The sequence below is a fragment of the Ipomoea nil genome, unplaced genomic scaffold (assembly GCF_001879475.1).
Source record: "Ipomoea nil cultivar Tokyo-kokei standard unplaced genomic scaffold, Asagao_1.1 scaffold2149, whole genome shotgun sequence".
Lineage (NCBI taxonomy): Eukaryota > Viridiplantae > Streptophyta > Magnoliopsida > Solanales > Convolvulaceae > Ipomoea > Ipomoea nil.
Genome location: NW_017618577.1, coordinates 936,269 through 994,466, shown reverse-complemented (window position 1 = coordinate 994,466; position 58,198 = coordinate 936,269). Strand labels below are relative to the sequence as shown.

The window sequence follows — 58,198 nt, the reverse complement described above, 5'->3', positions numbered from 1 at the left end:
AAACTTTGAGTTTGACCAAGAAACGCCCTTCCGTCGGGTAGCTAGCTGGACCAGATCCAGTACCGACCCTTAGGGAGTGGAATGTGGTAACTAATATTACTGTTATTTTTTTTTAAAATTGGAGCACCGCCTCCCCTACCATGGTCGAGGACCATGGTAGAGGCCGAGGCGCGTGGCCTCTCTTATTTGTTTCGGACATGCCTCCCACTTTACTAGCACGAGGGCTCCATGAAATTTTTTTCTCTTATCAACACAATTGATCAGGGCGGACCATGAACAATAGTTACATCAATAATTATATTGTTGATATTGTCGTGCTTTAGCGAATAACATATTTTTTGCGCTGCACGGGTTCTACCTCTAGCTCCTTGTCTCCTTCTTCCCTGATATGATCATACCCCCCCTCTCTGTGTCTGAAGAGGATGGCTAAGGGCCCTCCCCCTTTCGCCACATGTTTTTGTTCATGGATTGCCGATGTTGTTGTTGTTGCCCTGGATGCTTCACAAACTGAGTGAAGTATCTCCTTTGAATGAGCTCATCTATTTGTCTCTTCAAAACGTGACACTCATTCGTATCGTGGGCGGCTTGCCTATGAAACCTGCAGTACTTTGTTTGGTCTGCCTTTGGGGAGACCTTCATGCACTCCGACGGGAATTCTACTATTCCTGTGACACCCTGCAAATCTAAATTCTATTTAGGAATTAATTAAGTAATTAATCCTAATCTAATTGGTGAATTATTTTTTAAATTCCTGAAAATTCAATAGTCGGGGACTAGTAATTGACTAGTCAACCCAAGTCAAGGTGTTGTACCTAAAGCTTTGAGAATAGTTCCCTTGTTCCCTTACACTTCTTCATCTTAGTAAGGGTAATGAAGACATTTCACCTCATGTTTGTATTACAAGCTAACTTAGAAGACACCTTTCATTCTTTCCCTTACACTTTCAAAACATAAGTTCTTCCTTCTCTCTAAAATTTAGCTAGCTTTTCTTCCAAGCTAAGTTGAGGCTTTCCAAGATCTTCAAAGTTTGTTTCCAATAGTCCACTTTTCCTACTCTTGAGCATCTAGGAGAGTAAGATCTATGTTCCTTTTGTGTTTTTAGTGCTTTCTAAGGTATCTTTTTCTAAATATGAAATCTTTATGGTCTTTTGGTGTGTTCTTGAAGTGGGTGTTGAAGGTGAACCTTGTTAGGAGCTTTGAGAGGTGTTATAAGTGAAGGTTTAGTCTTCAAGAGGCAACCCATGCTCTACAAAATCTATTTTGTTTACCTATATGAAGATTTCTTGGATTCTACATGTGATTTTGCTATGAAATGTGAGATGTGATGCATTGTCTTGTGAGAATGCATATCTAAAGCTTGTTATTAGGGTTCTTGTATGCCATTGCTTGGCTATTCCTTTGATTCAAGTCATTTTGTTGTATTCGGTGAGATTTGGCATGTTTTGGACTTGAATTTGAGCTTGGAGTTGAAAATTCCCGAAGAAATTATTTTGGTACAGGTGATGTACTCGCGGGCGGAACGGCGGGTAGTGCACCACCTGCCGCCCCACCCGCGGGGTACAGGTGGTTCGTGGGAGTGGTTCCCGCGGGCGGAACCACGGGTGGAGGTCCATCTGTGGCTCCACCCGCAGGTACGTGTGTGGTGATGTTTGGGGATTGGTTCCCCGTGATTCTTTTGACTCGGTAATTGATGTTTTGACTTCCTGATGTTCTTTTGTTGGGCTTTTGAGTGTCTTCTTGATGTTTCGTATGTCTAGAACTATATGGTAGGAATCCATGTAGGATTTGGTGTCTTGAATCGTGCTAAGTGTTCAACCTTGTGTTTCGTTGAACCATGATGAGTCTTGATTATTCTTCGGAACTATGTTTGGTTTACCCGTTTGATAATCACGCTAGTTTGATGTTGAAATGCTAGTGTGTATGGTTTTTCTTTTCCTATTGTGGATGATAACTTGTGTTGATCATCGTTGTTGTCGGATTGTGATCCTTTCTTGATTGAGTATAGTTTCATATCTTCGTTGTGATCCGTTGATTGATTTCTATGATGAATGTGTGTGTTGGTTGTACCTGGATTGCACGATTAATGGTATGAGACATTAATCACCAAGGTACAGATGTGGTCCTCGTGGTGGTCATGCATGAGTTTGGTGGTTTGTTATCGTGAGTATAGCTCACATGGTTTGACGTTTTTGTGATGTGAATTTGCAATGTACCCTCGTGTACTATGCGTTCGGCGGTTTTGTTTGGCGGTTGTTGGAGGGGGAACGACGGTTCCCGGAGGTAAAGTGGTGGGCTTGGAAGTATAGGGTGGCACTCGGAGGTAAAGGTTGGAACCGTAATAAGGCCGGGGGTAGGCATAAGGTTGGAACAAGGCATAAGGTTGGAACTTGAAACTTGGTACTTAATCTTGTGACATGAAGTGTCATTGTGGCATGAAGTGCCAGTGTGTGGATGCTTATCCTTATCTGTTGAGTTATTCTGTTGTTGCTCATGTCTTGATGTGTTTTGGGATGTGTCTCCCCTTGTCCTTGTTGTGAGTGATATAGAGTCTTGTGGTTGACTTCTATCTTTGGTTTTGAATCGATATATATAGTATTTCGTTTCGAAATGATTTTGTATATACTATCTATTTATATATGCTTTTGACACGTGTTCGTGGGTTACCAGCATCATTCACTGACCGGGCGTCGTCCCATTTATCTATGTGTTTTTCAGGTTCCGAGTAGTTGGCGAGCGCGATAGTGATGGCTAGTTTAGTCACCCAGACTCTTGTAGTTGTGTTTTGGGCATGTGTGCCCCTTTTGCTAGACTTTATAGATTGTCTTTGTTGATGTTTTTGCCTGTGCGTTCACGAGGGTGTGAGCGTGGCATAACACTCTCCGTTTTTGCAGTTTTATATATAGACTTCCGCTGTGCTTTGCTTATGTTTTGTGGTTAGATATGTTGCATATTTAAGTTTAAAATGGCATGAAAATCGGGGGTGTTACAATTCCCATCTCCTCAGCTTGCTTTAAAATGACACTGACAGGATGGGTAAGCGGGGTTAAATTACGTAGGGCGACCAGGCGAGGTCGCTCGTGCTCTCAGTCTTTCCTTGCGGACGAGTGGTTTGGGCGTGGTGCCTGGCTGGGCAGACTAGCTTTCCCAGGCTTCCCACCTTTTCTACCATCTTCTTCATCCTTCTTCTTCCTATCAACCTCCTCTGCTTCCGCATAACGGTTGGCCGTCCTCATAAATCTTCGTAAGAGCGGGGTTGATGAGCGTTCAGCTAATTGTGAAAATATACTGATCTTAGGGCATTGATAAATATCGGGATCGCCGCCTTAGAGTCACAGTCGTAGACATTATTGACCTCCTTTTTCCATTTGTTTAGGAAATCCTTGAGGCTCTCGCCTCTGTCTTGCTTTACTACGCAGAGGTGAGAGAAGGATTTCTTACGGTGTATGCTGCTGGAGAAATATGTCAGGAAGCTTTTGGATCGACCCATCCGAGATGGTGTTGAACCAGTCTTGGGCCACTCCATCCAAGGTAGACAAGAATGCTCGGCACATGACGACATCCCCCGCCACGATCATTACCATAGCAGCCTTATATCTCGTCATGTGAACACGCGGGTCGGTGGTCCCCGTATATGGCTTGATGGCGGGCAACCTAAAATCCCTCGGCAATGGCACGTCCATTATACTCGGGGAGGATGGTGCTACCATCCGTACCTCAGGGTTCCGGCGACTGCTCCCGTGCCTCCACCCTCCTTGCTAACTCCTCGATTCTTCTTTGCAGCCTCTCGACTAGGGCCAACTCGTCAAGGTACCGGCGCGGGGCCGGTTCATCAACGTGCCGACGCGGGGCCGGCTCATCCACGTGCCGCTCGTTTAAGTGTCAACGTGGAGCTGGCTCATCGACGTGCCGTCCATCCAAGTGTCGGCGTGGAACCCGCTCATCAACGCGCCGCTCATCCAAGTGTCAACGCGGAGCCGGCTCATCGACGTGCCGCTCATCCGAGTGTCGACGTAAGGCCGACTCATCAAGGTTGCCAGCGCAAGGCCGGCTCATGAGACTCACCCATCCTCTCTGGGGGTGATCTCTCTGCTTCTCTGTTTTCGTGTCGGCGAGGGCTTCTGGTAGAGGACCCCTCGGGCCGTGATCCTAACCTTTGCCGCGCGGGCGCCCCGTGTCCTAATCGTTCAAGGGCAGAGTTAGAGGGTCCTGGTCGCCGTCTAGCCGGTCTACTTCTTTGGGTGCTCTCCTCTAGACCCCCCGTCCTGGTATGACGTCCTGCGTCTCTCGCCGCACGGGTTGCGTCCTGTTGTTGCTGGCCTTCTACCCTTCGTGGGGACTCAACCTCTATTTCCTGGGGCCGCGGTGGGGGCAATTGGCCTTGCAGTCCTGCCGCTGCATGAGTTAGTGCCGTCGCCGCTTGCCGGATGGCTTCGGCGGTCGCCTGGAGGTTCATGGCTTGATTTGTTCCTCCATTATTGATTTGTTCTCGAAGGTCCCCGGGCCTCCCGTTATTAAGCTGTTCTCGGGGGTCCCCTCCACGATTGTTGGTGAGTTGGTCCCGGTGTTCACCTGAGGCACTGCCGTTGTTCAAGTTGCGGGAACCGTGGGAGCTGCCAGACACCATTCTTTCAAGCTTGCTGTTGAAAGAGGGAATGAGTTGTGTGTGTCGTCGCCTGCTTGAGTGTTGGACTCAGGCTCTCAATGAAAGCACCAATGACGGTAAATATGTTACCGAATAATATTATTATGTAACTGAGACAATATAAGTTGTGTTGCAATAGGTTTGAGTACAGAATAGTCAGCGTGTGTCCTAGTACATAATATTGAACGTGTCCCCCTCCTCATCCAAGAATCATCTACTTATACAGTATAATGGTAACAGCTATAATAATAGGCAATAATGGCCTTCTAATAAGTGCAACGGCTCCCTTTCATAAGTGTAGGCCCCTCAGTAACTGCTCTTTGATGAGGCAGTACGTAACAACTATCATAATGATGAGCTGAGCCATTATCTCCTTGTCTTGAATGAGCGAGGCAATAAATGACTTCTGGCCGTTGGAGTTTTGTCCGTTAGGTTTCCACGGGGCGATGGGTCAGGTGCCTATTGGCAACTCGGGTCGGGTGCTAGCACCATTACTCTGTCAACCATAATCGATGGTCTAAGTGACTGGCTAGCTACTAGGCTGCCTAAGTTCCTCCTAGGCGCTGACCGCCTAGACCTCCTAGGCGTCAACTAGGTCTCCTAGGCACTGACTAGGCCTCCTAGGAACTGACTAGGTCGCCTAGTCGGTCGATTTTTGTTCTCTTCTTTTTTTAAATTGGTTATTTAACCCAAAACGATATCATTTTGAACGAAATAACCTTAAATTGTTCAAACTTCAGATGTTTTTTAAGGTTAATATTTAATATTTTAGTATTAACTATTAAAGTATTAAATAGTTTATAATTATTAAGTCTTAAAAAATTTAAAAAGTTTAAACAAATTTTTAAAAAATAATATAAAAAATACACGAATACCTAGGCGCCGATTAATCGACGCTTAGACGCTCCCGAGCACCTAGCGATTTTTTCAACCATGCTCTTATGTGAAACTTACTTTTCTTAATATTATGGAATGTGATTCACACTTACTCAAACTTTTATAAGTCAAAAATTACACTAAATGTAAGTGTAATTTTCTCACCTTAAATTCTAAAGAAAGTTAATTTCCTTACTATCAAACGCACTCTAAGATTATATGTATTAGATTGTCTTAATTATATCAAATTATCTTTTAAATTTAAATTGCTAGTTTGCTACCAATTAAACCGAACAAACGCTGTAATAATTCCAACAACAATTCAATCATGTGACATGTGTTAACTCTCCACTTCCCCAAAAATTGCTAATAAAGACATCTTTTTAAATTTGGTTTTCCGCTGGTTTTAGTGCGGTAGAAAAGGGCTAGAAAGAGAAAGACAAAGAAAGAAACAACTTCTCCACGAATCGCAACACGACATTAAAACACAAAAAAACAAAGAAACCAATGTATCGTCGTTTCATGCGAGCTTGCTACCACCTACCGGCTTTCCCAGTTAATAAAAGATTCAAATTCAAGTCTTCTCTCTCTCTTTCTGACAGTCCACGCTGCTACACAGTCACCCTCTTCCTACTCTAAACCCATCTCCCATTTTTACAGTCTTTATATATGTTTTTTTAAGCCCCCCTCTAAATAAGATTCGGAAGAATATTATCTCAACATTTTCCAGTAAAAAACAACACTCTTAACTCTGTTTTCTTGATTCTTGAAAGCCTATACAGACATGGCTTCCCTCTCATTCTTCTTCTGGTTATCCACAGTGCTCCTGGCATATCCAAGCCCTTGTCTCACGAATCCTGCCACAGATATCTCTGTCCTCATGGCTATCAAGGCTGGTTTGGATCCACAGAACCTGGTTCTCACTTCCTGGTCACCCAATGCCACTGACCCATGCAACCACTCCTCCTTTGAAGGCATTGCTTGCAATGAGCTTGGCCAGGTGGTCAACATCTCCTTGCAGGGAAAAGGGCTTTATGGGAAGATACCACCTGAGATTGCCCAGATCAAGACCTTATCAGGACTCTACCTTCACTTCAACCATCTTCATGGGGCTGTGCCCAGGGAGATAGCTAACTTGACTCACCTCTTGGATTTGTACCTCAATGTTAACCATCTCTCTGGCTCCATTCCTCCTGAGATTTCTAACATCACTAGTCTTCAAGGTCTCTCTCTCTCTCAATCTTTCTTTATTTGTTGCCTTGAATAAATGGAACCTTTGTGCCCAGATCTGTGGCTGAATATGTGCATTTTCTCAAGGGTAGAATATCAGGGTTTATTGCACTTGTCTTTTGATACATTTTTGGGATAATCTGGTGGGCTCAGTGACTATACTCATATAATGATTCAAAAGGGCTAATAATAATGCTGGTTGAAGGTAAAAAGGGATGTTACCAAGTTAGTACATAAGAGGTAATAGTGGGCTTAATTGTTGCCTTTTCCTACTAAGTCCTCAACACTAAACCAACTATTTGGCTTGCTATAGTCTATAGTTTGATTTACTGTTCAGGACTTAATTTGGACCAACTACTAAGTCCACCTTCACTGTGTCAAAAGTTTGTTTGGTTTGCAGAAAATATTTTAAGAGAAGAGGAATTGAAATTTAATGAAAAAGCAAATTACTAGGAATATGAATTTTATTGTTTGGTTGGTCCAAAAAAATTATTGGAAATACTAATTCTATTGTTTGGTTAGATTTTGAATTGTAAGGATTAATGAGTATAAATACCTATGCTCCTACAAATTAATAAGAGTACTATAATTAAGAAAGAAAACAAGGGACCTCTAATTGTACCCGGGTTGGATTTCCATTTGGAAGATTGTGATTGAGGCTTTATTGGTTATTTGTGTTTCAGTAGTTTGAGAAAGTAGAAAGTATCAAAGAAAGAAAACAAGGGTAAAATAGTCAAATCATATTATTCTCTTCCCATCTTCCATGAAAAACAAAAGCCTTTGGTTTCTTCCCATCTTCTATGAAAAACAAAATCCTTGGTCTAACCAAGGATTTTGTTTTCCTCAAATTTGAAGAATAATTCCATGAACCAAACACCAAAAAAAAAAAAAAAAAAAAATTCTCCTCCACTTTAAAGAAAATATTTTTCGTGGAATTTTTTTTTCATCCAACCAAACATCCCCTTTAGTGAAAACACTGTGTCAAAAGTTATAATTAATAGTGAAAACGTAACTGCCACATTTTTGAGAGGTAGATTGCTATACTTGGCTTACTTGGCTTTTGCTATACTTGGCTTTTTGGCCCTTGCTCAACAATCCCTAGCCACTGGTGTTGGACTTGACCTTTCATGGGCCTCTGGCCAACAATTTTGAACTATTAAGTTGAGAGGATATATAGCTTTTGTGTATGAACTTCTAATGCAGCCTTAAGGCCATGTTGATTACTGATTAGCAAAGTATGATTAACATAATTGCTAGTGTAAATGTAACTTTTATTTACACCTATTTTGCATTTTCCAGTCAAAGAAATTAAATGGACAGTCTGATTGGTTTTGTGTGCCTGCAGTTTTGCAGCTCTGTTACAACAAGTTAAGTGGGAACATCCCTAATCAGCTCGGCTCTCTCAAGAATCTTACTGTTCTTGCCCTACAATCTAATCACTTGACTGGAGCAATTCCTGCAACCTTGGGAGACTTGACACTGTTAACAAGGCTGGATTTGAGCTTTAATCACCTTTTTGGTTCAATTCCAGCTAAACTTGCCAATGCTCAAAAGCTAGAAATTCTAGATATTAGAAACAATACCCTCTCCGGCAATGTCCCTCTGGGTAATTATTTGATCCCGTTATTTTTTTCTATAACTGAAACATGTGTTCTATCTCAACTAAATGCATAAGCCACCTTTAGCATGAGGTTGGCTCTGTCTTTTATCTTAACTAAAAGTCTAAGCTGATAGTTGGACTGCACATTTATGTTTATATATTATATATGCTCAACATCTCCAATGTGCATGTGATTCGTTCTGTGTTTTATCTCAACTAAAAGTCCTGATAGTTGGATTGTACATTTATGTTTATATATTATATATGTTCAACATCTCCAATGTGCATGGGATTGGCTTTGTGCTCCATCTCAACTAAATGTCTAAACTGATAGTTGGATTGTACGTTTATGTTTATATATTATATGCTCAACGTCTCCAATGTCACATACTTGAGATGCTTAATATGCATATAGTATGCCTTACTAGGTCATTGGAATGAAGCTCACCTAACTCCATCCTTTTTTTGTCTTTGTTTGATTGGAAATGATTGAATGAAGCTTTGAAGAGACTGAATGAAGGATTCCAGTACACAAATAACCCTGGATTATGTGGAATCGGGTTTTCTTCTTTAAAACTCTGCACCGATTCTGCATTAAACCCTAGCAAACCCGAACCATTTGGGCCCGGTTCTAATCATCTTCCAACCAAAGACATCCCGGAATCAGCAAATGTCCAGCCACACGCTTTGAACAAGCCAAGAAAACCGCAAACTGCTGTTGTTGTTGTTGGTGTCCTTGGACTAATTGTTGCATTCTTTGCAACGGGACTCTTCACGTTCTCATGGTACCGTCGAAGGAAGCAAAAAATCGGAAGTACTATCGATTCTTCAGATAGTCGACTCAGTACTGACCAAGCCAAGGAAGTGTCCCGAAGAAGTGCATCTCCTCTTATCAATCTCGAGTATTCAAATGGATGGGACCCTCTGGCCAAGGCTCGAAACGGGAATGCAGCATTCTCTCAGGAAGTACTCGAAAGCTTTATGTTCAATCTCGATGAAGTAGAGTCCGCTACACACTACTTCTCGGAGACGAATTTGTTGGGCAAGAGTGGCTTCTCTGCTGTCTACAAAGGAATACTAAGGGATGGTTCTTCTGTGGCTATTAAATGTATTTCCAAGAGCAGTTGCAAGTCCGACGAGGCTGAGTTTAGGAAAGGGTTGAAGTTATTAACCTCGTTGAAACATGAAAACCTCTTGAGATTGAGAGGATTTTGCTGTTCAAAGGACAGGGGGGAGTGCTTTCTCATCTACAACTTTGTCTCAAATGGAAGTTTGTTGCAGTACCTTGATGTAAAGGACAATAAAGATAGGGTTCTGGATTGGTCTACCAGAGTATCTATAATCAAAGGCATTGCAAGAGGTTAGTCCATCAATATTGTATATACAACTTATCTCATGAGTTAGACTAATTAATTGATTGGATTCAATCTTTTAGTGTGGTTTATACCATGGGTGCATTATAGCCCAATTGAATGATTTTGACCTAACCTTAGATTATAACATGGTATCCGAATCTGTTTGGTCCACTTTGTGTTCACCCGTTGTCTGCTCGTGGTATTAGTGGCGTCCAAGCTTTCGCTTCAAGAAGAAGGTTCAATCTATCCACTTAAGGGGCAGTGTCAAGAGTCTCACATTGAAAAAATAAGAGACAACATGTGTATTATAGCCCAGTTGCATGACTTTAGTCCAACCTTAGATTATAAGGTGGTATCCGAATCTGAACCTTAGATTATAAGGTGGTATCCGAATCTGTTCGGTCCACTTTGTGTTCACCCGTTGTTTTGCTCGTGGTATTAGTGGTGTCCAAGCTTTCGCTTCAAGAAGAGGGTCCAATCTGTCAACTTAAGGGGCAGTGTTAAGAGTCTCACATTGAAAAAATAAGAGACAACATATAGATCTATAAAGCCATGGGTTAGATTAAATTGGATTCAATCTTTTAGTGTGGTTTAAATCATGTGAATTATAATCCAATTGAGTGACTTTGGCTCAACCTTAGATTATAACAGGCTCAATGCATATTATTTTCTGTTGGATTTCTAATACTCACTCTATATGTTCAACAGGTATTGAATATTTGCATGGAAACAAAGGAAACAAACCTGCTCTAGTTCACAGAAACATATCAGCTGAAAAGGTACTTATCGATCACCGTTACAATCCATTGCTCTCCAATTCCGGCCTGCACAGACTTTTAGCAGACGACATCGTCTTCTCAACCCTCAAGGGAAGTGCTGCGATGGGCTACCTGGCTCCCGAGTATACAACCACCGGCCGCTTCACTGAAAAGAGTGACATATATGCATTTGGTGTGACCATATTTCAGATTCTCTCTGGGAAAATTATGGTCAGCCACTCGAATCATCAAGGGGCGGAATTGGGCAGATACGAAGAGTTCATCGATGGAAAACTGCAAAGGAACTTCGTGGAGTCTGAGGCCGCGAAGTTGGGAAAGATGGCTCTACTTTGCATTCATGAATTTCCAAGCCAGAGGCCAAGCATTGAAACACTAATGCAACAAATACACGATATTAGGGATTAGCAATTAGCAAAGTAGGTACCTTTTCTCCCCGGACATATATCAAGGAAGCCTTTTCTCTACCTGTGAGAATATATGCACTACAACTTTGTATTGTAGAATGTTAAGTGTAGTCAAGACTAGTATGATTGGAATTTGGAAATGCAATTCTTGTTTATTCCATATAATCAAGCACTCAAGGCAAGGTCTTTCTTTTGCACTAATGCCATATCGAAAACACATCACTAATGCCAGCATTCTTGGCTAACTAAGCCAAATGCCGACCTTCATTCAATGTTAATTGTTACAACCTTTTTATGTCTCGCCCTGGATGGGCGTGCCATGACATTAAGGTCGGGCCTTAGACCTCGAAACCCCTCTCTAAATGGAGAATCCCGATTTGTCATTGTGAACGAGTTGCCAGTTGACCCTGTATTGTAGTTGCGCCCGACATTCCATCCAGGTAGATGCTTATTGGCATTACATTTCCAATCCCGGTCGAAACCAACTAATTCATCTATAATGAAAATATTAGTAAGTTCTTCATTCACATGGTTATAATGAAAGATAAGGGACAAGAGTCATGTATCCAAACTCAATACCTTCCTCCAAATTGTGCAAAGTCTCCACTGTATCCACCTTGCCATTTGATTTAAGCTTCCTTGTGAGTGTGTGCCCCTACCAAAATGATGAAACATCTTAGTTGCTACTAGGGAAAATTGTAAAAAATGCCCCTCTATAATATGTCAATTATCAATGTCATTCCTGAATTATGAGTGGTGTAAATGTTACCCTTCAATTATCAAAATGGTGCACATATAGCCCCTCCCGTAACGAACCTGTGGTTCCCCACTGCTGTCCATCGCTAGTACTTCGAATCGATGGAGGGAAAAAATAACTAAATTACATATTTACTCCAACTTAACGGTGTCGTACACTAACGGGGAATCACATGTCCGTTACGGGAGGAGCTATAAGTGCACCATTTTGATAATTGAGGGGCAACATTTACACCACTCATAATGCAGGGGTGACATTGATAATTGACATATTATAGATGGGCATTTTTTACAATTTTCCCTTGCTACTAAATTGTGTACCGTAGGAACTTGATTGAATCCAATGCTAGTCTAACCCATAATATTATCTCTTATTATTATTATTATTATTATTATTATTATTATTATTATTTTTTGCAGTAAGGGTCAAATAGGCCACTCAATTGCACACCAAACTGCAATTGAGCCATCGAACTCAAAAAGAATGTAACTCTGAACACGCAAACTCATGCAATTCAACAAAAAATGACATGTTTACCCGTAAACATGCTGACATGGTGGTTATAAGTGTTTGGTTAATTAGCTTTTTTCAACTCCAAAATGCTAAAATTCAAAAAGCTATTACAAAGAAACTTTTTCAATTAGCTTTTTTCAGAAAAGAAATTATACCAAACACCTATCAGCTAACAGGTAATGTACCAAACACTTTTCTACAACGGCTAATGTCATCAACTAGTTATACCCTCTAATTAACACAATCAGCTAACAACTAACAACTATCAGCTAACATGACGGTGCATTTAACAATCAAAATTAACATTTTCATTACCTCAAAAACTAATTCTTCCATAATCTTGACAATTTATGAACCGAATGTTATTACCCCTATAACTGAAAGATTCAAATTGATTATTTGCCTACAATTGTAGGACTAAAATTTCCATTATATATAGCACAAGATAAGCAAATACCTTATCATGAATTCCTCTGGAGACTGTGTGTGTTGCTTCACCAGTTGTAACATCTGCATGTTTGGTCTCCTCCCAGACCCTCTGATTTCCCATACAAAAGGTCAAATGAAAATACTACTATATAATAGAGAAACTCCTTAAAAGAAATTCAAAGGAGCAGCTTCTTACACCATCACTTCCAGTCTGGCGAGTTGTTGTGGCTGTTAAATAGGCTCCATGTATTCCACCATATGTTACTCTTCTGTAGCCCACACTTTGAGTTCCTTTAATGGGACCAAAGGATACATTATTTTTCCTTAATTTCTTGATCTCGTTATGGTCTATCAAAAGAATAGGAACCGGGGTCATTCACAATAATAGGCTAGCAGTGATTAGGAAAACAAACTTGCAGAACACTGAAGCAAAACTACAAGTCACGAGTTTAAATTCCAGTCTTCTCGTCAGTTATAGTTAATTTAGGCTGATTTATCTCATTGTGATCCTTTGACAGTTAGATTTACAAGGCGAGGTTTGCTCAGCCCACAATATGAGCTACCTAGACTGGTTTACCTCATTGTAGTCCTTTTGCCAGCTAGGGTCACAATGCGATCGTTTGGCGGCTAGGGTTACAAGTTACCCAGCCCACAATATGAGCTACCTAGACTGGTTTATCGCTTTGTGATCCTTTGTCGGTTAGGATTACAAGGGTCGGATAGTGACGCCGAGTTTCTCTTATCACCAAAAAAAAAAAAACTTACCATCTGCTAGATCCTCAGGGTGCTCAACAACTGGGTTTCTGTTAGCCCAAGAAGTGGACAAAATTTTCTGCCTGTTTTCTCCAAGATCACCTCCTCCATTCTTTTCTACTTCACCATCATCATCATCAGTATCTAACTCCTCAATGACTGGCCCACTGGACCTACTAGTTTCTGGCAAATCATCAGGAAGGGTTGCTTTTGAAGGGGGGCTATTGGATCCAAAAAAGCTCCCAAATGTGAGAGATTTTCCAAAAATGGTGGAAATCTTTTCCCCTAGCTTTCCAAATGTATTGCTTAAGGTGCTGGAACCGTCTTGGTCTCCTCTTCCCCTTTGCATATTGTTTCCACTGACCCCAAAATTATCAGCAGTCAGTGAAACAAAATGGAAAATTCTTCCAAAATAACTAAACCCAAATACCCAATCTTTCTTGCTCACTATGCATGGTAGAACAAGAAAATTGAAGCATGTTCTTCATCTCAACTAAAAGCCTAAGCTGATAGTGGATTGCACAAGCAACAGGTGGATCACCAAATTTTTGAAACATGTGCTCCATCTCAACTAAAAGCCTAAGTCCTAAGCTGATATTTGAATTGCAGATTTATATTGATATATATTATATGCTCAACAGAAATGGGGCACAATACCAATTCTCTCTTGCAAAACAAACTATGCTGAACTACAAGATATCATTCATACACATATACTGTTGCCCGGAGACCGATAAAAGGGTCCAAGTACGTACAACATCCAGAGTCTCGATTCTCAAAAATATGTGACAGTATAAAAAATTAAAATTACACCTTTGCTACTAGCTAAAGCTTTTGGTGTAGTGATAAGGGCTTCAAAGTCAAGTCACAAATTTGATTCTCGGCAAGACAAAAAAAGTTGCATATATAGTGGTAAGCCCATATACCTTGGGGTTCTAGGTATAAATATGCAGGCTATATATGAAGATTAGATAAAAGCACAAAGATCAAAACTTTTTCTCTGGGTTCCTCTTTTCTTACTCTTAAACCAACAATTTGATGTGAACTCTGGTATATTTGCCTACCAAATAGTCTTGGAGAATGGAAAGAAATTGAATTAGCAGAAATTTGGGTTTGGGAGAATATGTTATCCTATCCAGTAACTATATATGACACACGATTGGAACAAAGGTGATTATAGAAATATGAAATGATTACCTTAGCTAGCTGAGCAAGCTACCTTCGATTTGGAATGCTGATCAAGAAGATATGTAAAGAGAATGAACACAAATTTATAATTACTGGGAAAAGTGAACCAATGAATTCGGAAGAAAACTAGGAAAAGGGACACCTGTACGTAGGAAACTTTGTGTTTTTGGTTCTTTGAACCAGAAAATTTGCATGGAACCTAGCTAGATGCTTCTACGCAGTTCGTGAAGTATTTGTTTGTTTGTTTTTTTTTTTTTTTTTTTTGTTGGGGGGGGGGGGGGGGGGGGGGGGGGGGGGGGGGGGGGTGTGATGGTGTCTTTGAACCAGAAAATTTGCATGGAACCTAGATGCTTCTACGCAGTTCGTGAAGTAAAATGCTTAATCAACTATTTTTTTTTTTTTTTTTTTTTTTTTTTTAATATCAAATACCTTGTATGGAGTTTTCAAAAAAACAAAAACTTGTATGGAGGTTTTTGTTCCTCCTCGCCTCAAAATTGAATATTTTGAAAATTTATTTATTTATTTTTTTTTTTTTGAATGCTTGAAAATTTATTTATTTAAAAGTAAATAATGCACTTTTTCATTTATTTTTAAACTAGAGCTAGGTCTTTTTAAATTTATTTTTATGTTTTATATAATACTTTTAATTTGTTTTTTCAGTGGAGCCATTGACTCTTTTGTTCTTTAGTAGATTGAGAAAGTATACATGAACATATACTATATTGTAATAGAGTCAGTAGTACTAAAAAATATAATACTTTTGTTCTTGAAAGTCATTTCAAGTTTTAAAATAGATTCTTGACAATATTACAAATAACACTTTTAACGCTGATTTTTTGACACTTCAGTTTTTTTCGACGTCATTCTAACAGACACAATAAATAAATGATACGACGTGGGTTAAAAAAATCGACGTCTTATAATTTTTTAAATTTTTAAAATATTACATAAATGACTACAATTTTTTACTAAAAACAACGTCGAATATTAATTTAATAATTTTCAGTAAATAAACGACATTGTTCATTTATTTTTAAACTAGAGTTAGGTCTTTTTAAATTTATTTTATATACGTTTTATATAATACTTTTGTTTCCTCAATGGAGCATTGACTACTTCAGTAGGTTGAAAAAGTATATATAAATATATATTACATTGTGATAGAGTCAATACTAAAAAATATAATACTTTTATTTTTAAAATGAGTTAATTTCCAAAATGGACCTTTTTCCTTATTCAGTAAAAAGTAAAAAAGTGGTCCTACTTTGGTATTGCAAAATCAATTGTTATACTATGCACCAGGATTCATATTACATTGTTAACCTTGATCTAAAAATTATATGTCTATAATTATTACATTTTGTACTTGCCATTAATAGTTTTTATATATGTAAACAAATTGAAAACACATAATATAATAATCACAAACACATAACATGATAATCACAGACACAAATTGTTATACCTACAGCTAACAATTTATGTTCTGCACCTGCAGTTAACAGTTTATGTGTTTGTAATTACAATGTGATGTGTCTTTAATTTGTTTACAAATACAGAACAAAGGAGCACAGTTAACAAACAATAGCAGCACTAGAACAGAGTTACACGTGGGTGGGTGGGTGGGTTGCAAACAGATACAATATTGATTGCTAAGAGACGAAACACTGGCATCCCTTAACTTGCAAGAACTGAATTACCAAAGAGATTTGAACCACATAACTACAATTCAGAACCCAGAACCTAGCCATTCTTGCATTATCACCAGCATATGCACAGTTCAACTCCCGATTTTACTTGCAGCCACTTAGTTACTCGAAGGGATGCGTACATCTTGTATACAATACAATTGGTCCCACGGGAAAGCTTTCCTCGATAATGCTCCCTAGAATTCCTGACCATCAATGCCAGGCTTCAGTGGATATTCAAGCCCGTGGAGAGCAGGTAATGATCTTAAATCTTCTTCCGAGTAAGCTGGGATAAACCAATACTGTCTGTCCATCCCAAACACCTGATCCCAAAAAAAGATAGTTAAATATATATATATAAATGGCTTGTGAGAAATGAAGGATGCCAACAGTCCATATCAAAGCCGACGTTTCTTGCAAAATCCTTCATTTCTTTCACCCTTTCTTGAAGGATTGTGAAATGCTTTCCACTATGACAACTCTGGTTCTTATACAAATATATAGGAAATTCATGAAAATTTCATAACAAGCTTCCGCTAAAATTCTATTGGAACTAACCTTCATGATGATGGTGCTAAAGGAATATATATATATATATATATATATATATATATATATATATATATATATATATATATATATATATATATATATATATATATATATATACCCGTGCGGTTGTGCGGTTAAATCTGAACCATTGATCTTGCCTAAATCAACGTTCAGGATTAACAATGATTAAAAAAACGCGGTGGCAATTTGGTCTTTTTGCATCTAGGTCAAATTTAAGATGCATGGTTTTTGTACTTAAGGTAAGTCAATTGTTGAAACTTAAGGTGCATCGGCCTAAAGCTTTAGGTGCGTGGTTTTCCTTCTTAAGGTGCGTGGCTTTTGTGCTTAAGGTACGTGATTTTTGTACTTAAGGTGCGTGATTTTTGTGCTTAAGGTGCGTTAGTTGTTGAAACTTAAGGTGCGTGGCTTTCCTTCTTAAGGTGCATGGTTTCCTTCTTAAGGTGTGTTAAGGTGCGTGATTTGTATGCTTAAGGTGCGTCAGTTGTTGAAACTTAAAGTGCACCATTTTCAAACTTTAGGTGTGTGGTTTGTGTTCTTAAGGTGCCTTGTTTGTGCTTAAGGTGCGTGATTTGTGTACTTCAGGTGCGTCATTTAAAAACTTTAGGTACATGGTTTGTGTTCTTAAGGTGCTTTGTTTGTGTGCTTAAGTGCGTGGTTTGTGTACTTAAGGTGTGCCATTTTAATGCTTAAGGTGCGTCTTTTTGAATTAACGGCACAACCACACGGGAAGCTATACCCGCACCTGAACCCTTCCCAATATATATATATATATATATATATATATATATATATATATATATATATATATATATATATATTATCAATATCTCTTATTTAACACACCAATGAGTCAATAATACAGAATTGTATTGACCTTTTATCTTTTGAAACTTCTTGAAATAAATTTGAAATGTAACACCACTGCCATCAAAAGAAACTTCTAATAAGAGTAAAATAAGGACAATCTACTTGAAATCAACTTACCTGCTCAAAATTTCTTTTTCGACCAAGGTCATATCGCCATCTTGAAGGAGTCATCTTCTCATATGCCTAAAAGCAAGGAAAATCACTGTTCTAGTCACCAGAAGGAAAAAATCAAGTCGAGAAAATTTACTAATTTTAAATTTTCCATTCAAATAACTCGTGTGGTAATTATAAACTTCGTGTTCTATTAGAACCTCTTCAATAGGGTTGCATGAAGCAATTAATTCAGGAATATTACAAACTGTTTCATTAGGGTTGCATGGAGCAATTAATTCAGGACATTTAATGAAAAATGTTTGCCATTATAACATCCAAGCAAGCTACCATGTACTAAATGCATAATACATTTCAGCCAAAATAGTTGCAACAGCTAGCAAATGTAAAGCATGGAATTGCTTAGGCAATTTCTTTCTCTTTGTATAAGAACAGTAGCACAAATATTGTACAAAATGATTTTAGCAATCGAGGGAAGATATGCTTAATATAAATGGTAAAGGGATAAATGTAAGGGACCAAGGTTATCAAGGCAGACTTTCTAGGCGAGATGCCATTGACTGCCTAGTCGACTAGTCAACCGCCTAGGCGATGACTAGGCGATGAGTATTAAATAAATAAAAAGTATATATATATATTGAAAATATCTTGTCTTGGGCAGCCTTTTTGCTGGCCTATTTACTTCAAGTAGATGAATAGTTTTTCCTAGAATAGTGAACAGTCTAGTATTTATTGTATATTGAAAATATCTTGTCTTGGGCAGCCCTTTCACAACCCTATTTACTTCAAGTTGTCTTGAGAAGATGAATAGTTTTTCCTAGGGTGGTGAGAAGTCTACTATTTATTGATAACATGCCAGAGTGAGGTAGTGGGTTTTGCTCGGAACAGGAGGACACGCCGGAGCTGGTACTGCGCCACCATTAGAGCCACCACGCGCCGCTGCTCCGACACCACGCGCCGGCGCGTGAGGCAGATTCCGGCGGCTTCTCCGGCTGAAAATTACACCGGTCAACTTAGTGTGTAGGTTCAGCCCATGTATGTTTTGTGGAGTTTTGGGTTGTATTCTACACTTAGGAGAGGCGAGCACATTAGGCCAAGACCGAACGCCTAGGCGACGCCTTGATAACACTGTAAGGGACAATAACAGGTTTTACTGAAAGGACAACTAATATTTACCTCAGCATTCCCATTCTTGACTCCTTAATAACAGGGAAAGGGGGAAGGAGGGGGGGGGGGGGGGGGGGCGGGGGGGAGAGAGAGAGAGAGAGAGTAGGTTGGAGTTGCAATAACTTACTTGCATAAGCATATAGATGCCTCAAATGAGGCCTAATGATATATAGAGCTAAATAGCTAGATGATACCTCGATGGTTGTGGTATTCCTTGAGACCAATGAGATATGCATAATCAAAAATCCCAGAACACTCAAAGCAAAAGCAAGGTTCAAAACTGGAATGCACAAGGGTGAATTAGTACTTCAAAGAAAGCAGGATTGAGGAGACAGATTGGAAGAGAGAGGCTTTCTACAACTTACCAAAAGCAAGAAACGTGGTTGCGAGATCTCCTGCAGAACCAGGTATGTCTACATCACCAAAGAATGCTAGGAAATTTGGCAATAACGATAAAGTCACAAGGGTGGTCTCAAGAAATGTGTAGAACTGCAAATAATAAAACAAAATTTGCTTACATTTCTTTCCCTGTGATGAACAATGGTCAATAAAAAGTTCAAAGGTTATTAACCATAATAAGGATTCTTTGTATACATCTGTTTATGTATTATGTAATTACATGCAACTTAATGCATAACTATCCAGATTTGCTTATCTGTATAATCAGCATATTCCTTTCCTTCTCGTAAATGGCCAGGTAAATCCTATAATGAATTAATGATAATGCTTTGTAATGAATAAACCCTCTCAATTATGACTATATTTAAATAATAAACAAAATTAAGTAAATAACAGATCTAAATGTTATAAATGACTCTCCTACATTTTATTCCTCATTCTTTCCACCTTGGAGTGTTACCCCAGGCCCAGGATATGCTCAAAATGCTTTAACCTTTAATCAATAGAGTAAGTAGAACCTATGCATCAAAATATGTTACTTGTACATAAAATCAAAGATCATAAATCCAAAAAGGCAAGGTATTTGTGAATTATCACTAACCAATGCATGAATGGCTCAGATCATTGCAAGTTCATGTGACCAAATAATATCTACGGACCAGGTGGTAGTTTGGCCTTACCTCTAAAAGCCCGTATTTCTGTTTTTGTGTATGAGGAACTCGTAACAAAATTTTTAAGACATTATTATTTTAATTTTTTATTATAATGGATGGGTCTATAAAGAATCTGCACAAGAATGTGGCAACGACTTCTCAAAAACCAACATTATCTAAAATTAGGGTATTGAGGATGTGCCAGTCCTATATTGATGCACATTTTTAAAGCTTAGAAACTCAATAAACCCCTCAAAAAAAAAAAAAAAAAAAAAAAAAAAAAAAAAAAAAAAAAAGAAACTCAATAAACCATTTATAAAAATAATGGAAATTTCCTACTTTTAAGTAGAGAAGATAGATGATTATCCATTTCAATGGCAACATTATATGCCCAAAAAAATGAAGCAAAGACCCTAACAAAAAAAAATAATATCAGAAGTTCATGCTACTGTATACTTCCTACCTGACACCTGTAGTATTAGCACATTGTCACCTTTAACCACATTGAATAAAGAATACATTCATTTATATGTATATTAGACACCAAATGGAGAGAAAAAATGAAGACCAGCCCGCTTCAGTTGCCATAACATCATGTGCATTTAATGGGATGGGAAAACCCACCTAGGAGTAATAGCACAAATCAAAAAGCAGATACCATACCAGGAAGAGAAGGAAATACTTGTAGTTCAAAGCTCCAACACAATTCACAACCCAGACACAATGATGGTCCATTTTTAAAACGCACCGTCCACCTAAAATATGCAAACCACCAGAATAAAATTGTTCTTGAATTGATGAGGAAAGAAGAAAAGAACATTGAGAAGGCCTGCATAACAAGGAACTCACAGACAGAACAATGATGGCATCTAGGGGGCTTCAATTGGTTGCACTTCTTACAAAATCGGATTCTTGACTGTGCAGTGTCAGGTGGCAAGGAGCCAAATTCTGATGCAGTCAAAGGATCAGTATCCCCCCTTTCTTCATCTGAAGCTGGCTTCCAATTTGGTGGCACACTACCCGGATCCGTAAAGACAACAGAAAAGTAACTCCACAGTAGCATCACCAACTGTAGTCATTGCAGATGAAATCTGTTTTAGTTTTATACTATATTTTACAACATATTCAAAGGAACACTTAAAACGCATCATTTTGCCAAAAAAAAAAAAAAAAAAAAAAGTTCATAAATCCCAGATTCCTAATTACCAGGTCAATGGATTTTTTATTTGTCATTTTAAGTTGTCTTAGCCATACCACCTAGTATCTTGATATCTTCATTTGCTAAAATAAATGTATTACCTTCAAGTCAAATTTGATAAATAAATCCTTCAGACAATCAAATAGCATTAATCAGAAAACTAATTTAGGCGATAGCTGAGGCCTTTCAGACTTCTCAATTTCTAAACCCTGTCAAGTAGCTCATTTTTTACAAAGAACCAACCAAAATTAATAATGTTTAAATCCAATCAAAACTCAACGAAACTCCCAAAAGAAATATATGAATGCGAATTGAATAGCTGAGTAAAAGAAGTATAAGATTAAAAAACAAAAACACTTAATTGCCAATAACATTCAAAATAAAAAGCAATTGGAAATTCGTGGGATTTACCAGGCAGTGAAACAATACTAACACGACGAAGGAGATGAGGATACCAATAACGCCACCGCCGCCGGCGAGCAATGGCCCGTAATTGGAGATGACAACGGCGTAATAAGTGACGCCAACAACCCCGAGGACCAACACGATCATGATTGAGCCCAACCCACGAAGGGCCGTGCAGAACCTAAACACGTTCCAGGCCATCACAGCTTCAGATCTATACATAATCAACCTCCACGAAATTAAGAAAAGATATATCCAATTGTATTTTTCTTTTCTTAAATTGTTGAAATTTCTTATGAATTCATGCAATTTTTTGAATTTTTTTTTTTCAGGGTTTAGGATTCCTCGTGGTATATAGCAAGGAATCCATGGCTAGAGTCGAAGCTCTAAACGTGAAATATTGGGCAAGAACTGTACACGACGATGACGCCGCTGGTTATCTGCGGCAGTCAGTTGGGGTAATGTTGGAAATTCAGTTGGACTCGATGATAATATAAAAAACGTTCAAATTGACCATTAAACTCAACACAAAAATATAACTAGACCATTGAATTAAAAAAAATGTAATTAGATCCTTTAAGTAGTCAAATCTATTCAATTATATCAATTAATAGGTTGATTCTCTCCTCAACGGGATACCTCGTCACAAGGGCGCCTACATAATTATTTCTACTAGAAAATGGGATATTACGTCATTCAATTTACAATAGCTTTTGATAAATTGATGTAAAATATGAATAAAATAATTCTAATAAATAAATATATTTCACGTCGATTTTACTAAAAAATTGTAGATTCTTACATCAGATTTCATAACCCAACATATATATATATATATATATATATATATATATATATATATATATATATATATATATATAACGTCAGTTTCCTTGTGGAATCGACGTTATAAAGATAATTTTTTTTAAACCACACACATACATACATACATACATACCAGGCCCGGCCCTGGGCATGTCTGCCCAGGGCCTTTGCATAGGGCCCCCAATTTTTGGGGGCCCCATATTATTTTAAAAAAAATTATGTATACTATACTAATTCGTTCTATCAGTCGTCAGCTTTCAAAATTCGAACCCTATTCGTTCGGCGTAGCTCGGTCAGTGGCTTCAGCGCATGGTAATTGTCTAATTTGCATTCAATGAATTTGAGTTTTTTTTTTTTTTTTTTTTTTTTTTTTTTTTTTTGAAAACGAATTTGAGTAATTTGACGCAAACATAGTAATTAGTAAATCTCAACAGGCAAATCGCACAAACAACAAACGACAACAGACACAGATTGGATTCTCTAAGTTCTTCAATTCTCTTAACAGGTAATTAAAATTATGTACTATTTCACAATTTTTATTTATTGTTATATTACATGACATAATAATTCTGATTTTAGAATGATATATTCAACAATTTGTTTCTTGATTAATTATGTATTCATAGAGTTTCTAAATAAATTTTTATTTTTTCCTTAGAATTTTATAATTATGTTTTTTAGAAAATATTTATCTGGATTAGAGAAGCGTAAAAAAAAAAATAATAATAATTGAACAACTAACTCAATTTCAAAAGGGAGCTCTTCAAAAATTCATTACAAAAAAATTCAAATAGATGAGCAAAAAAGATGATGCAAAGAAAAAATGGTTAGATGCTAATCTTCATATAGAAGATCAAGATGATTGTGATATTCGAAAAAAAGTTAAATGATAGTGTGCACAACGATGATATGTATCATTGTGACGATGAAAATAATAAGAATGTTGATAGTTGTTTAGAGAGTATTATGCGACGGTGAGTTAACCCCCAAACAGACGGAGGACCAAATAGGACACAAATTCAATACTTGGTGACTAAATTGATCAAAAAAAAAAAGTCGATGGACCATTTTGGTAATTTACTCTTGTTAGATGATGTTGGTCACAACGATAATAGGTATCACTGTGACGATGAAAATAATAAAAATGTTAGATAATTGTTTAGATGATGTTGGTCACAAGGATAAACCAAATTTTAGATGTATTTTTTTATACAATATTTGTATTTTGAATTTTTGACACAACTTTTTGAACAACTATATATATATATATATATAATTAATTGAAAAAGGGGGCTCAAATTAAGATATCGCACAGGACCCCAATTTTTATTGGAACGGCCCTGATACATACATACATATATGATATATATGGGAGGGTTCTTATGAGATCACCTATTTAGGTGAGATTGTGAGATCAAATCCTGTGCATCAATTTTTTTTTTTTTTTTTTAATTTAAAGGTCATGATTGATCAAGAATTCAATTTGTAATTAAATAGAATTAAATGTTTAGTGCGAAATAGCAAACTAATGTATGCTGATTTAATGATTTTTAATTGAAAGAATATATTGTCCATTTTTATAGGAGTTCTAATAATGGTAGGAATGCATCCCATAATTTTTTATTTCCAATTCTTTGCATACGTATCCAACAACACATGTATTGTAATCGTGGGTGCGTATTGATGGCAGTAGGGATGCACACGGCTTCATTGTAATGGTTAGTTACAGAGTGTGCAACGTATCCACATTAGAAATGCACGGGCTTGGTGCTGTGACGCATGCACATGCCACCCTATAGTAGGTATCACAGCGTGTGCAGCGTGCACAATTAACGACTGCACATGCGTGTGTATGACTGTTGCGTCAAATGGTAACCGGCTAAGAATTCAATGTAAAAATTTTGAGTAAATACCACCTATGGTCCCTCGAGTTTGGTGGCATCGCCATCAACGGTTCCTAACTTCCGTAATTACCATCCGTCATCCTCCGAGTTGTTAAAAGTTACCTTCTAGCGTCCTTCCGTTACTTCCTTCCGTCTCAGTCGTCAAAATGGAGGGTAATATTGTCATTTAACTTATACGAAAAGAGTTAATATCAGCCAAGGTCCCTCGAGTTTGGTTGTTTGGCCATCTTTAGTCCCAAGTTTCCATATTCCATTATTTTCCTTCTTTCATATTCTCTTCTTCAAATGTATTATTATTACTATTATTTATAGTTATTATTAAATTCTTATTATTATTACTATTATTTAAAGTTATTATTAAATTATTATTATTATTATTGTTATTGTTATTATTATATTATTAGCATTAAATTATTATTATTATTATTATTATTATTATTATTATTGTTATTATTATTATTATTATTATTATTATTATTATTATTATTATATTCATATTATTATTATTATTATTGTTATGTTATTGTTATTATTAAATTATTATTATTATTATTATTATTATTATTTATTGTTATTATTATTTTTTAAAATTATTATTACTATTATTATTATTATTATTATTGTTATTGTTGTTGTTGTTGTTGTTGTTGTTGTTTGTTGTAGAAATGTACAAATGCTATTATTATTATTATTATTATTATTATTATTATTATTATTATTATTATTATTATTATTGTTATTATTATTATTATTATATTCATATTATTATTGTTATTGTTATTGTTATTGTTATTATTATTATTATTATTATTATTATTATTATTATTATTATTATTATTATTATTAAATTCTTATTATTATTACTATTATTTATTGTTATTATTATTATTAAATTATTAAATTATTATTATTGTTGTTGTTGTTGTTGTAGAAATGTGTAAATGCTATATAGGATGAGTGTATTTAATAAAAATCAGAAAATTAGAGAAATAAAAATCTGGAGGAATGAAAAAATGGAAAACTGAAAAAATTGAGAAGGAAAACTGGAAAAATGGAGAAAGAAAACTGGAGAAATGGAGAAATGAAAAACTGAAAATGGAAAAACAGATAAATGAAGTAAACGTCCCCTATACATTTGTAAATTTTCTTTAATAAATTTTCTTTAATATTGTATAGGAGAAGAGGGAGTTCGAGTTGGAAGTTGAGAAACCACCAACTTTCTTTAATATTGTTTGGCCAAGTTTGGGACTAAAGATGGCCAAACCACCAATAATAATAATAATAATTTAATAATAACAATAATAATAATAATATGAATATGAATATGAATATAATAATAATAATAATAATAATAATAATAATAATAATAATAATAATAATAATAATAATAATAATAATAATAATAATAATAATAATAATAATAATAATTCGATGCGGCCGTTTTTACGTCTGGGGCGGGCTTTGGAGCGGTGGTTCGGGACCATACGGGTCGCTTCGTGGCAGCTCGTGGAGGTCGCTTTGAATGCAATCAAGATCTGTTCATGGCTAAATCCATTGCGGTAAGGGAAGCGTTGTCTTGGTTAAAGACTTTTCAATGTCGGAATTTCGTTATCGAGACCGATTGTCTGAATTTTTGTACTGCTTTTAATTCCCATTTTTCTGACTTTTCTTATGTTGGTACTATTATTTCGCAATGCCGTGTAATTGCTTGTGATATTGGAGACGTTACCGTCTGCCATGTTATGAGATCAGCGAACCATGTGGCTCATGTATTAGCTCGGGCGACTGGTTCTATGTCTGTCTCACAAGAGTGGGCGAGTATCCCACCTGCTTGTATTTCTGATCTTATTCATTATTAATAGACTTCCTTGTTCTGTTCAAAAAATAATAATAATAATAATAATAATAATAATAATAATAATAATAATAATAATAATAATAATAATAATAATAATTATTTAATGCTAATAATATAATAATAACAATAACAATAATAATAATAATTTAATAATAACAATAATAACTTTAAATAATAGTAATAATAATAAGAATTTAATAATAACTATAAATAATAGTAATAATAATACATTTGAAGAAGAGAATATGAAAGAAGGAAAATAATGGAATATGGAAACTTGGGACTAAAGATGGCCAAACCACCAAACTCGAGGGACCTTGGCTGGTATTAACTCTTTTTGTATAAGTCAAATGACAATATTACCCTCCATTTTGACGGCTGAGACGGGAGGAAGTAACGGAAGGACGCTAGAAGGTAACTTTTGACAACTCAGAGGATGACGGATGGTAATTACGGAAGTTAGGGACCATTGATGGTGATGCCACCAAACTCGAGGGACCATAGGTGGTATTTACTCTAAAAATTTTAGTTGTTTGTGTACCGTGACACAGTGAGTGGAAGAATATATACAAAGTGTGTGCACTTTGGTGGAAACAGATATGCACGCACATGCATGTATGTATACAGGTGTATGCACATTGTGGTAACATGTAATTGGGTGTGTGCAAGAAGGTTATGTGCGACAGTATAAATGTATGTATTAGCGTGTGCATGAGGCGGGAGTAGTGTGTGCGTAGGATGATACAACATGTGCATTTAGGTTATTTAAGTGTTTCGGAATAGCAACAAAACAACACATTAGGAAAGCTATGAGTGTAGAAGAATGCATAAATGTGTGTATATATTCTTGTGGGTTAGTTTGTGCGTGTGCACGCATGGACAATACTGTGTGCATTACGCATTTCTTTAGGAGATCAATACAATGCTGACCATGTTTTACTGTTGTAGAGCAATAAATTAAACAGCACAATAATCCATTACCACATGAAGAACAGGTGGGAACAATTTTTAACTAGTACAATTCAGCAAGCTGAATATCACTCAACAAAAACAAAGTTGTGAGCTAATTTCGTAACTTAAAGAACTACGTATAACCCAACTAAACAATGGTCCCTGCGGCCCGAGGCCCAAGGCCCATCTCCCCAACGGTCGTCTTGTGACATGCATTAAATCGATTCATCGGAACAACCAACTTCACAGCTGCAGCACGAGTCTTCATGGTAGGAAACATAGTGGCATCATCCTTAGTCAACGCATAATCCGACGCTTGCTTCTGTTGAATAAGAACTGAAAATACCAATAATTTAATGCACACATATATTGGGACTACCACCAATGCACAAACACCCTAGATATGCACACGTAAAAAGACAAATGTGCATAAACATATACACAGAAATGCACATATTACCCATAGTCATAAGGCACCCACAACGCCATTGATAGCTAGAACGCACACAGTTGTTAACATTAATGCACACTCCAATTAACTTGAAAAAACAACTTCCAAAGCAAAACTATATATTATATTTACATATAGTTTACTTTCTACTACAATTCATATCTCGAATTGCTTGCACCAACACGACCAAATACAAGTGTGTGCATTAACCAACAACATATAGTTTACTTTCTACTGCAATTCATATTAGTAGCTTGTTAACATTAACCTACAACATATTATCAAATGCATACACCCAGTAATACAAATGTGTGCAGTCAAGACTATAATCACAGCATTACAACCCTAACAAAACAGGTATGTGCAATCCGGAAAAGACCCCAATGCGTCCAAATATGCATACACCAATCCCACCCCCAACCACAAGCGTTCTATGAGAACACCACAGCCACCCCCCCCCTCGACCGGAACCCCAACAACCACCCCCCCTCGACCGGAACCCCAACAACCACCCCCCACCACATACAGCAACTGCCACCACCACCTCCCCAACCACAAGCATCCTGCGAGAACACCACTGTCGCTCTCACCCTCGACCAGGACCCCAACAACCATCCCCCACCGCAAACAACCACCGCCCCCCATCACCCTCCAGAACCCCATCCGTGAGGACATAAAAAACACAGACGACAACCCTAACTCACCACAGGAACAATCGCGAATTCAAAAAAAAAAAAAAACATACCTGCATCGACATGAGAAGACGTCCCCCTTCGCTTAGACCTACGGACTCCGGAATCAGCCATAGGGAAGAGATTCACGGAAAACCCTAGAAGACCCTACGCTTAAACCTACGAGAAGACGACGTCCGTTTCTAACCCTAGAACACCTTCTAAGAGTAGCGTTGTTCAATCTATTGAAGTCTTGCAGGTCTGTGCGAAGGGGAAAGGGAAAACAAAAATATGGGATATGGAAAAACTATGTTTTCAAACAATAAGAATAGAGAAGATCTCACTAATCACAAACCTGAAGATGGATAATAACAAACAAAATTACTTCACTACCCGCTCACAATATAAAACATGCGCCATAATATCCATATTAATCACAACCATTAAAACAACATATCGAATGGTCTAGATTTGATCTAACAATCTCATCTAAAAGGGTGATCTCATATGATCCTAAATCTATATATATACATAGAGTACGAACCGATGTCATAGCCTTAATATATATATATATATATATATATATATATATATATATATATATATATATATATATATATATATATATATATATATATGAAAGGGTTTATGTGCGAGTATTGTAACACTCCGTGTTATGGTCTTTAATCCTGGATTAATTATTTAATTAATTCCGTTAATAATAATTAAAAAGGATTTAATTTGGTTAGGATTCCCTTTAATTAATTAATGTGGTCCACCATGGATCGTGGACCCTTGCCTACACTAGAGTCCTAAGCCTATTAGGAGTAAAGAAAGTGGACCTTCCACTATTCAGATTCTAATTAGGAATCCTAGATCTATTAGGAATAAAGATAGTAGGCCTTTACTACTCAGATTCTAATTAGGAATCCAAGACCTATATACCTGTTAGGAATAAAATGTAAGTCTTTACCATTTAGACTCTGATTAATAGGGGATTAGAAAGCAATTAGAACCCTTACCACCTATTATGTGATAGTCTTGATGTTCTTGATAACTATGATTGATTATATGAATGATCTTATATTTTGATTATGTCTAGAGCCCTAGGATTATATCGTGAATTTCGTATTATGATGTTCTTGGTATATTTGGGTGGGATTATGCATGATCGGGTGTTGAGTCTAACCTAGGACTTGAGTTTAGGACTTTGCATATAGATTTCTTGATATTCTTGTGATTCCGGATGTTCCTGAACCGTTATATGATTAATGTGGAGTCTTGGCATGTTTAAGAGTCGTGTTAAAACGTATTTGGTGTAACTCTTGGTTTAATTCCGTTAATTGAGTCAGTGGTGTTGTCGTTATGTGTTTGAATGTGTCTGGACATGGTTTCGGGTTCCACGAGGGATCCCGGGACCAAAATTGTGACACCCCGTAAATCCAAGTTCTCTTTAAGGGTTAATTAAGTAATTAATCCTAGCTTAATTGATAGTTTAATTCCTAAAATCCTGAAAATTCAATAGTCAGGGACTAGAAATTGACTAGTCAACCCAAGCCAATGAGTTGTACTCTAAGCTTTGTGAATTGTTCCTTTGTCTCCTTACACTTATCCATCTTAGTAAGGGTAAAGAAGACCTTTCACCTCATGATTGTATTCCAAGCTAACCCAGAGTCATCTTTCAATCTTTCCCCTAACACTCTCAAAAAAAGAAAAGCCCCTCCTTCTCTCTAGAAATTAGCTAGCTTTTTCTTCAACCCAAGTTTGGGCATTCCAAGATCTTTCAAGTTGATATCCAAGATTCCACCTTTCTTACTCTTGAGCATATATGAGGGTAAGATCTTTGGTCCTTTAGTGTTTTTAGTACCTTTTAAGGTGTCTTTTTCTAAAGATGAAATCTTTGTTGCCTTTTGGTGTGTTTGTGAAGTAGAAGTTGAAGGAGAACCTTGTTAGAAGCTTGTAAAGGTGTGAAGAGTGAAGGTTTAGGGTACAAGAGGTAACCCATGCTTTACAAAATCTATTTTCTTACCTATATGATGATTTCTTGACTTCTACATGTGATTTTTGCTATGAAATGTGGGTTTTGATGCATTGTCTTGTGGGAATGCATATCTAGAGCTTGTTATTAGGGTTCATGTATGCCATTGCTTGGCTATTCCTTTGATTCAAGTCATATTGTTGTATTTTGTGAGATTTTGGGTGTTTTGGACTTGAATTTGAGCTTGGGGTTGAAAATCCCCGAAGGGATTAATTTTGGTACAGTTGTGTACCCGCGGGCGGAACGGCGGGTAGGGAACCACCCGCCGCCCCACCCGCAAGGTACGTGTGTTTTGTGGGATGGTTCCCGCGGGCGGAACCACGGGTGGGGGTCCACCCATGGCCCCACCCGCGGGGTACATTTATGGTGTTGTTTGGGGATTTGTTCCCCGTGATTCTTTTGACTCAGTAATTGATGTTTTGACTCCCCGATGTTCTTTTGTTGGGATATTTGAGTGTATTCTTGATGTTTCGTATGTCTAGAACTATATGGTAGGAATCCATTTAGGAATTGGTGTCTTGAATCGCGCTAAGTGTTCAACCTTGTGATTCGTTGAACCATGATGAGTCTTGTATGTTCTTCGGAACTATGTTTGGTTTACCCGTTTGATAAGCATGCTAGTTCGGTGTTGAATTGCTAGTGTGTGTGGTTTGTTCCTTCCTATTGTGGGTGATGACTTGTGTCGATCACCGTTGTTGTCGCAATGTGGTCCTTTATTGTTGAGTATGGTTTCATATCTTTGTTGTGATCCATTGATTGATCCCTATGATGATGATGTGTGTATTGGCTGTACTTGGATTGCACGATTAATGGTATGGGACATTAGTCACCAAGGTACGACAGTGGTCCTCGTGGTGGCCATGATGTGATTATGGAGCTGTGACCTGTGTTTCAGGCTCACGTGTTTTGGGTGGCTTCAGCCGTGTATTGAATGGTACCCTCGTGTACTATGTGTTGGTGGAAGTTGTTGGTGGTTATAGGTGGGGAACGACGGTTCCCGGAGGCATAAGGTTGGACTTGGATGTACAGGGGTCCTAGAGGTAATGGTTGGAACTAGTTATAAGGTTGGGGTAGCTATAAGGTTTGAACCAGGCATAAGGATGGATTATTGAATTTGTGACGGGTGATGTCACAATGGCATGTGTTGCCGATGTGTGATTGTCTATCCTTTTCTGTTGAGCATGTCGGGTGGTATTCTACTCGGTGATAGTGGAATACACCTCGAGTTGTACTTGTGCGGTTGTTGTCATGTCTTGATGTTGTTTTGGGATGTTGTTTCCTTTTGTCCTTATTGTGAGTGAAATAAAGTCTTTGCAATTGACTTCTATCTATGGCTTTGAACTGATATATACAGTATTCCGTTTCGAAAGTGATTTTGTATAATACTATCTATGTATGATACTTAACGCGTATTGATGGGTTACCAGCATTATTCGCTGATCGGGCGTCATCCCATTTCTTTATGTGCTTTACAGGTCCTGAGTAGACGGCGAGAGTGTTAGACATGGTTAGACTAGATCCCCTGGAGAGCTTTATTAGTGTTTTGGCATGTGCGCCGCTGTTGTTAAACATACATTAGATGTTGGTTTTTGACCTTGCATGTGCGTTCACATCAGTGTGAACGTGGCATAACACTCCCTGTTTCTCGGTTTTTAATATTAGACTTCCGCTGTGTTTACGTTCCATGTTTTGATGGTTAGTTTATCTTGCGTAATTAAGCTTTAAGATGGCATGAAAATCGAGGGTGTTACAGTTGGTTTCAAAGCCTAGTTTTGGGCCTAGGATGCTAGAGTCTAGACTTTTAAGAAGTTAAGTGTGGTTTTGAGACCCTAAGCGACCTTAAGTATCTAAGTGTTTAGGACTTAGGACTTTTAGGACGTGCGGTGAGCTGTGTGTTGTTTATAGTTTGCTTGCTTGCTTGTTGTTTTGTTTTGTAACAGTGTTGTTGTTGTAGAAGCTTTGCCATGGCACCTCCACGTCAACGTGCTCGCACACCGGAGACCCCAACGAATGAACAGCTAGCCCAGAATCTGCAACACCTCACGCAGTCCATGCAGACCCTCAGCGAAGCGTTGTTGCACAACAATCATCCTGCTCCGCCACCACAGCCTGCCGGGCATAGAGATGTTGGACGCCTTGTATCGGGCCATAGACCACCGATGTTTGCCGGTGAGGAAGACCCTGTCGTGCTCGAGGAGTGGGTGCGAACCTTTGACAAGATCTTCTCGGTCGTTGGGTGCTCCGAGGAGCGTCGAGTGGAGTTAGCATCGTTCTACTTCAGTCATGAAGCGGACTTGTGGTCGGTGCACGAGGGACCCGCTTGTCTTGAGGAGCCCGACTTCGACTGGACGGCCTTGAAGGACCGGATGCGAGAGCGGTTCTACACGGCACATGTTCGAGCTGCTATCTATGAGGAGTTTCTGCACCTCCAGCAGGGTTCTTCGACGGTGGTTGAGTACTACAAGAGGTTTTTGGAGCTCGCTCGCTTCGCTAGGATTCTTGTCCCCACCGAGCTCGCAAAAGTTGAGAAGTTCGTAGCCGATTTGAACTATGAGGCTCACAAGGCTTTAACCGTGAGCAAGCTGAGGACTTTGAAGGAGGCTTACTTGAGTGCCGCGGACTTGTATCGGGTGCAACAGTTGCAACGCGGATCTTTTGAGCTTGCTAGGAAGATGAACGAGAGTGGAAGGTCCTCTAACTTCAAGAAACCAAGGCAGGATTTCCGAGCCAAGAATGCGCTTTCCCCACCTCAAGGACCAACTCGAACGGAGTCTGGAAGCCAAGCCAAGACGTTTGCGTGCCGAAGGTGTGAAAAAGAGCATGCAGGAAAGGATTGCAATGGTCATGCGTTCCGATGTTTCCGATGCAGGGAGAGTGGACACAAGGTTGCCGTGTGTCCCCTACAAGCTAATCAAAGGGCGTTGCCAGCCAGTTCGAGACCCGGGGGAGCGTCGGGAGGGAGTTCGAGTCGAGGAGCAGCCGGAGCTAGACCTTCAGGTCGGGTTTTTGTGATGGGGCAATCCCAGGCTGAGACGGAGGGATTGGTTGAGGACGAAACGACAGGTAACCCTTTCCTAAGCCCATCCTTATCTTGAGAATGTATCTTGTTCCTCGTTGCCTTTTTGTGTTGCCTTGCTTCCTTATTGTGTGATTCTTTTGGTTTTAAGTGAAAGTCTTTCGTGGAGTTAATTGTTTATGTCTAAAATGGGTCATACTTGTGTTAATTCCGTAGCCTTGCATATGTTCTTGTAACCCAACCTTTCCTTGTGAGTCATCTATATTTATTTAAGTGTCCTTTGAATTTATAATAGACCACCCATAGAAATTTCTTCTTGTGTAGCCTAAAAGGCTAAGGAAATTATAAATTATAGTCGCCAAGTTTCGAACCTAGGTGTACAATTGACCAATCCAACTATTAAACCACTTAAGCTAGTTATGTGTCTTAAACTTTACCCCATTTAATTTCCACTTAACCCATAATTTCTCACTTTACCCAAAAATCCCCAAATTAAAATATTCCTTTCCCAAAATTTTCCCCAAAACCCTCAATTTTCCCTTCTCCCTCTACCCGTGAGCATCAGCCGAGACAACCCCCCCCCCCCCCCACCAGCCCATCGCCTACACCGCCCGTCGCCCCTGTCCCCGTCGCAGCGAAGCACAACCGCCAACGTCGCCACCTGCCGGAGCCCCGCCGCTGATTGGAGCCCACGTCGCCACTGCAGTTCAGTGAGAGTGAGAGAGCAGCGAAAGAGAAGAAGAAGAAGGAAAGAAAAGTTTTGGGCTTCCCTTTGAGTCTTTGGGTCATCTTGCAACCATGCCTAGGAGGACAAGCTTGGCAAGGAAAGTGGAATGGGTAGATGCCCACTACCAAGTGTTGGAAGGTAAAGCCTTTGATCTGGAATCTTTTTCAAGTTCCTTGTTAGATATGTTGAGATACCAAGGTTTGTTGGATGTGTTTCTCACCATAAGGGTTCAGACATACCCGAGTTTGGTTAAGGAATTTTACGGTCACATGGTTGTGACGAAAGATGGTGGAAAGTTAGAGGTGACCTCTAAGGTAAGAGGTGTGAAGGTTGTTTTATCTGAAAAGAGGCTGGCTCAGCTCTTGAGTCTGACCACTACGGGAGTTTCACAGTACAGTGGTAATTCCTAGATTGGAACGGATACCATGGGGTACCGAGATTATTTGAGTTACCTGTTGGGTCGGACTAGCGGTTTCACCCAAGCCTCGAGACCGGAGAAGAAATGGTTGACTGCTGAGCAGAGAATCTTGGTTATGCTTGTATCGGACTGTCTGTTGCCCAATAACAACAAAAGTCGTTTGTTGGGGAAGTTGGAGTGCACTTTTGCCTTTTGTCTGAAGAATATGGTGAAGTTTAATCTGCCTGCCTTGATGTTGCAACACATGGTCTTTTGCGGAGATCATAACCGGAAGAGTCTACCGTACGAGATGGTTTTGAGTTGGATCTTCGCCAGGAAAGGTGTAAGCGTTGAAGGTTGTGTGCCGAAGCCAGTGGGCAAGATGGTGTTTGATGCCATCAACCTGAGGAGTTGCAATTTGTTTCAGTTAGAAGACGGGGAGTACATCACGCTCGAGGAAGTTGCCAAGAAGACCCCCGAGGAGAGAGATGCGTTGGTTGATGAGCTTGAGATTCCCGTCGGGAAGTTGAACCTCGCCGTTCAGAGTTTGGGAGGTGATGCGGGAGATGATGAAGAAGAAGACCAAGAGGAGAATGCTGAAGTAGGAGAAGCTGCCGAGGTTGAAGAGAGTGACTCGAAGAGCGAAGAGAACCGGAGAAGGAGAGAAGCCCGAACCAAGAGAGAGCAGGACGCCATGACGCACGAGGAGCGTGTGGTCACCCTTCTACGCCAGCAAAACCAGATGATAGAAGAGGGCTTTGCCTTTATGAAGACACAGTTCGTGGCAGTCAATCAGCGGTTGGACCAGCTCGAGCCGAAGAGAAGATGATGAGGAGTCCGATGAGGACACCGAAGAATCGGAGAGCGATTCGTTCTAGTGCGGTGTTGTGGTAACCCCGTCTATCTTTCCTTAGCTTGTTGCTACCTTTACATTGTTGCTACCGTTTGCTAGTTGCCTTGTTGTTTTCCTTGTATGTTCGTTCTTGTTTGCTAGTTGTGTTGAGTAGTTAGCTTTGTAAGTGGTTCTTCTAGGACCTAGTTGTTTAGAACTTTGGTGTGGGTTAGAAGTTTAGTTGTGGTGTTTGGCGTTAGTGTTGTTATGCTCAAAGAACTCCGTTGGTTATTTCTTTTCCATCTTGTTATGTCATAACTTCTTGACCATTTTGTGTCTCTTAAATTCTTGAAATTTAGTCAAAAAGGATATCCTTGACTCTCTTGTCACATTGTTGTTTCGTTTTGCCGTTCTGTTTGAATACGTCGTACCCGAGCTTCGGGGACGAAGCTTCTTTTAAGGGGGAGAGGATGTGACACCCCGTAAATCCAAGTTCTCTTTAAGGGTTAATTAAGTAATTAATCATAGCTTAATTGATAGTTTAATCCCTAAAATCCTGAAAATTCAATAGTCGGGGACTAGAAATTGACAAGTCAACCCAAGCCAATGAGTTGTACTCTAAGCTTTGTGAATTGTTCCCTTGTCTCCTTACACTTTTCCATCTTAGTAAGGGTAAAGAATACATTTCACCTCATGATTGTATTCCAAGCTAACCTAGAGTCATCTTTCTCTCTAGAAATTAGCTAGCTTCTTCTTCAACCCAAGTTTGGGCATTCCAAGATCTTTCAAGTTGATCTCCAAGATTCCACATTTCTTACTCTTGAGCATATAGGAGGGTAAGATCTTTGGTCCTTTAGTGTTTTTAGTACCTTTTAAGGTGTCTTTTTCTAAAGATGAAATCTTTGTTGCCTTTTGGTGTGTTTGTGAAGTAGAAGTTGAAGGAGAACCTTGTTAGAAGCTTGTAAAGGTGTGAAGAGTGAAGGTTTAGGGTACAAGAGGTAACCCATGCTTTACAAAATCTATTTTCTTACCTATATGATGATTTCTTGACTTCAACATGTGATTTTTGCTATGAAATGTGGGTTTTGATGCATTGTTTTGTGGGAATGCATATCTAGAGCTTGTTATTAGGGTTCATGTATGCCATTGCTTGGCTATTCCTTTGATTCAAGTCATATTGTTGTATTTTGTGAGATTTTGGGTGTTTTGGACTTGAATTTGAGCTTGGGGTTGAAAATCCCCGAAGGGATTAATTTTGGTACAGTTGTGTACCTGCGGGCGGAACCATGGGTGGGGGTCCACCCGTGGCCCCACCCGCGGAGTACATTTATGTTGTTGTTTGGGGATTTGTTCCCCATGATCCTTTTGACTCGGTAATTGATGTTTTGACTCCCCGATGTTCTTTTGTTGGGCTATTTGAGTGTCTTCGTGATGTTTCGTATGTCTAGAACTATATGGTAGGAATCCATTTAGGAATTGGTGTCTTGAATCGTGCTAAGTGTTCAACCTTGTGATTCGTTGAACCATGATGAGTCTGGTATGTTCTTCGGAACTATGTTTGGTTTACCCGTTTGATAAACATGCTAGTTCGGTGTTGAATTGCTAGCGTGTGTGGTTTGTTCCTTCCTATTGTGGGTGACTTGTGTCGATCACCGTTGTTGTCGGATTGTGATCCTTTCTTGTTGAGTATGGTTTCATATCTTTGTTGTGATCCATTGATTGATCCCTATGATGATGATGTGTGTATTGGCTGTACTTGGATTGCACGATTAATGGTATGGGACATTAGTCACCAAGGTACGACAGTGGTCCTCGTGGTGGCCATGATGTGATTATGGAGCTGTGACATGTGTTTCAGGCTCACGTGTTTTGGGTGGCTTCGGCCGTGTATTAAACGGTACCCTCGTGTATTATGTGTTGGTGGAAATTGTTGGTGGTTATAGGTGGGGAACGACGGTTCCCGGAGGCATAAGGTTGGACTTGGATGTACAGGGGTCTTAGAGGTAATGGTTGGAACTAGTTATAAGGTTGGGGGTAGCCATAAGGTTGGAACCAGGCATAAGGATGGATTATTGAATTTGTGACAGGTGATGTCACAATGGCATGTGTTGCCGATGTGTGATTGTCTATCCTTTTCTGTTGAGCATGTCGGGTGGTATTCTACTCGGTAATAGTGGAATACACCTCGAGTTGTACTTGTGCGGTTGTTTTCATGTCTTGATGTTATTTTGGGATGTTGTTTCCCTTTTCCTTGTGTGAGTGAAATAGAGTCTTTGCAGTTGACTTCTATCTATGGCTTTGAACTGATATATACAGTATTCCGTTTCGAAAGTGATTTTGTATAATACTATCTATGTATGATACTTAACGCGTATTGATGGGTTACCAGCATTATTTGCTGACCGGGCGTCGTCCCATTTCTTTATGTGCTTTACAGGTCCTGAGTAGATGGCGAGAGCGTTAGACATGGTTAGACTAGATCCCCTGGACAACTTTATTAGTGTTTTGGCCTGTGCGCCACTGTTGTTAAACATACATTAGATGTTGGGTTTTTACCTTGCCTGTGCGTTCACATCGGTGTGAACGTGGCATAACACTCCATGTTTCCCGGTTTTTAATATTAGACTTTCGCTGTGTTTACGTTCCATGTTTTGATGGTTAGTTTATCTTGCGTAATTAAGCTTTAAAATGGCATGAAAATCGGGGGTGTTTCAAAAATATTACCTATGAGTCAGTGGGGGGTAGGTGGGGGCAAGGGTGCCCGCTACCTACCCGCTGCCCCTTGCCTGGTTTCTAGCGGGCAGGCGACTGCCCGCCGTGCACCCGATAAAACTGTAGCCGTCGCCGGTGGGTAGTCCTCCACCCGCCGCCCACCCGCTGGAAAGTGGGTATAATCCGTGATGTTTTTCCCCGTTTGTTGTTTCCCCGTGTCCCGTTGTACCCCATTTGTCGTGTATGAGTCTCGTTTGGTGTTTTGGGTGTCGTTCTAGGATTTTATGTGTAATACGTGTCGTTGTTGTCGCGTCTTGATTGTTATGTGATTATGTGTTGATTGATTGAATGATGATGAATATCGTGGTCATTGCGCAATGGCCAGTGTGAATGATGATGATGATGATGATGATGATGATGATGAGATTGTGATTGGTGGAAATGAATTGTTGGCGGTTGGCACCACTTGTGCCCGGTCATTGTACTAAAGGTACAGGCCATAGCGGTGACTTTGCTAAAGGCACACACCCACCTTCGACTAGCTTGCCGTTGAGCATGGGTCAGGTTATAAGTGCTGCGGTGTCATGTTAGAGTTATATGCGCTAACCCCTTGATAGTGGCACTAGAGGTGCGGATCATTGAATGACACTGCGACATCATCTTGATATGTTGGTGGTTGATAGGCGGTTTGTCGGTGGGGGCATGTAGTTGCCCGGAGGCATTAGGGGTGGTGATATAAGGGTGGCCTGGAGGTATAGGTTGGAACTGATATAAGGACGGAGGGGAGCTACAAGGTTGGAACTTGGTATACGGTTGGAGGATGAATTGTGTGCTTTGATGACTACTTGTTAATTGATTGTCTTGAATGCCTTCATTGCCTCTAATTGCTATTTTATATGCTTATTTGTATGGTATGCCTTGTGTTGCATTCTTAGGATGCATGTTAGTATTTATGATTATGTTATACTATTGAGTCTGTTAACGTGTCTTGAGTCTTGATCTTGTATTTAAATTAGAGTCTCGTAAGTATATATGTATTTCGGTTTCAAAATGAGTTTCTTATATCTACCTATGTTGTACTTAACGCGTTGGAGTGGGTTACCAGCATTATTCACTTACGGTTGTTACACCGAATGATTTCAGGGACAGTGAGTAGCTTCGGAGCGAGCTAGTGGATTCATGGACTTAGTTTAGATAATTCTAGTCTGGATGAGATGACCTGCGTGCCTTGATTTGTATTTGAGTATTAGTTATGGTTTATGCTTTGTTAGTTAGTTTACCCTGTGCATCTGAGTTCTCCAGCTCAGATGTGGCCTAGCACCCCGTCTACTATGTCTAGTTTATGCTCTGTTTGGAAATTAAGAAGAGCTTAGCCTTTATTTTATAGGTTTTAAATATATTGAAATTTAGGGGTGTTACAGTTGGTATCAGAGCCTAAGTTCGACCCTAGGACAATGCCTTTAGGATAAAACTTTGGGACATTAAGCTTGAACTCTAGGTACTTATATACTTGGGATGTTAAGAGTTAGACTTTAAGAATCTAGGTTGCATCTAGGATAGTACTCTAAGTTTGAGACTTAAGATGTTAAGCTTTAAACTCTAGGTGTTTAAGTACTTAGGACCAATCCTAGATATTAACTCTTATATTCACGTTCCATCAACGTGAGAACTGCCTAAAATTATTATCTCTAGTTGACCAATAAGAAATTAGCACATTATTAAATAATAAAAATATTTACTTTAATGGGACTCTAATAATTAACTAATGAGCTACCAAATAAATATTCTAACATGGAAATCACCACTGCACATACCCTCAAAGACTTGTTCTTCAGAACCAACAAACTTTCCTGTGGGTGTGGAGTTCCGAGCTCAATAGTAATAACCCCTTCACCGCTTGACTTTGACTTCAAAACCCAAATTATGGGCGATTCTTGAGCCACCATAGCCAAAGCTCAGCCTCAGTTGCTAGACTTGGCTGTTAATAGAAGCTTGGTTGTGATCAGCAAGAGGCAGTGTGGGGCGTCGATTCCACCTTGGCGCACTAAGTTTGTCGAGCCTGACGCGATTTGGTTGATTGGAATAACACACTTCTCAGGATTCTGTGGTTGATGTTGAGAGAGTTTTTCATACTGTCAGGCCAGACAATGTTGTTGTGGAGTTCTACAGAAACATGCAATCTATATTCGTGTTGTCAAGAAAACTCTACTAGTCACCATACCATAACAGTGCCCATCTCGTCTGCTAATTCCTCCATAGCCAACATTATCCTTTTGTTCGCCTAAACTAGTCAACTCTTCGTCGGCTACGGACAACATGTTGGGTATTTCGTAGGAAAACAACAATGTTGTACTCAAGGTACTTTAATATGGCTGTGTCGTGTGAGTGTAACTGGAAAGAAAGGTTTCTGTTTTGTGTTGTAACACTACCTTAAAAGCATTTACGACCGGGCTATGAAGCTTTCGACAGGTAAACACGGAACAACAGAGCTCAGGCAACCTCGTATTACTGTATTGAAAAGTGTGTTCACAACGATGGGGAAGGGTGATTTATATACTGTAAGCTATAACCGCCCGACCCCTTTCAACCATAGAGAAAGAGCAAAAAGTGTGGAGTGTGGAGGAGACCAACGCTATGTACGCACACGTTCTTGTGTTTAGAACGAAGTGCGGACAAGGTGATCTGAAAACCCACAAAAGTAGGGGCAAAAATGTGTAATGGAGCGCAAAACGTTGACCACACCGCGACGCGCGTGCGAACCGAGCCGAGCGGGCAGGCGGCAGCGCGCGCGTGGTTTCCCCCTATTTCCCTCCATAACACTTCAAGCCTTCTCAAAGGTGTTAGTGTATAAAAGGGAGTAAAAGATGGGTTAGCTTAGCAATGTGGGATACTTAGGTAAAGACAAAACCTCCCAATGCCATTGCCTTATAAATGTTTCCCAACAATCCCCCACACATTTAAAGGGACAAAGGCTATACCCAAAATTACCTAAGTCAGTAGAAGAGCTAATTTCCATGTCAGTGTACGAAACTTGAACTGTCATGAAGTGGCATTAAGTAACTTGTTAGAGAGTGAATTGAATCTTGAACTCATCGGTTTATTGAGTTTTGAACTTGAATGCACTTATTAACTCTTAAAGAATCCCTGTTTGGTCTAGCTCAATCTAGACATCAACTCTGTCAAGTTTATCTCAATATAGACCACCCATAGCAGGTTACAGAGTAAGCACTGTTATTACAGTTTTCTTTAACGTAAGTCTTTCCGTGATTTCGTTTAACCACCGAAGTGGTTTCCATCACGAATTTCTCACCTCATTGTTTTTCAGACCCATCTCCCTTGATGTATCAAGGATGGCCTTTCTGTTTAGGCCTTTTTTGAAAGGATCTGCAATATTCATTTCAGATCTCACAAACTCCATTGTGATCACCTCATTTAATATCAGCTGCCTTACAGACTCATGTCTGACTCTTATGTGTCTTCTTTTTCCATTATAGACACTATTTTGCGCAACACAGATGGCAGTTTGTGAATCACAATGCATAGGAACAGCCGGGGCTGGACACCCCCACAACGGCACGTCTGCCAGTAGGTTTCTCAGCCACTCGGCTTCTTGACTTGCCAGGTCCAGAGCTATGAACTCGGCTTCCATAGTTGACCTAGCAATACATGATTGTTTTGTTGACTTCCATGAGATTGCTGCTCCACACATTGTGAACACGTATCCACTAGTTGAGCTTACATCTTCACTGTCATTTACCTAATTTTCATCACAAAACCCTTCTAGCACTGCTGGGTGTCCTTTGTAATTAAGGCCCCAGTCCACGGTGCCTCTAAGGTATCGCAATACTCTTCTCAATGCATCCCAATGCGGAGTGCTAGGGTTGTGTGTATAGCAACTGAGCTTATTTACTGCAAATGCAATATCAGGTCTAGTGTAATTCATTAAAAACATTAGACTTCCAATTATCTTTGCATATTCTTCTTGAGACACACTAGCTTCTACGTTTTTCGACAATTTGATACTCGGATCAAAGGGGGTTTTAGCCGGAGTTACTTCATAACTGTCAAACTTCTTCAGAAGTTTCTCTGTATAATGGCTTTGTGATAACAGATAGCCATTGTCAGTCTTTGTAACTTTTATCCCCAAAATTACATCGGCTTCCCCTAAGTTCTTCATTTCAAACTTGTCACATAGAGTTTTTTAGTCTCATTTATAGCTTCAAGATTTGAGCTAAAAATCAACATGTCATCTACATAGAGACATATGATCACAATGCTAGACTCTATCTCTTTTGTGTATAAGCATGCATCTGATCGGTTAGTAGAATAACCCAGATCTAACAAGGTTTTATGAAATTTTTCATACCATTGCTTAGGGTCTTGTTTTAACCCATATAGAGACCTCTTGAGTCTGCATACTTTTCCTTCCTGCCCTGGATCAACACATCCGGGAGGTTGTTCCATGTAGATTTCTTCTTCTAGTTCACCATTTAGAAATGTTGTCTTTACATCCATTTGGTGAACTATCAACCTGTGTGAAGAAGCCAGAGCAAATAGAACACGAATAGTTGCAATTTTTGTTACTGGTGAATAGGTATAAAAATAGTCCTCACCGAATTTCTGTGTGTAGCCTTTAGCTACTAGTCTGGCCTTGAATCTTTCAATTGACCCATCTGGTCTCAATTTTCTTTTAAAGATCCACTTACAGCCGATTGGTTTACAACCCTTAGGTCTATTAACCAATTCCCAAGTGTGGTTAGACTGTATGGAGTCTAACTCACTTTTAACTGCTTCTTTCCACAAAGTGGAATCTATTGAGCGCATGGATTCTTTGAAGCTTTTTGGCTCCTCTTCTAGGACTAATTGACATATGAGATGATCACAAAGTTCATTTAGATCTTTCAACTCAGTTACATATGTTAAGATGTCAGAACTAAAGTTTTTCTCAACTCTAGGCCTTTTGCTCCTTCTGGGCTCCTCAGAGTTGGTTGGAAAACTGGGAAAAACATCATGCGTATTTTGTTGAAGTCTATCAACAGGTGAATCACAAGCCTTCTTTAACGAAAATATGTGTTCAAAGAATATAAGGGTCCGTTTACTAACAGAAAACTGTTCTCTGTTTTCGTTTTCTAATTTTTCAGTTTTCATTCTCTGTTTTCAATTCTCTGTTTTCTGTTTAGAAAACTTGTTTACTAACATAAAACTGTTCTCTGTTTTCTGTTTTCTAATTTTTTAGTTTTCACCTAAAATTTAGTTTAGATAATATTAATATTTTTGAGCTAATATTTAAATTTTTTTTTTGATATATTCATTTGAATGACATGTATATGAATATATAACTTTTACTTTGAATTCTAATATATGTGAGATTTCAATATCTGATATCTAGACTGAACTTGTATTATGATGTAACATAATTAAAAAATATTCGAACTAATAATCTATTGAGTTCAATCAAAATCTAAAATATTATATAGAGTTTAATTCTTAATTTTGATAATGTAAATAATGTCTAACTTTAAAGTGTAAGCAAATAAATTATGTTTAAATAAGTAAGGTAAGTAGAAAAGATAGAAGATAGTGATAAGTAAAATAAGATGATAATGAATGTAATCATAGTAATGTGGTTATAGTGACATATAACTAAATAGATGATAGATGATTCTGTTTTCTATTTTGAAAACAGTTTTTAAGTGTGTTTCAGTTTTTTAGAAATTTCCAGAAATTATTTTCAGTTTAGAAAATGGAAACTGTGTTAGTAAACATGTTTTCTGTTTTCTATTTTCCAGTTTCCGGAAATTCCCAGAAATTTCCAGTTAGTAAACGGCCCCTAACATCTCTAGATTCACACATAGCACAGTTTTCCAAACACATAAATCTGTATGCTACGCTGTTTTCGGCATACCCAACAAACATGGCATCTAAGGTTTTAGGTCCCAAATTGGGCCTTTTGAAGGATGGTAGTCCCACCTTCGCCAGGCAGCCCCATACCTTCAGGTATTTGAGATTTGGGGCATGCCCTTTCCACAGCTCATAGGGGGTTTTTTCAAACCATTTGTGCGGGAGTCTATTTAAGATGTGGTTTGCTGTTAGAACAGCTTCCCCCCACAAAGAGTCCGGAGCACCTGAAATGATTAATATTGCATTGATAATTTCTTTTTAGCGTTCTATTTTTCCTCTCGTCAATGCAATTATGTTGAGGGGTATAAGGGGTAGTTAATTCATGGATAATGCCCGAAGTTTCACACAGAGGTTTCAATGTATTTGATTCATATTCTCCCCATCTAGTCGTTTAATCTTTTTGTCTAACTGGTTTTCTACCTCAGTTTTAAAAGCCACAAATTTTTGTTCGGCTTCATCTTTTGTTCTTAGTAAGTATACTTTTGAAAACCGAGAGAAATCATCAATGAATGTAATATAGTAGCGTTTTCCACCTCTACTTTCAGTGGTTTTGAAATCAACTAGATCGGTGTGAATTAATTCTAATACAGATGTAGTACGAGAATTCACAGTTGAAAACGATTTTCTAACAAATTTTGCTTCAGCGCAGATTTCACATTGTGTGCATGCATCATTAGACAAATTTCACAACAAATTCATGCTTCTCAATCTATTTAAACATTTTGTGCCAACATATCCTAATCTACCATGCTAGATATCTAAAGAAAGAGTAATGTAAGCAAAAGAAGAAGCATTGTTATTATTGGTTTGAACATGCCAAGCTGGGATGTGGTTTTCAGTACCAACTACATCTGAATGCTTTCTAACTACTGTAACATCTAACACAAAAAGCCTTCCACGCAAATATCCCTTTCCCAAAAATATCCCACGTTGAGTCATGACCATTCGGTCAGACTCAAAAACCAATTTAATTCCAGCCTTATTAAGCAGGCCTGCAGAAATCAGGTTTCTACGAAGGGAGGGGACAAATAGCACATTTTGTAAAATTAACTGTTTCCCAGACCCAAGCATTATTTGTATTTTTCCTCTACCATTTACCTGGGATACGCTAGAGTTCCCCATGAACACTTGTTCTCCTCAAGTGATTGGCTCAAACTCTTTGAACATATCCTTGTTATTGCAGAAGTGACGTGAGGCACCTGTGTCCACAACCCACTCGTCTGGATCTTCAACCGTGTTCGCCTCGGTTATTACTGTTGCTACTATGTCAGAGTTCCCCGTGTCTTCCAGTAGGTGAGCTTGGTTTTTAAGCCCTTCAGTGGTTGGCTTTTGACCATTCTGGTTCGTGTTTCCTTTGCGGTGATAGCATTGGGCAGCACGTGGCCACGTTTACCACAAACGTACCATTCTCCAGTATTTTTTCCTTTTTTCTGAACTTGCCCACTTTTGACACGATTGTTGTTGTTGTTTTTATAATTCTTCCTTTGGTTTCTACTGTTTTCACCAGGCTTTGGCTTATAAAAGCCAACATTAGTTTCAACAACATTTGCTTTAATATTACAAGTAGGAGTAACAGACCTGTGAACCAGACGGTTTTCTTCTTCAATGTTGAGGCTATTGATCAGCTGTTGCAAGGTGTAGTTGCGCCGATCGTGCTTCATCTTGCTTTTGAAGTCCACCCATCAGGCAGTTTATCAACCAGCGAATCACACAGGACGACGTCATTCACTTCAGCACCTTCTGCCTTCATGTCTGCAACAAGGTTTTCGAACTCGTGTACCTGTTCAATAATTAGTTTGGAGTCTGTCATCATAAAGTGCAGCCATCGCCCCATTGGATATTTCCTTCTTCCTGCATCGTCAGCACCATACTTTTCCTTGAGTAAGTCCCAGATTACCTTTGCTGACTTATATGATGAAAACATGTCAAACAAAGGATCTGAAACGCGTTGGAGTATGGTAGTGCGAGCAGTCTTGTTGTCTTTCTCATACTTCGCACGAGCTGCCTGGGATACTGAGGAAGGCTGCGTTGTTCTCGACTTGGGATCCTTGGACGTTGTTGACGACTTTGGATCCGTAGAGTCGTACGAAGCCGTTGCTCGAGAATCCTTTTGAGCAGATGACGCGGGTGACTGAATGCCAGCCAGAACGAATTTGTCAGGGTCTTCGACTATGACATAATCGACATCTTTCGATTCTAGTAGCATCAACAATTTCACAGACCATCTTATGTAGTTCAGACCACCAGTCAGTGGCTGAATCGCAACAATATCAGAACCTGGAGTTGATGCTTGAGACATTGTTGAATTCGAATCCTAAATGTTTTTAACTGTTGGGTATTTCGTAGGAAACCAACAATGTTGTACTCAAGGTACTTTAATATGGCAGTGTCGTGTGAGTGTAACTGGAAAGAAAGGTTTCTGTGTCGTGCTGTAACACTACCTTAAAAGCATTTACGACCAGGGCTTCGCAAGCTTTCGACAGGTAAACACAGAACAACAGAGCTCAGGCAACCTCGTATTACTGTATTGAAAACTGTGTTCACAACGATGGGGAAGGGCGGTTTATATACTGTAAGCTATAACCGCCCAACCCCTTTCAGCCATAGAGAAAGAGCGAAAAGTGTGGAGGATACCAACGCGCTATGTACGCACACGTTCTTGTGTTTAGAAAGAAGTGCGGACAAGGTGATCTGAAGACCCACAAAAATAGGGGTAGAAATGTGTAATGGAGCGCAAAATGTTGACCAAGCAAACTGGGCAGTGACAGAAGTGCACACATGGTTTACCCCTATTTCCTTCCGTAACACTTCAACCCTTCTCAAAGTAGTTGGTGTATAAAGGGGAGTAAAAGATGGGTTAGCTTAGCAATGTGGGATACTTAGGTAAGGACAAAACCTCCCAATGCCTTTGCCTTATAAATGTTTCCCAACACAACAGTGATGGCAACTCGGCTCCCTTCTGCTAATCGACGACAATCTCCGTTGTGCGAACTGATCTCTGCATGGATGATGGTGATCCTGGGTTCCATTTCTGCTTAAGGAAAGAAAACAAGTATTTCGACATATTACTCTATAATTCCAAACCGAAACCATTGGTTGTTTCTAACAACTCCATCTTTTTCAATACTGCGTATAAAATCACCTTCGCAAATCTCTCCATTTTCTATCCCTTCAAACCACAACAAAAATCCGCCATAGACATGCTAGACAAGAGATTAAACCCGGTGCCCGGAAAGATAGCCAGCGGGCCGACCAACCCAAGAAGTCCTTCGGACCACAAGGTTCAGTTGCCGAGAGGGCTGAAAAGTTATGATCTTGGAGGGGTCCACTGTGTAAACCAGTTGAAAGCATCTCCCATCGCTAGAACCACCGTGAATCGCCTGAGAATGCGTTTCAGTTGGCCTCTCTAGAATACATAATGGTGTTAATTATGAAAATACGTATCACTGCCTCACTGGTATAACACATGCATACAAAGGGAAAATAAAAAGAAATGGCTGACACATCCATATAATGGTTAGCGTTGATTGTGTTAATGGTAAAAAATAAAAAAAATAAAAAAATCCAAGCAAATTAATTACCAAAATAGTCCCTTGACTATTGAGAAATTACCAATTTGGTCTTTGACTATTTTTTTAAACCAATTAAGTCCCTCAACTTTAAAAATTTTAACCAATTTGGTCCTCCGTTTGTTTGAACGTTAGTCAACCGTTAACTTGGGACCAAATTGGTAATTTCGCTATAGTCAAGGGACCATTTTGATAATTAACTTTAGGAGTGGGCAATTCGGTTTAGTTTTCTGGAATCGAACCGTACCGAACTAGTTTAGTTCGGTAATATACCAAACAACCGAACGTTATTGGATTCTTGTATACCAAACGGTTCGATAAAAAACCGACTCGAACCGATTCGAATTGTTCGGTAAAAATTTGAACTGAACCGAATACCGTTTGATTTTTTTTTTTTTTTTAAAAAAAATAATAATAAATAAATAAATAAATAAATAAATAAAAAGTAAATCCAAATCCATTGCTGCTTGCTCTGTCGTTCAGCTCATATTCTCACAGGTATCTCTCATAAATGTTTTATTCGATTTCTTTATGGTTTGTTATCAAAAGTTTTATATTATGTGTTATGGTGTTTTCATAGTCCATATCGAAAGTCTAATATATAACAAAATAGCAATCCAAAGTTCAAACGGTATTCGGTTCGGTTCGGTTTTTACCAAACAATTCAGTTCGGTTCGTGTTTTTACTGAACTGTTCGGTATACAAGAATCTATTACCGTTCGGTTGTTCGGTATATTACCGAATCTAACTAGTTTGGTACGATTCGTTCGAGAAAACTTAATTGAATTGCCCACCTTTAAAGTTAATTACCAAAATGGTCCCCTGACTATAGCGAATTACCAATTTGATCCCAAGTCAACGGTTGACTAACGGTCAAACAAACGAAGGACCAAATTGGTTAAGATTTTTAAAGTTGAGAGACTTAATTGGTCAAAAAATAGTCAAGGACCAAATTGGTAATTTCGCTATAGTCAAGGGACCATTTCGGTAATTAACTCCCTACAACTTATAGGTAACCTGTGAAAAGTTCTAGATGGAAAAAAAATTTGGTTTGTGAATCGAAACAGCAGTTATGAACGGTAAGGGTATGACATGAAGAATCGCTTATGGTTCATGGTGCGGGATTACACTTAAGCCTATTTAAAAATTTAAAACAAAATTACATTTTTTAAAATGCTGTGTGTGGGTGGGGGGGGGGGGGGGGGGGGCGGGCAAGACAGAACATATATATATGTATATTTATTTATTTATTTTATTACGGCATGGCCCGCGGGCTGCAGGTCTTAGCGGGCTATGCCCGTTAGGCCCGCTATTTCGCGTGCCATCTTTTTTGTGGTCTTAACCCGTGAAATTTATAATATATTATACGCTCAAAATGGATAATAGGTGAATGAGAAATTGATTTTTAAAGTAGATACATTTGAGTTGGAAAATGAAGTATATAATTCAGTTCATTTTCCGAAAAATGAACGAAACACAAAAAGACAGTTTTTCGTTGTGTAGCCATACACTGGAAAGGAAAATATTTTCTAAAAAATGACTCATTTTCCAAAAAATATTTTTCAGAAGTCATTTTTTTATTTTCCAAACGAAGCATTAATGAATTTGACTTTTATTGCAAACAAAATTAGTAAAATTTATAATTTACAATAAATGAAATTAAAACGAAAAGTTGACTTTTATTGCAAACCAGACAGAAATTACAAATAGTCATTATATATTTGTAAAACATTCCAACCTTATTCTCATAAATTTAAACTTGAATTTTCTCCATTGTAGATTCACATAGAATAAAATAAAAAACTGAAAAACATCACAACTAAAGTAAACCTCTTTGTTTACAACATTCAATTGCCCCATCGAACATGTCCTCCAGACCATACTTGAACTTGAATCCAGCATCCAATAACTTTTTCGAAGATTCTTTGGGATACTTAAACCCTTTCTCCTTTGAGACTCTACAAAAAGACAAATAACACTATTACGTAGAAATTCTTGGACCGAAAAATGTTACTTTTCTTATTAACATAAGTACCTTTGATCATTTTAAATAGGGAAATGATTAAATAGGCCATCAAACTTTACCTAAAAAGTCAATTAGATTCCTAAATATTTTAAAGTTGCAATTAAATTCATCAACATTGTATTTTTGTACAATGAAGCTAAAAAACCGATTAGTGTCACTAGGATTCCGCAACCTTTCGGTGCAAATTCCGACAAGAAAACGACCAACAACCCACAAATGGTCGTCGATTGCAGAGAAGGAATGTGACCTTGGTCGCCTTCCAGAGTGAGAAGGCGACCATTGGGTTGCCTTCTCATCGGAGAAGGCGACGTTGTGTTGCCTTTTCAGGCGGTGAACGCGACCAATCGCCTTCCTTCTTCACGATCGGCGGCGATAATTCGCCGATCATTTTCTTGTCAAAATTTGAGCCAGAGTGTTGTCGGAACTCTAGTGACCTGCTATCACATGTCACTAATCGATTTTTTGACTTCATTGCACCAAAATACAATGTTAATGTGATTAATTGCAACTTTAAAAGGTTTAGAGACTTAATTGACTTTTCAAGTAAAGTTCGAAGGCCTATCTGACATTTTTTTCCTTTAAATATTATATATAAGATATGATTGTTTGTACATATGTGGAAAAAAAAAAAATCTACGTGAAAACGAAATATATTATTATTATTATTATTTAAAAAAGTGAAATTGGAACTTACTTGATAAGTGGAATATTATACTTGTGAGAATATCTAGTGGACAAAAAAGCAGAGAGCTCTCCAACTGTAGTATTGACCGCACAGCAAGTGTACCTTCCTTCCGCGTTTGGATGCTCGAAAACAAAAATGTGTGCACTTGCAAGGTCATCTACGTGCACGAAAGGGATTACTGATTGGTATTCAATCATGGGGTCATTGTCACCTGCACAAATTAAATTAAATTTATGACTTTTTAAAATATATATATATTGGATTTGATGACTTTTTAATATAATAATTAATGTTTACTCTTTTTGTTTGAACATCTAGACATTTTACCTAGTACCGATAAATGATAATAATAATTGATGGAGATATTAGAAATGACTTAGAATAGAGATTCCAAATTCAGGAACCTAGAACCCGAAACTGAAGAAGAAGGTCCAACGACTCAAGATGGAGGACTGGAGGCCCAAGACGAGGGACCCCGGGGGCCCAATAGAGGTTCAAATCGGATGCCCAAGATGCAGGACTCGGAGGCATGAGATGAAGCACCTGGATTAGGCGACCCGGGCATGGGTGACCCAGACTAGGCGCCCAAGTCTCAGGTCTAAGGCCTAGCCTCCACTGCCGTCCCTGGGCGACTCGCTATCCCGCCTCAAAGCCCGTCTCCGAGGTCAAGGCGGCGGCATTTGACGTAACCCTGTGGCCCACCGTGTGGTCTTTGACCAAATCTTGCGGCCCACCACAAAGTTAGGTAAGTTCGTTGAATTTTTTTGGTATAAACAACTTATGTCATGCATAATTTAGACAAATCATGTTCTATTCCATAATATTCTACTCTTACAACCTTCTTGTAATATTCTTGCATTAATCCATTAAATATTACTACAATTATTTGCCTTTATCATTTTATCCTTTATATTTTATGCGAACTTATTGATCTACGCATACCCCATGTCAATTTGTTCGATCAATCAATAATAATTAATGGTTCACTCTTTTTGTTTGGAAATCTAAACATTTTACCTACTACGTAGTACTATACCTTGTGATTATAAAGAAGAGTTTTTCCCATTTTTGGTTTTATGACTTTAGAGTCTCTGTCAACTTGAATTCACAACTTTTATTCTTGACATTAGTAGTGTTCCATTTCAATTTTTTTTTTTTCAAATTTAGTCCATCCAACGACATAACCGGTGAAAACTCACCGAAAGTACCACTTTTCAGGCAAATCAAGAAGTTAACCTTAAGGTGAATTCTTCCACCTTGTTAGTTTGACCGAGAAGTGGTACTTCGTGTGAGTTTTCATTAAAATGACTAAATTCGGAAACACAAAAAATCAAAGTGGGACACTACTTATGTAATGAAAGTTGTGAAAGGATACTTGGAAATCATAGGACCAAAATTGAAAAAAAGGCTTATAAAGAAGGAATACATACCGAATATCCAGGCCATGGACAAACGGACAGAGTAAGGGCATTGAGGAGTGATGAAGGGGCCATGTATATATGGAGGAATCACAGTCACCAAATCAAGCCCACTCTTGTGTGCGAACTCAAAAGCTGCCTTCTCGATCATAGTCTTGCAAATGGAGTACACCTTTTCACGGCTTACCGACGACCTAATATACTCCACATCGCTCCACCACCTCTCGTCCACCACCTCCGCCCCCTCGTCGTTGAAAACCATGGCCGAGTCGCTCGAAGTGTACACAACTCTCTTCACTGTGCCCGCCTTCACGCACAGTTCCAATATACGCACCGCCCCACTCACCGCTTCCCTGTACTTTGCCTCGTCGTCGTCGTCCTCTGGGCTCTCCGGCATCGGCTGCGCCACGTGGAACACCCCCACGCACCCTTCAATCGCCGGGGAAAAACTCTCCGGGTTGTCCAGATCGGCGACGAAGATCCGGAGCCTCTCCGGTGCGCCTTCCAGGTTCGTGAGAAAGCTTGTGTCTTTGGGGTTTCCGCCGGGGTGAGATCTGACGGTGGCGTTCACGGCATAACCTTGTTGGAGGAGTTTCACGATGAGCCGTGATGCCAGAAACCCAGTCCCTCCGGTTACACAAACGCATCCCTTGTCATTTCCTTCCGCCATTTTTATCTTCTATATGCTCTTCGGTGTGATTGTGTCTGATCTCTTTTATCTTTTCTTCACCGGTGCCTATTGACTATTGTGTATATATATACACGGAGTATATCATAGCCTATACCTCGGGTATTCCCTACCCATTTTAAAATATCTATGCTCCCTATCTCTAGTGTTGGCCTGTCCTTTCAATCCAATTGCCAAAATAACGTGTTTGAATTCCCAATTTGGCATTGGATTATTTTTAAAGATCTGGAATGTCTTGAGTATACTTTAACTCGTACTTTATGAAGATTAATACCCATTCGCATTGAGTCGACCTAATTAAAGGACAAAGTGATGGTTAATTGGCATGGATATGTGCTCTAGTAAGAATAAGGATTAAGAAAAAGTTCTACTATATGTACTCTCAAATCTTAGGTTTTTAAATATACTATCTGGAGTAAATACCATTCGAGGTCCCTCGAGTATAGTGATTTTGCCACGTTTAGTCCTAAACTTTCAAATTGACCATCTGTGGTCCTTCGATTTTCAAATTTAACCATTCGTGGTCCAAGTTAACCACCCATAGTCCTTCAACTATTAAATTTTAACCAACCATGGTCCTTTCAAGAGTACCACAACTGGTTAAATTTCAAAACTTGAAGGACCATATGTGGTTAACTTGGACTACTAATGGTTAAATTTGAAAGTCGAAGGACCACAGATGGTCAATTTGAAAGTTTAGGATTAAATGTGGCAAAATCACTATACTCGGAGGACCTCATATGGTATTAACTCTACTATCTGCGAACATGATAGGCTATTTTCTCCATGTGGGTCCCCAAAGTGTTGGAGTAAAAGGAGTAGAGAAGTGAAGTACATTTAGTATTTTCCTTAAGAAAATAAAAATTACATACGGAGTAACATTTCTAAGCATAAACTAGATTCACTTTATGAATAAGGGTCAAATAGGTCATTCAACTATACAGCAAATTGCAATTAGACTATCGAACTCAAAAAAATTACAATTAGATCCAAGAACAATGTAAAATAATGCAATGCAACCTAAAATGATCTATTGACCTAGCAACATGCTGACGTGGCAGTTATTGGATTTTACAATATCTTTTTTTAATTTTATTTTAATAAATTTAAATTAAATAATTATTTAAAAAAAAAAAAACAAAAAACCCTCACCTTCTTCGAGGAACGAAGAGAAACGAGTGGAAAGCTCAAGCGGTCAAATACTTTCCCGTACTAAAAGTTGCACTAGTACAGAAAATTGAGGAACTAGATGATGGATAATATGTACCCCAAGGACCGGATGGATGAACGACCCGGCGGGACAATGAGCGATCGGATTACGAGTCAGAAAGTACCAAGGGAAAGAGGGGATACGTCTTGCCAAGGCCAAAGATAGCTAATGCTGACCTTACTATAATCATCAACTCGGAGTGAGAGCCATCCTGCTTGGCCGAGGACTGCATGAACCGGTCCTAAAGAGTCGAACGAGTGGAGAGGTATCCTGGGTCCGATACACCCCCAATTTTCATACACTTGAGCCTAGTATAAATAATATATTTAAAGGTAGAAATGCGGAATAAAAGAGAGGGTAAAGTAGATACTAAATAGCCAACAACAACGATAAATGGGATGCTAATCCGATCCGTAGCCACTCTCAATAGAGCAAATACCCGGAAAGCTAACTAACATATCACTATCATAATACATAGTAACGGGGCCCACAAACCCGAATATCCAGAATCTAAGCTCAAACTAGCAAATAAGGCTCTCAGGCCTAAGTGTCAACGCACTACAACACATAAGCAAGGTAGTCTAAGCTACACAGCCTAACATCAAGGAAATGTATAAAAGGGATTGACAAATAAACTAGGAACGAGAACAAAACCATATATTATATCTAGTCCCGTCTATGCGCGCTCAGCAATATTCAGTCAATCCTGAAAGGGGTTAAGCAAAAAGTGTACAAAAATAACCCGTTAGCACGAATGCTAAGTATAAGTCACTTTATCCTGTAAAATACATATAGATATAGATTTAGAAAATGGATAGTTTTACACTTATTACACGTTAAGCCAAACAAGATCATGGATATATAAGTCAAATAGATTCACACACACACACACACAAAATAATCTTATATATATATAGGATTATTTTCAAATACAAACCCCCTTGAAATAAAAACCTCCCTTAAAATACAAACTGTGTGCATGTAAGTATGTTAATGTGTGCACGAGCTCAATTTTATTTTTTAAGGGGGTTTGTATTTGAATGCAACCCTCTCTCTCTCTCTCTCTCTCTCTCTCTATATATATATATATATATATATATATATATATATATATATATATATATATAAGTCTCAATCAAAGTTATATCCCTCATTTATGTTCATGTTTTTAATGCTAATCATTTTGTACATTGTGCTTTTTTTTTTTTTTTTTTTTTTTTGAAAAGTAAATCAGAAGTTTTATTAAATCAAATCAACCATACAAGGAGGAATAGAAAAGCTCCGAATAGAGGGACCAGTTTGAGTACGAGCAGCCCTTGCCACAGCATGAGCTAACTTGTTTACTGATCTAGAAACATAACACAGGGACACTACCTCAAAGTGTCTACGAAAACTCTTACATTCACGAATAATACAACCCGCATAAGATAAATCTTCAGAAGTTCTGTTGAAGAGGTTGCACACTGTCTGACAATTCGAGAGAACCCTTATCCTTAAATAATTATTGTCCTTAGCCCAGGATAACGCCTCTTTAACAGCCATTGCTTCTGCAAGATGTACATCACGGAGACAGCATAAAGGGCCATTTTTAGCAGCTACGAAAGAGCCTTCGTCATCTAACACCACAAATCCAAAATAAGCCTCCTCAGCACTATCATACAACGCTGCATCAACATACAAAGTGTAATGCCCCAAAACAGGCTGAGGTACACTAACCAGTAGAGAGGAAGCAGATACAGTATCCATCTGGCCGGCATTGAGTTCGTTCCACTGCGCCGCTAAGTGCATGGCTTCATGTTGAACGTGTGAGACCAGCCATGGGGTGCTATTCCAGATTAGTTCATTCCTATATCGCCACACACACCAGCAAACAGCCAAGCTAATCAAAACTGAGGAAGATGATAACATACCCTCTAGCCAAGCCACAAAGTCCACGCTGCCGTCTGTTGGGACATGAATTGCAACGCTGTTCCAAACTGGAACAACATGCATGCAGCGAAAGAATAAGCGAGGCAAGTCCTCCACATCTGCACGACACAAAGGGCAAGCAGTATCAACAATAATCGCACGACGTTGCAACGCTTCCATAGTAGGCAAAACATTATGAGTACAGCGCCATATGAAGTTTTTAATGTTTGGTGGAACTTTAAGCTTCCAAATTTTGCGCCATATAGAGACTGTACTATCATGAGAGGAAGGTATACCCGACAGGATACGGTAACCATGCTTTACAGAATATTGGCCCCTTAAATCCCCTCTCCAACACCACTGGTCTTCAAAGTTTGGTGAGATGGGAATCTGCAAAATCAACTCAATATCACGTTGTTCAAACAATGCATTCAAACTGGTTAAATCCCAATCATTAGTATGTGGATTTACCAGTGAACTGACCTTCATGTCTATATCAGTGCTATTTGATTGAGATACAATAATTTTAGAGTTGTACTATATAATTTTTTGGACAAAAATATCCCTACCGTTATAACTTCTGTTATCTTTTCCATTATTGTTACCATACACATGCATCCACCATATATAATATTTGTAGAAATTATATATTAGATTATTATAATAAAAAATAAATTTTATTTCATATAATTTTAATTAGTATGGATTTATTAGTTATTTTAAAAAATATAAATATTGGGCATATGTTTTTGCGCATCGCGCATAGAAAACATTAATATATATATATATATATATATATATATATATATATATATATATATATATACACAATAATAATACTTATCTATAGGCGTTAAACTCACATGCAAATGTACTCCCTCCGTCCCATTTTGTTTGTCTGGTTCGTTTAACGAGGCTTGACTGAAGCTATTTTTACTTCATTTTTTCATAATATTAAATTTATTTTTAGTATATAAAATTTATATATTTAGAAACTACATTAAAAGTACTATTAAACATAAAAAATCAAATTTAAAAATAATTAAAAATTACTAAAGAAAATAAGCAATGAAGAAAGAGTTGGATTGACCAATGAATAGTAAACAGGACATGCAAAATGGGACAGAGGGAGTAATTCATATACTGCAATTCATACTCAAATATACATACTACACATTACAATATATCAATCAATTTTGACTTAATAGATCATGGAATAAGTAAAGTGACATGCAATCATGTGAGTAACCAAATTAAGGAAAGAAAGTAAAACATTATAACATGCATAACCTTGGAAATCAAGTGGCATAAACAACTCGACAATAATCATGAAACAATGGAACAATCATGGTAAAACTAGTACTTGACGTGAAATCAATAATATGCTCTCACTCTCAAGAAAACAAGAGTTTTATATTTATATAGATAGTAATAATAGAGGGGTCATCATACTTCTCATTATTCATAACTGTCTCATCAATCTCATCGTAACATCAATTTCAACTGAATCATCATACTGGTGGGGAGGTAGGAATTTCACCATGTATGAATGAACCTATCCCGGCTTAGGAATTCTCGATTGGCCTGACAACGTCTCGCCCACATATCTCATAAGTAACATGGAAACGGGACCACTACCTTTAGTGTGCACACCTCCTAACTGGGATTCCTAGCCCAGCGAGTAATAGCTCAAACCCCAAAGTGAACCCAGGATGCTTTCTACCAGGCCACTTCAATACATACTTCCGGGAATTCTCTACCGTATCTCATTTCATCACAACATTCTTTTCAAGTAACTAACCTCCCGGGATTTCTCTACCGGATATCATTTCATCACAACATCTCATCATTCTTTTCAAGTAATCGAAGTCCGAGCATCACCTCCGAGATGTAAATATTTTCCTCACATAATAGAATATTACAACATAACACACAAGTGGCATAATATTCCAAAATGGGTTTCATTTAAAAAGGCATGCTAACTATAGATAGTAAGTTTAGTTTTGAGAAAATAGGGAATACGGGATAAGTATTCGGGATGTAGAACATGCCAAGTCCATATACAAGCTAGGAATCATGCTCAACGAATAGATAAATCATGTTTTTGTTGCAAAAATAATTTTGTACACGAAGCACATAAGACATAGCTTTTTCTTTTTTTTTAGAATAAGTCCCCGAGTCCCACGAGCCACGAAGACCCGCAAAACACAAGTAGCCAGACCCGCAACAGGACACTAAGTGCTCTATAACTGGACTTCTTTTTAATTTTCCTTTTGTGGGTTGGGCGGCGGGGCTTGGGAGCCCTGACGCGCCAACCACGGCAAATTGAGGCGTGAGTGGCAGGCCGCAAGGGCCTGCCGCTGCGCCCTACTACTGGGCACGCAGGCTGCCCGGCTGGCCTCCCTAAGCCCGCGGCTAGTCCCGCACACCTTCGGGCGAGACGAGGCAGTAACCTCGTCTCCTTCCTTTGTTTCACCTCTGGGTATTTTTGCCCACTTTCAAACCTGATACAACTTCCAAATCGCACCACCATAGCAAATTATCAACAATACAACATTCTCCAATACATTCCACACATCAAACACAAGATTGAATTCATTTATAAAGCTCACACATCATCAACACCATCAAATATACATTTATCAGACACATAGAGGAAAAATACTATATTTTGGATGTACATGAGTTATACCTCAAGCTTGATGCTCCAAAAGCTAAAATCTCTCCCTAAGCCTCAAAGATGGTTGCCTTCTCCCCCTCCTAGACCCCCATAACCAACCAAGCCAAAGAAGTACATACAAGATATCATTCACACGTACAAGAA

At 38.6% G+C, this 58,198-nt stretch overlaps 4 protein-coding genes across 4 annotated transcripts; 1 reads left to right on the top strand and 3 right to left on the bottom strand.

Moving 5' to 3' along the window:
* Positions 1-6,157: 6,157 nt before the first annotated feature.
* Positions 6,158-11,046, top strand: LOC109149033 (probable LRR receptor-like serine/threonine-protein kinase At1g34110). Its single transcript, XM_019296659.1, has 4 exons — positions 6,158-6,741; positions 8,094-8,354; positions 8,848-9,708; positions 10,412-11,046. Exons 1-4 carry the CDS (start codon positions 6,303-6,305, stop codon positions 10,885-10,887), a joined length of 2,037 nt encoding a protein of 678 aa, XP_019152204.1. The 5' UTR covers positions 6,158-6,302; the 3' UTR covers positions 10,888-11,046.
* Positions 11,047-11,127: 81 nt separating this feature from the next.
* LOC109149034 lies at positions 11,128-14,627 on the bottom strand. The gene is made up of 6 exons (XM_019296661.1): positions 14,536-14,627; positions 13,351-13,697; positions 12,782-12,933; positions 12,614-12,694; positions 11,466-11,541; positions 11,128-11,380 (listed from the first exon to the last, which is right to left on the bottom strand). The coding sequence occupies exons 2-6, from the start codon at positions 13,685-13,687 to the stop codon at positions 11,151-11,153; spliced, it is 876 nt and encodes a 291-aa protein (XP_019152206.1). The 5' UTR covers positions 13,688-13,697; positions 14,536-14,627; the 3' UTR covers positions 11,128-11,150.
* A 1,468-nt stretch (positions 14,628-16,095) lies between these two features.
* On the bottom strand, positions 16,096-22,026 carry LOC109149065 (probable protein S-acyltransferase 14). Its single transcript, XM_019296708.1, has 7 exons — positions 21,594-22,026; positions 20,834-21,053; positions 20,648-20,739; positions 19,298-19,421; positions 19,127-19,212; positions 17,772-17,837; positions 16,096-16,537 (listed from the first exon to the last, which is right to left on the bottom strand). Exons 1-7 carry the CDS (start codon positions 21,807-21,809, stop codon positions 16,412-16,414), a joined length of 930 nt encoding a protein of 309 aa, XP_019152253.1. The 5' UTR covers positions 21,810-22,026; the 3' UTR covers positions 16,096-16,411.
* Positions 22,027-49,093: 27,067 nt separating this feature from the next.
* Positions 49,094-52,312, bottom strand: LOC109149032 (vestitone reductase-like). The gene is made up of 3 exons (XM_019296658.1): positions 51,581-52,312; positions 50,160-50,361; positions 49,094-49,397 (listed from the first exon to the last, which is right to left on the bottom strand). The coding sequence occupies exons 1-3, from the start codon at positions 52,236-52,238 to the stop codon at positions 49,259-49,261; spliced, it is 999 nt and encodes a 332-aa protein (XP_019152203.1). The 5' UTR covers positions 52,239-52,312; the 3' UTR covers positions 49,094-49,258.
* Positions 52,313-58,198: the final 5,886 nt, after the last annotated feature.

Coding starts and splice junctions, on each gene's coding strand:
- LOC109149034 (XM_019296661.1), bottom strand. CDS start 13,687: ATGCAAAGGGGAAGAGGAGACCAAGACGGTTCCAGCACCTTAAGCAAT. Junction 12,934..13,350: donor CCCTGAGGATCTAGCAGATG/GTAAGTTTTTTT, acceptor TTCTTTTGATAG/ACCATAACGAGATCAAGAAA. Junction 12,695..12,781: donor GCCAGACTGGAAGTGATGGT/GTAAGAAGCTGC, acceptor ATGGGAAATCAG/AGGGTCTGGGAGGAGACCAA.
- LOC109149033 (XM_019296659.1), top strand. CDS start 6,303: ATGGCTTCCCTCTCATTCTTCTTCTGGTTATCCACAGTGCTCCTGGCA. Junction 6,742..8,093: donor TAACATCACTAGTCTTCAAG/GTCTCTCTCTCT, acceptor GTGTGCCTGCAG/TTTTGCAGCTCTGTTACAAC. Junction 9,709..10,411: donor AATCAAAGGCATTGCAAGAG/GTTAGTCCATCA, acceptor TATGTTCAACAG/GTATTGAATATTTGCATGGA.
- LOC109149065 (XM_019296708.1), bottom strand. CDS start 21,809: ATGTATAGATCTGAAGCTGTGATGGCCTGGAACGTGTTTAGGTTCTGC. Junction 21,054..21,593: donor TAGTATTGTTTCACTGCCTG/GTAAATCCCACG, acceptor CAATGACTACAG/TTGGTGATGCTACTGTGGAG. Junction 17,838..19,126: donor GGAATACCACAACCATCGAG/GTATCATCTAGC, acceptor CCTTGCTTTTAG/GCATATGAGAAGATGACTCC.
- LOC109149032 (XM_019296658.1), bottom strand. CDS start 52,238: ATGGCGGAAGGAAATGACAAGGGATGCGTTTGTGTAACCGGAGGGACT. Junction 50,362..51,580: donor GTCCATGGCCTGGATATTCG/GTATGTATTCCT, acceptor TAATTTGTGCAG/GTGACAATGACCCCATGATT. Junction 49,398..50,159: donor TATAATATTCCACTTATCAA/GTAAGTTCCAAT, acceptor GTCTTTTTGTAG/AGTCTCAAAGGAGAAAGGGT.